General features: G+C 42.0%; 2 protein-coding genes and 1 pseudogene across 2 annotated transcripts; 1 reads left to right on the forward strand and 2 right to left on the reverse strand.

The window, feature by feature from the left end:
• Positions 1-10525: 10525 nt before the first annotated feature.
• On the reverse strand, positions 10526-35014 carry LOC147903083 (NADH:ubiquinone oxidoreductase, 17.2kDa subunit). The gene is made up of 5 exons (XM_087373453.1): positions 34598-35014; positions 33705-33731; positions 33462-33553; positions 33233-33342; positions 10526-11095 (listed from the first exon to the last, which is right to left on the reverse strand). Exons 1-5 carry the CDS (start codon positions 34684-34686, stop codon positions 10931-10933), a joined length of 483 nt encoding a protein of 160 aa, XP_087229579.1. The 5' UTR covers positions 34687-35014; the 3' UTR covers positions 10526-10930.
• Positions 11784-13866, forward strand: LOC147903084 (uncharacterized; annotated as a pseudogene).
• A 17912-nt stretch (positions 35015-52926) lies between the features above and the next one.
• On the reverse strand, positions 52927-54205 carry LOC147903085 (uncharacterized). Its single transcript, XM_087374031.1, has one exon. It carries the CDS (start codon positions 54133-54135, stop codon positions 53149-53151), a length of 987 nt encoding a protein of 328 aa, XP_087230157.1. The 5' UTR covers positions 54136-54205; the 3' UTR covers positions 52927-53148.
• Between the last annotated feature and the right edge of the window lie 17884 nt (positions 54206-72089).

The following is a 72089-nucleotide window of genomic DNA, read 5'->3' on the forward strand; positions in this document are numbered from 1 at the left end:
GTGACCAGTAGAGAGTAGTCCAAGTAGTTAAGCAACTGAAAGTGCACACAGGTAAGAAGAAGCATAAGGGAGGGTGTAGATAGGTGACAGATATAGGGAGCAAGCGTACGGTGTCACAAGAGCATAGATCAAGGGAGAGACCATGAGTGGCTAGTGTACCATGCATGCAGTTCATGTAGAAAGCATGTAAGTAGTCATAAGAGTTGAAAGGAGAGAGCATGAGAGGCCGATCAAACAAACCTGAGAGGAAGCCATGAGTGCTTGGGAAAGAGTAAGAAGGTAGGAGTGGCGATGAGGATTGAGTTGAAGAGTGGAGAGGACATTAACATCATGAAGGGGGAGGGAGCACTTTAGAACTAGGAAGCATCATCTGACTAATAAATGTCCACCATGTGCACTGCAAAGTAGGCCAAGGATGACAAACACTCTCATGTTTTGATCTAACCATAAAATTCTTAAGTAGGGCACAAATCTATTAGTTCTTAGATACCCATATGTTCATTCATAAGTCCATAGGGTGGCAAATATTATTGTAGAATGGTAACCGAGGGGGGAGGGAGTAGTGATAGGGAAAGAAAAGAAATCATATGCATTTTGACTCCCACTAATACAGACGTCAAAAGAAATTTTTGCTCATTAAATCCACTTAAGGAATGGATTAGGACTTAGTAAAAGATGTCATTAAAAAATTGGGCTGGCTAGTGTGTTGTAAACCTGTGTGTATGTGTGTGAGCAGGTATGAGTGCGATAAAAAGCATGAGTGTGTGTGTGTGTGTGTGTGTGTGTGTGTGTGTGTGTGTGTGTGTGACTGTAGTAGGGCTAAGGGAAGATTTACATGAGGTTTGGATTTTAACCCTTACTCACGACAAGATATTTGGTAGCATTATCTACTACTTAAATTTTCATGAGACGAGTACGGACTAGCTCATGTATGCAATTCCAAAAATAATTATTAGAAATGGACTATCAAAGTATATAAAGGTACATAATGAGTTTGCAAGGAGTCTCACCAATAAAAAAAGTTATGTGTGCACGTGCATATGCATGCGCGTGTGTATATGTGAGGGGGTACAAATAGGATACAAGTGTGCGTGTGTGTCTCTGTGTGTGTGTGTGTGTGTGTACCTTGTAATGTATCAATAGTGGTGATGAAAACGCCTACAAGGAGTGCCGTAGAATACACTTTTTTTGTGAGTGCCAAATGAAACTAAGCCACACCCAAACAATCATAATTATAAGGGATTAATCCATAAAAAAGCTAGTGGATAAATTTAGAAAACTAAGAGTAGAATTTCTCTAATGACATAAAGTAGAGACACATTAATTATATTAAACTAACAACCAAGAGTAAAGCTTAATAGATATTTTACATTTTATGAAGTAGTGCGAGTAATTATATTAAGAAGTTAAAAAAGTGCTTTAAAACTTTTTAATTTAAGATTTAATGTTAAAAAAGGAGTGAAGAAGAAATAAAGAGGGGATAGTTAAAGAAAATTATATATACCTTTATAAGACTAAATTAACATGAACAAATCCCTACAGTTGGAATAACAAGCATCAAGTTCAAGGACAAATGAAATTACTATTTAAATTGTAAATTAAGGGTGGTATAATAAATGTTAATTAATTATTAGTGAACAAAATAAGAAAGAATTAAAAAGAGGGAGCATTAAATCACTTATTAACATTCAATTAATGTGTTAATTGTGGAACTATTCACATAGCATAATATAGAGTGAGTTTACAAATATGTAGGAAAAAATAAATAAAATGTAGAAAATGTAGGCCTATGTGTGTGTTGTTGTTGTTAGGGGGGGTTATTTAAAATAGAGTTCTAAGAGGGGTGTGTGTGTGTGCGTGTGTGTGTGTGGGGGGGGGGGGGGGGGTAGACATTTACAACACCCCTTTCCATAGTGAAGAGTAGACAAATTTGGAGTAGGGAAGAGAAATGTTTAATAGATAAACTTTGCAATAAACATCACAAAAAAAGTAGTATCATAAAAGGATGAACAAGTTTTTCCAAAAGAGAAAATGTGAGCAGTAAAGCTTTGATAAGTCATTGGCAGCGTCACTTTTGTTGAAGAGGGGAGTCTGCCTACTTGCCACCATCCAACAAGAAAAATGTGGTGAGAACTAGTTAAAGCTTAGTTGGGAAGACTGCTGTCATAAACACCCCTCCCTTGTTATCGGAGCCACAATAAAAATAGACACTTAATGATAGACTTACAAAGCAAGTTGTAAAAGTTATGAGTGAAAAAGGTTTGTATGGAGTAGTGGTATGATAAGTGGGGCATTTCTGAAGGAGAAATTAAGTTTAATGAACAAAATTAAAGAAATGAGAGAAAATGGTAGGAGAGACCCTTTAGACGACAATTAGGGGAAAGGTAGTGAATTGAGGAGTTTGGTGAATGTGTGATAGGTGGGAAAGACCATAAATAAGAGAGGAAACTTTGAAAGGAGTAAAAGCGGAAAGGAAAGGGAAGAAGTTGGAAAGAGAAAGTTTTAAGGCATAAAGAAATAGTGTGGGGGGTTTTGGTTAAGGGATATAGAGAGATAAAGAGAATAAGAAAGCTAGTAAGGAACCTTGCTATATAGGAAAATTAGTAAGGAAAACTAGTAAGGAACCTTGCTAAATAGATTAGGTAGTATGGAGAGAAGGTTTTAATCTATGACAAATGTCTTAAGGAAACAAAATACTAAATAAAGGAGATAAAGGCAGTTAATTTGGTTAAGAGATAGCACAAGATGAGTAAGTTTAGAGGGGCGAAATAAAAGATGGGAGAGGGGGAAGAAATAATGTAGAGGAGGGGGAAATTGGAGGGGGGCATTATATACTTGAAGAGGGGAATTTTAGAGCGGAGAAGAAAAGAAGGGAGAGGGGAAGATATAGTGAAAAGGAGGGGGAGGATAAAATCTAATTGGAAAGGGACGGGAGGGATTGATGGAGAGGGAAAGGAAAAAGGGGGGACAATAGACAAGGGGGTTTAAATTAAAACGTGAAGTAGTTGAATAGAAAATAGAGAGGGGGGGGGGGGGGGAGGGGGGGTTTAATTTCATAAAAGACAAGAAAACAAAGTTTTAAAAATCCAATAAAGAGGGTTATGAATGTCAGAGAGTTCAGAGAATTAGAGGGACCTATGAAAGACATGCAGGCAACTGTTACGCCAGACTCCGGGACCATGGTCCGAGACTCCGAGTCACGAAGGAGGGAGATAAGTGATGAATGTCGAGGGAGTTGTCCCTTTGTGTGCCAATGGGAATTGAAGGCACCGGCGGCACTAGGACAGGGTCTTGAGAAGAGCAACCCTCGAGACATAGGACAAGGTAGGAGCTCTAAGAGGCCATACGCAAATAGAGCAAGCCCGACCAGTAGTGCAGCAGTCGAGGTTGCGAGCTTGGAGGCAGAGATCAAAGCCGGAGGGCAGCAACATGATGATTCATTTGAGTAGTAGGCTCCTAGGTCGACCACTGATGGGTAGCAGCAAAGAGCATGGAGGCGCTTTGTAGATCCAAAGTTCTGGAGTTAATAGATGGTTCGCAGCGACAGCTAGTACATGCAGACACTGCAAAGGGTGAGACTCCCGTGAGAGGCTGAGTAAGGGGCACGGCACGCAAGGTACGTATAATGTCACATAGAACGACGAGCAGGGGGAGCTTAGCAGAGCAGATGTGAGTAGCCAATAGAGCTAGGGAGTTGTGAGGGTAATTTATAGGCAAGGGAGAAATTAAGTCGAGGAAGGGAGAGGCCAGGCATATAGTGAGTCGGGAGAGATAAGGAAGAGAGATAGTCCGGGGGGGGGGGGGGTTGGGTTGGTTTAGGAGGAAAATGGAGAGGCTAGTGTAGTTGTGAGAAGTTTGGTTAGGGGGACCCTAAGTGTAGCTATGAGAGGTTGGGCTTGTTTTTTAAAAAGTAAGGAGGGGAGTTAGGGAGAGTTTGGTAGTTGGGGACTCTAGTAAGGGGAAAGGAGAGTACTTATAGTTTTAAGGGATTGTAGTTAGGGTAGTGGAGTGTGAAAGTAGAGAGCAATTTGATAAGATTAGATGGTTGGGAGATAGGGTAGAGAGAGATAAAGAGGGAGACAGTAGAAAGAGATAGAGAGCGGAATAGCGAGGGTAGAGAGAGAAAAAGAGAGAGAGGGGCAGGCATGAGAGGAAAAAGTAGAGACTAATAAAAAAGAGATAATCAAAAGTAACGAGAAATGAAGAAATATGAGGTTTGGGAGAGAAATGAAGAGACAACACACAGAGAGAGAGAGAGAGAGAGAGAGAGAGAGAGAGAGAGAGAGAGAGAGAGAATGAGGTTTGGGAGAGAAATGAAGAGATAATAGAGAGAGAGAGAGAGAGAGATGGTAGAGAGAGACAGGGAGAGGGTAGAGATAGATAGATGGAGAGAGAGAGAGAGAGAGAGAGAGAGAGAGATTAGGAAAAACAAGGGAGAATGAGAAAAAAATACTGAGAAATTACAGACAAATTAAGGGGAGAACATGGAGTTTGACGGAAAAGAAATTAAGGAAATTAAGGGGGGTTTTCGAGGGGAGATCTAATGAGAAAGTGGCCAAACCAATGGAGAAAGGGATAGTAAGAGAGAGACAGAGAGAGAGAGAGAGAGAGAGAGAGTGTGTGTGTGTGTGTGTGTGTGTGTTTTTGGGCAAAGTTTTTATATTAATCTTGAGGAAACTTTGTAAATCATCAGAGTTTATCCATGAAAGATCAGTTGGCCCTAGAGAAACCTAAAACCTTACAAAAAGCTAAGAGTAGTAGACAGACAAGATATATATATCAGCTTTAGTTCTTCCTATATAAAACAAGAGGGCACATGAAAGAAAAACTGGTAGCCTCTTCATTGAATCCTGCATTCTGAGTAGTAGTTGCAGCAACAGTAGGAGGGACACCCTGTACAGAATCAAGAGACATCTCCTCATAAGTATGAGACCAAGGTTGAGTTGGAGGGCCAGCAACTCCTTTGCTTTGGGGAGATGGGTGGGCCATCAAACTATAGTTCACTATTTAGCACATTTTAAAATCATGGCCTTGACCTCCACACTACCTCGAAACTAGTCTTTGGGATGTCAACATACTCAAAATCTTCCAATGACTTTCTACACCATAGTGGTCTCCTCTTCTCAGTTGCCAGAAGTTCACTCTTCTTGGGATCTGGGTGTGGATCTAGCTCAATGTCACCTGATCCTAGATTTGGTTCTAGTATGAGAACTGTACTTGGTTCTCCACTAGATTGGTATCTAGGGGATACCTCAATATACGAGGACCCAGTCTCTTGGAATATCACATCTTGGTTGATCACTTGTTTTCATGTCACCAAATTGTACAACTTGTATGCCTTACATTGTTCATTGTAGCCAATGAAGATGTACTTTAGGCTCCCTAACTCCAGCTTCGTCCTCGTGTCAATATGGACATGGATCCAAGCATCAGAAATGAATACCCAACAATGCTTGATGATGGGGTTCTTCCCCATGTATGCCTCCAGAGGTGTGTCCTCTTCAATTGTCTTCAGCTCAATCAATTTAGAACATGAATAGCTACACTAATTGCCTCAACAGTCAGCTAGTTCAGAGGTGTCTTTTCTTCGACTACCTTTGTCGTAGTGTGCTTCTGACAGCGCAAGTACAGAAATCTGAGTTGCATTTAATCTTTGTCATCCATGTTAACCAACATAACATATATCATGTGCAAGCCTTCCTACTCTAGCTCTATAGCAATCACCGCTCCTATGCCTTTGGATCGCATCATCACGTCATCTTCCTTCTTGCAAGCTATCTGATGGGTAGCGTTTTCTTGCATAGATCCGAGACAAAGTACCTCCCTAAAGACTTTCCCATCTCAAATGGTCATCTTGAATGGCATTGCTCTAATTTCCTTTATGAGTGATGGTATGGAACCACTTTTAGATCTTTTATATATGCTTTGACGCACCACTTTTTGCATACCAATTTTCACCACCCAAAGTTACCACAAGTGCAGAACATCTTTCCATCATCCAAGCAAGGAATAGGTCTTCTTTGTTGGCATTTTGGAATTGTGTTATGTCTTAGCTTTCACAAAATCTAGTTTGGCTTTTCTTTAGCGATTGGAACGTGAACCTACCTCCTTGGTTCAGTAGTCTCTGGCAAAATGTCCTAGTTTACCACAATTAAAACATGTTTTGTGCTTCCTATTAGATCTTGCCTTTGTAGACCTTGAACCTCATCTAGCTTTCTCTTGCAAGCCTCCCTTTGCGATTCCCTTTTGCCAGAAGGCCTTGTCCTTGGATACGCCAAACTTGTTCTCCCAAGCACTTCCTATAGGAGCAACAGAGCTAGTTCTTTGAACTGACCTCTACCCTATGATTACAGCCATCACGAACCTTTCTATCTCTAGGAAAGCTGCCCAACACCAATCTGGTCATCTTTGATGATTCCTTTTTCTAACTACCTATCACAAGTTGATCTCTGGCCACTTTCACCTTTGTGATGTAGTCCTTCACCGAATCTCCCCCCTCCCTATTCATGTTGTAAAGATCAATTTCAAGGTCAAGCAGTAGTGCTTTCATTGTTCACTTGGAACATCTCCTTGACATCTTTCATGCATCTATTGATGTTTTGACCATGTGCAAAGAGAGTTTCCACAGTAGTGTTGATGATTGCTAAGGTCTTTGCATCCCCCACTATCCAATCTTGGACCCCTTCTCGATGCCCTCTCCATTTTGATAGTGTTTTGCCGAATTCCTCTGATAACAAGGTGACTCCATACCTTCATCTTCCACAGTGAATAGTTCAACCTGCTGAAGCCTCCCTAAAGTTGGCAATCAACGTCTTGCCAACCATTTTGAGGTAAAATTTTTGTGATTCGACAAACTTGAAAACTTAATCGAACACTGCACTTCTATCAAATTAAGAGGAAATCCTTCATTTAGCATCGATGTAGACCATGAAAGCTTTAAAAAACTTGTCTCCAAGACAATGTTGCAACTACGCTCTTGATACCATGTCACACCTCTCTACTAGTTGCCCTCACACTCACATCACAAACTTGTATCACGGTCAACGGACAACTTTTAGGACTAAATTTTCTCAAATCACATTCATACTTTGATGGGCAGTTATCTTATACAACAAAATGGTGACACGATGCACCAGCATTCACAAGATGTAGATCACACACATAGGTATCAAGGAGCTTCAATCCTATTCGACCATTGTCAAACCGCTATAGCAACACTTCAATTGCAACAATAAAGAGATGGTGTGGATCTTGCATACCTCAAATGAGGGTATCAATGGGATTCTCATGCTTGCTTATCTTGTAGCCCACAACTGTTGCTCCAACTCGCCTTGAAAGGTGCAACTATTTCAAATCACTCTAGCTTGCGACTCCCTGAGTTGCTTTGCTTAACTAAGTTCCAAAACTTTGTTGTCCAACGGTGTTTCAACTTCCAAGAGTTCCGACGTGCAACTTGCGAGTTCTTTAGTTAGCTATGCAGCATATGATGTGACTTCCTGAGTTCACACCATGGTGGTTGTCCTAGACAAAATTCTTCAATGGAATGTTGACTCCTTGAGTGCGGCCAAATGCAAGTGTATGTGCAACTACAAATTGTCAAACCTCCACCTCTAGAGATACATAGAGCAAGCCCGCTTCCTTGCTGACCTTAAATTGCTCAATGATGGCGCTAGTCCATGACTATTACCGCAATGTCATGTCGTGACGCTCAACGAAACATAGTTAGCCTTCAATGGCATTGACTCTTGCCATGAATGCCTACAACTCAACTACCTTCCATAGCCATTTCGAAACTCTTTGCTTCCAAAAAGGATTTCAAGAATCCTTTTTTGAACTAACAAACAATTAAAGGGCATTAGAACTAAGAAATAACTAGCCAACACTGTTACATCAACGATTCAACAAATGAATAACTAGCAAGTTGGGAGCTGGAGTGCCTCTGTACCAAGACCAAGACACAGATTGGCCCCAAACCTTGGCGCCTCTTTTAGTATTCTTTAATTAAGTGAGAGGCCCAAAATTCCAAGCTACGTAAAGGATTCATTCTTTCTTACATTTAGGGCATTCCACATCACATTAGGCATCCACATACCCTATATAGACTTTACTATTCACTGCTCTCACCACTCCGGGTCTCCATCCCTTATCCAAGAAGCTTGCACACAGCCTGGAACTGTCACTAGTAACCACACTTGGCCACATAGTTCCCAATAGCTATCACTAGTGCCCAATTAGCCACTTATTTGCTCAAAGCAAAAACAGAAACCATACAAGAGCTTTCTTCACTTTTCACGACCACCTAGTCTCTCACCTTATGGGTAGCATACATTCCGATACATCAACCCGTTTCCCACAAGTGCGCTTGCATCACAACACAACAAGCACTATGGCAGACATTACTGTACCATCGCTCTCTAGGTTCTAACGCACAGATTCTCAACCCTTACGTATTCAACAGCAACGAGGCTAAACCAGACCTGTGCCATCTACCTAGCAACCACTGCCTTCATGTGACCTATCTCCTAGGGAAACCAAAAACATGTTCTCACACGAAACAAGATACATGCCAAAAGATTCGGAACCTCTTGTGAAGCTGCCTTCCATGTTCACCTGCCTCAAAGTTCCTTTCGGCCTTGGTTTAATATTTCACATGAGTGCTAACCAAGCCGTATCTAGAGTGCTTATCAAACCCTTATCCCTTGGTCTTAATTCACGGAAGTGCTTGTCAAAGCCTTGCCCCTACACAATCACTTCGCTTGGAGCCTTCTTACCCGAGGCATCAAGACCACCGAATGATGAGCCCACAAGGCCACCCTATGCTTCAACCAACTGCCTCTGCAGCCACCGCTTTATCCAACCGGCTCCTCACTATTGAAGTGCAACGAGACAAACCAGCCCTTTGACGACCAATGAGATGCTCCAAGTCCAGTACAAGACCTCAAGGCAGTCGGATCGTGACCAGCCAGGCCGTCTCTTGAAACAATTGCGACCCCAAGGCAATGAACTCGGACCTATGCGACCAGCCACGCTCCTACAAATGGAACGCGTCGTCAGGCCAACCAAGCACTTCCCACCCAATTGTGTCGTGCGGGCCCAAGATAATGACCAACCAACCTCCCGAAATAAGGTCGCCACAACCAACTCTCTACCACGCTAGCATGATGTGCCAAGAGGTGTCTATGTCTATCTGGCCAACAAGCTGCACGACTTCCCAGCAAAAGATTACATGAGCAGCTCGTGCACCAACATCTAGCCACCAAAATCTTTGAGCGGGATAACCCCCCAAGCCAGCCAGCCCCGTCGCCCCTTACGCGCGCACCATCTCGTTGCTATCCAGCTTTTGTACCCGCTCTCTCCAACAGCCCGACAACAAGCAAAGAAGCCCTTCGTGGGCAACCAAGCATTCACCACCTCCAGCTAAGGTCGTGTGAAGCCTTCAAACGTACATCCGCTTATAACCGCGCCCCAGCTCTTCTATGTCGCCCGTCGGCCAACACAGGTGGTTCCCGCCAAATTGGTTTTGAATGGACATGCCAAGTGGCAGCCCACATTTCCATTTCCCCCTTGGTCATTAGTTTGCCCCAAAACCTTCTATGTGGTCACTCCAATGAAAAAACTTGAAATTCATTTGCCCCTTGCCCCCTCTATATGGGGTCCATTCCAATGGCCCAACCTTGGATCCTTGGAGCTTTTCCCCCAACCACAATTTTTACCCCCAAGGCATTAATTGCTAGGAATTCTAGCACACCAAGCAAACCAAGACCTTGCTCCTTGCTTTCCTAGGGTCCTGACCCACATTCAAACCAACATGCACGCGCCAGAAATCATGCCCTCATGACATTTCATGTCCCATCATGTGCCCCATATCTGAGCTTTAGAAAAAATTGTATCAACATTTAAAAGTTTCTATCATTCCTTAAGAGGGTAAAAATTATCAGCTGGCTAGTTGCAAAAAACAGTTCATGCGTACAAATTTTCTTGTCCGTCCTGTGCTACATAATTCGGAGAGTGGCCAAAACTGTTGTGGCATTGAAAAGTCTCCCTCCCTCACGTTGTACATATGCATGAATTAGGGTGGTTAGGAGGCCACACCACTGCATACGCTAGCAATTTGTAAAGGACTCTTGATATCCGCTTTTCAAGATACAACAGCAGAGAAATGAGGATTGTTCACAGCACAACTGAGAGTAGTCAAGAAAAAGAACGTAAAGGAGTCCACACATCCCTCCTCTTTTCAAAAGCAGCAAGAGAACTATGCTAAGTTAGTCAAAGGAAGCACATTCAAGAGAACTACTGAGAATAAATAATGATCCATATATTCACTACTGAGAATAAATAATGATCCATATATTCAAAAACATGCCAATGAAAGTGAGAAAGGACGACAAATGACAGAAAATTAGACACCCCAATATGGAATATGAAAACACCAGTGGGCCAACGCTACGATAGACCAGATCTGCTATGATATACACACCACCCTCTCGGTTCAAAATAGGCAAAAAACCGAAGTGGATGATTACCCTCGAGTGCTCCCTTGTAGTCAACCTTTTAAATACGTCCAATTAGCTCATTAAAATAATCCCCAAAAAAAGAGCAATGAAATCTGCTTCGTGGACAACAGTGACATTTGGAAATTTTGAACAACTCACTAAACTCAGGGGGCGTCAATGCCATTCAAGACCAAATCTGATTATAGATATCATTCAACAACTGGAGTGACCCATTTGCAGCCCTACATGTCAAAACTGGTGCTACTGGAAAGAAATCTAGATTATGAACTGCTGCATACCAATGTGCAAGTATGTCATCATCTAGAAACCCCACAACCAATTTTTTAACAATTGAACAAGATTCATAATTCCATGCAGATTATTCCATGTTATCCTCTACTAGAATGTGCACGACCTGCGCAAGCAATGTACACAGTTTATGGTACATTATGCCGAGCAGAATACCAAGGCTCATATTTCGCCCAGTCCCTTTGGTGTGGGTGCAAAGCATGCCCTTTTGAATGGTAAGTAAACTCCTCCCCAAGTCCTGACAAATTGGGTTTGTGTTCGATCCCATACCTGATAGGTTTCAGCTCTTCAAGCTGTGCAAAAATCATCAAAAATTAACATTAACATTTGATGATGTATCCTTTGAAAAATATTGTTATGGCAATTGCTTGCTTGTGTGAAGTGGTTGACATGTTTACGCAGTTGAGTTATAACTTATTTTCGACTCTTGTAATCCTACAGAAATTTGAACATGCTCTGCAAAGACCTGCCGGTTGGAAACAGACAAACTTACAATAAAAACTCCAGTGGTTTTATACTGTCCTGGACATCATGCTTTGAAGATGGCATATATACATACATACTTCCTTTAAAATACATATATGTCAGATACATAGGCATGCACTGTGCACGCACATGGTGGATCATGTTGGCATCCATTGGAACCAAATCCGTTGGTGAAGTTTGAACCTGAAAAAACAATTTAGTATAAGCACAAAAGTGGTTGCGATAAGCAACCCTTGTGGGTACTGCTAGTGGCGTCTATGCTGCAGAAGTTGCTCCATGAGTATTCTATTTTTCATAACATGGTCAAGGTTACATGATACTGGCTCCATGACATGGGCAATGTATGTGCCCACCCTTGCTGTAAGGGGAAGTCCACAATTGGGAAGAGTACATAGAATATATCTTCCTGCTCGACACCAGCCCTCACCTCCACCTCCCCCTTGCACCCCCCTCCTCCCTCACCTGATCCCACAGCACTCCTCCCATCCCTCCTTCATGGCCTTCAACGAATCTGCTAGCAGCCTGTCTCAAGCCACCAAGCGCCCCATTCATGGGCTGTCTTCCCCTGCCTACTGTGTGCTGATTCTGCCAGAGTTTGCTGGCCCATCAGCTCTCCCCTGGGCTGTAGCAAGGCCTTACACAGGCCTTTCCTAGCCTCCTTCCCATCTAGGACCCAAATGGCCCCTCGCACTGTTCACGTGACTTGACGTCCTCTGATCCATCCAAGGTCATATTACATTCTAACTAGAATGTAACACTCCTTCCCTCTTCAAGCATCAGCCCTCGATGATAAGAATTGGGATTGCTCTCCGTGTTTGGTAAGCTTATTCCTAGGTAGCTTCTGATAAAGAAAATTCCATGCCATTGTAGATATCCTCCAATTTCGAACCTGCTTTCTCCCCAGTCTAGAATTCTTGCCGTTTGCGCTTAGGCTTCTCCCCTATCTCATGTAACATAACAATACCATCAATCAATGAATCAGTACGTTGTAAAAATCTTTCTGACGACGAAGAATGAAACATTTGACGTACCTTGCAACTCTGTGGTAGTTCCAATCTATAGGCCACTTTGCCTATCCTTTTTAAATTAATCATGGCCCACAATAACAGGGTGATAACTTTATGCATGCTCCTGCTAAGTTGCAGGAAACGTAAAAATCTGTGTCTCTTGTGTATGGTGTTTTGAGCAGGGGCATTCTAGCCTCCCTTCCAGTGTTTTAAAGTTTGTTTCTCAGTGGTTCTAACTAGAGGAAGTGGGAAAGTGATGCATTGTGGTTGTGATTAATGTGGATGTCAAGTTAGTTATCGATTACTGCCCTTTAGCTTGCTAGAGGCCGGTTTCGGTGGTTCCGTTCTCGGGACAACCACCATCTTCTCACAGAGGTGAACCCTAGTAGTGCTGGGAAAAGAAAGCCTTTGCTGCATTTTCAATACAGCCACAATGGTGAACTCACCCAATGATCGGGAGGAGGACATCCTTTTGAGTATAAGGCATGGTATGAAGAAGATGAGGAGCAAAATAATGAGGAACAGCATGTTCCCGTCTATATCTCTCTACAATTGTCCCCAAATCATCTGTCTGAGTCCTAGTCAATAACTGAGTTCTCAGTTTGGAAGGTGCTTGCACCTTGGTCTTGTATCTCCTATTTCAAGAAATAAAGTGAGCCTGCGTAAGGGGGGGGGGGGGGGGGGGGGGGGGGGGCCCTAAACCATATTGCAATCTCTTTTCTTGTTGTGAGCAATTGTTAAGCTGTGTAAATCTGAATTCAGCCTCCTCTGCCGTCTCTAAATTACAGCATTTATGTGTGTGGGCAATTTGAAACAGTTTCTATAAAATAAAGCTGTGAGACTCCATTGTCTAAAGTGATAAAAGCACAAAGTAGTTTACAGGCAAAGCAAAAGAAGGCAGCTGATCGTCACCGCAGTGCACTAGTACTTGCAGAGGATGATTAGGTTCTTTTGCATATTGAAAAGACAAGGCTGAAAAATAAGAGGGGCAAAGACCGGTTGTTCCACAAGCTCAGTATGAGATACTATGGGCCTTTTCAAATTTGAGAGAAGATCAATGATGTAGCTTGCAAGTTGAAGCTACCAAATCATTGGAGAATTCCAAATGCTTTCCAAGTAAGTCTTCTCAAGCCTTTCCGTGGGGATGTGCCAAAGGATATGTCTTTTGAGATGCAGCCAAAGGTTGAGGGGGTGGATGAGATCCTAGTTCCAAGGCAGATTTTGGCACATAAGGAAAGGAAAGTCAAAGGTAGGGTTTCCCATCGCTACTTGGTGAAATTTTATAATTATTTACCATTGCATGCAATGTGGCTAGAAGAGGGAGATCTAACAGATACACCTCAATTGTTGCAACTTTACCTGGAAGCATTTCAGCTTGAGAACTTTTGGTTGTGGCTCCTTCGGGCTCAACAAAGCGTAGGTCTGGGGCATTGCCTGATGCTCAAGAGAGGGTAGTACCTCCGTTGCTTTGGTATAGACAGACTCAGATATTTAGAGGTCGCTCAAGTGACATTGTATGTTCACTCGAGGTACTGCTTGCTGACAATATATCTGCCTTGGGACTTCTATGATCAGTGTACTAGTCACTATGATGCAGTTTTTTGCAGTGTATATGGTTTGCTATCCTAGGCTCTGAACAAACAAAAATACTATGCCAGTTTTGTAATACATGTTTTTATGATAATATATTCACATGTATTCAAGTTAATGGATGACCTTGTCACACTTAAATGCAATCGAGGTTGCTTGCTATTTTTCAAGAGAGGTATATGTCACGAGGGCGTGAGTTTTCGAGCTTGTGGGCAAGACCCTAGGAAAATAATGGGCAAGGCCATGGGTGGTTAGGTATGCCTTGGGGGTGAATTTGTTGATTGGTCCAAAGAGGGGGAAAAGGGCCCTAAAGATCTTAGGTTGGACCATTGGTTTGGTCCCAAAGTGCCCCACTAGAGGGGGCATGTGGGCAAATGAAACGTAGGTGCCACGTGGCACCTATTAAACCTCAAAGGCTACATGCATGGCTTACCCGCTATTGGAAGCAACTGGAGGAACATAGCGTGGGCCAGTCAACAAAAGATGAAACAAACTGGGTATTCCGTACGACAGACGATTGGGTCTCAAATTGCGTGCCATCCTCCTCCGTGGAGCTGCACGTTGATAGTACAGGTCTTCATAGGACTGTGTACGCAACTGTGTATGGGTCTTCAAAGGACTGTGTACGGACCTGCAATACGGGTCGTACGGGTTCCAAGCCTGTGTACGTCTTGTAGCAGTACGGACTGTACATGTTCCATGGCTATGTACGGACTGCTGCAGTAACAATTGTATACGGGTTCCCATGCTATTGTACGGGCAAGGTAGGTTGTTGTACCAACAAGATATGCTGCTGTACGGCCAGGATATGCTGTTGTACGGATAGGGTATGAGGATGTACGGGTAGGATAATGCACCATTGAGAATGGGTTGCACAAGCTCGTCTATGAGCTTAGTTGAATGCCCCCAGATAACCAGGACAAGCTGGTTGCTTCCGCTTGATCCTGCTCTTTTGTTGTGAGCTATCTTGGAGAGACTTTGCTTGCAGGGTTCTCCAATTAGTAAAGAAATACCGAGGGTCACCAAGGTTTGGGGCCAATCTATGTCTTTTCTTTTTGAGCAAGAGCATTCTAGCACCCCAATAAGTTAGTTCTTTATTTGCTGAGTGATATAAGTGAGTGTGTTGGCTGGTTAATTGTCTCTTGCAGCCCTCTTGTTGGCCTTGAGGCCAGTTTCAAGCAGTCAGCCTTAAAGCTCTAAAAGTGGCATAGTAATAGAGGCCTCCCCCTCCTCCTCCTAAGCCTCATCATCATGGTCCAGGACCTCATCATCATCCTTATGCTCATAAGCATCTTCTTCTGCATTGCTGTCATCATCCTCATCAAGTCAAAATCCAATATATGATTCGGAGTGCACTCTGGCCTAGGGCTTCAACTCCGCAAGGACGAGAGAAGTAGTGGACACCAATTCTCTTAGACCATGTGCCGAAGGTCTACATGAAAGAGATGCTAGAGCAGTGGTTGGGTCTGGAACAATGTTCCGCCTTCTCTTCGACCTCCCCTTCGCCTGCTCTGCTGCCACCCTCCGCCATCTCTTCCGCCCCCCCGCCATCTCTTCCGTCCCCCGCCATCTCTTCTGCCCCCCTTGCCTTCTCTTCGCCTCCCCCCCCCGCTCCTTCTATTTCCCCCTCGCCTCCTCTTCGCCTTCCCTACCTCCTCCTCCCCGCCTTCTCCACCTCCTTCCCCTCGCCTCTTCGCCCCCTCCACCTTGCCTTCCCCTGCCGCCCAACTACCCCTTTCCCGCTTCCTTCCCCAACTTCTCCCTCAGCCTGTCCTCTTCTCCGCCTCCTCCTCTGACATCTCTCTGCCTCCTCCTGTGACCGTCCTATTCGCTTCTCTATCCGGTTTTTATATTTTCTCTCCCTGTAGCGGGAGCTTTTGTGCTTGTTCCAAGAAAGAAAATCTTGGTGGTGACCCTTGGTCTGCCAGCACCCTCAAATCCCACATCCGTTAAGGTCCTTCTTCTCCAGCCGACAAGCAACAGGTACAGCAAGCAGTTCAGTCCCTCTAGGACAAGGCGATCGTAGGTAGAATTGTGGGCCTCACACCCACAAGGAGACAGGTGCAGAAACTACAAAGAGCCCTTGTTGGATGATCAGTGGACATTTGAGTATAGTACACCTTCTAGGAGAGCCGTTTTCTCTCTCGACTCTTGGATGAGCCCTTGTTGGATGACCACTGGACATTTGAGTATAATACACCTTCTAGGAGAGCCGTTTCCTCTCTAGACTCTTGGATGAGCCCTTTACGAACACGGCTGTATCATTTGCGAGCTCACAGTCCAGCAACTCCTTTTCTTGGATTAGAAAGCACATATATATCAAGCTAGCCACCTGTAAACGGAGGAAATACTTGGATGCCTCTGCCACAAAAAGGAAGAGGAAGGGGCTAGAGGTTACCCCTGTCACACTAAGTGTTAGAGTGAGAGCTTAGAAGTCCTCTCCTGTAAGCCCACCCAATGAGAGCTTGGCTAAAACAACTTGCATATATAGGGGGAGATCCCCTCGGCCATTGGTTCGAAAAGCCCAACCTCAACATGGTGCCCTCCAATAACGCCCAATCCACCTTATTGTAAGCCTTCTCGAAATCCAATGGGAGACTAGGAGAGCCTTGAGGGTTCTAAGAGCTCCTCATCCATGAAGGGGGCCTCTAATTGAGCCGTAATGTTTGGAGTGGGATGCCATCACCAGCGGGGTCTCCTATTTTGCTTGAAAGAGATGTCAGTAGAAGGAAGATTCTTGTGGATGTAACTGCATCTGGCCTACCTTGTCTCTCAATTGTTGAAGTTGCTTGATATAGCCTGCTAGTTCTCCCTGGATGGAATTTTCACCACCTTTTTGGAGAGCCCCTGCCATGGCTATTCTAGATGTACGGAGTGATCCAACATCATTCTACCGAGCAGAATGCTTACCGAAGCCCCTATACATGGCCCAGATGCATATGTAAAATATCTCCAATGTCTCTCGGAGCCTATCAAGTTGATGCTACTCAAAGGAGACACTGAGGCTTTGGGGCAATCCAGAAACCTTGAAGGATAGATCTAGACTTCGACGGCAAAGATAGTTGATCCTACGTGCCCACTCCGAGGAAGGCGTGGCAGCAAAGGACCTCCCAAAATGCAAGAATTTATGTCAAGAAGACAACTATGAACTGACACCAAAAGGGCACTCTTTGTTGGCAACGTGTGAGTGCGGGAACATTGAGGATCCCTACTTGGGTAACCCCAATCCTCAATCCCATCTACACGGCACAACCCACAATGAGCTCACCTTAATTAAACACCTCCAAGACCAAGGTTTGGCCCACCAAGAGGCAACCCTCTCCCCCCCCCCCCAACCCTAACTCTAACCCATTGCTGAGGACTAAATATTTGGGCCATTCATGGAACGAGTAGTCTTTGTCTGAGGATATTTGCAACTGAAAAAACATGTGCTCAAACTAGGTGCATGGGGCAGCTGACGCAATTGGTGCACAATATCCTATGGGCAAGCTTAGACGGCACACAGAATACCTGGGCCAGGGTCCTAGAAGACGCTAATTCTAGTAAAACCGAGTTGGAGAGGAATAAAACAACTATGGCTTCACGTCAACGACGGAATTCAAACTGTCCACAGCTCTCCCTTGTCCACAGCTCTCCCTCACTCTCTCTCTCTGATCATACATTAGGGCCCAGGACAAATTGTCGGGCTGGACCCCCCCGAAGGTCTTTATTACTTTCAGAAAAACTGTTACAAAAGTTCAGCAGGAAGCTGTCTCGTAAGTCTCTCTCCCTTCCATACGTGAAAAGAAAATCCTTCTTTACAAGGGCTTCAAACCCCATTCAAATTGGCAACATGCCACTTGTCTACAATCTAGACTAACTCTTATTACAAGCCACTTAGGGCCATTCTGGAGTCTTCAAAGCTCTCGGTCACACGAACCGCTTCCTAGGTGCTTGTCAGGCTCCCATTTCGCTTAGGAAAAAAAAATAATCCTTCCTAGTACCTGCAACAATTAATTAAAGCGCACCACCATGGTACCCATTAATTGTTAGCGCTTTGCATGCAAATAACACACTGTGGACTAATCCTAGTCACGGTGGGCGTCCCCACTGAACACATGTGCACATCTAAACAAATATATATATATATATATAAATATATATATATATATATATTCTCTGGTTGACCGGAGTCAACACTCTTGATTATAATTAAAGAGCTTCGACCCAAGGTCAAGGCGCCTTAATTATAGCCAAGTCTCTCCAACCGAGGTTGGCACATCTTGGTTAACCGGGGTTAACCCCTCTTGGCGTATGCCAAGTCTTGTTGACCGAAGTCAACACTCTCTGACCATAGTCAGGTTTACTTGACTAGAGTCAAGTATCTTTGACCGTAGTCAATCCTTTGACCATTAAAATAACTCTTTGACCGTAATTAACACATATAAAACTCTTTAATTATGATCAAATAAATGGTCAACTGTACTTTGACTTAGGATATTTACATTGGTGACATCCCCTCAGCTTCTATTCAGTTGACCTCAACTGAAAAGCTTCCTTGTAAACATCCAAAAGCTGTGGATGATCGGATAACATGTCTTCGTCCATCCACTTGGCATCTAATGCCGTATAATTCTTGAATTTTACAAGATACCTGTAAAATTCTTTACCCTGAGGGCCTTTACGTACAGTATGGTACACAATTTGCTCTGGCTGAAGGACTTCCTCCAGCTCATCCACTTCTGGTGGATCTTCTGATACTGGTTCTGTAGGCTCTGGTCCCTGAAATTTCTTTAGAAGACTCACATGGAATGCATTGTGAATCCTCCAATGCTCTGGCAATGCTAATCTGTATGCAACCTCATTTATTCTCTCTGTAACCCTGAAAGGGCCATAATATCTGGGAGATAACTTTGCATACACTTTCTGTTTGCCTTTAAACTTGCGGAGCCTAGCTTTTTCAAACCTTAAAAGTATCCAGTCCCCTTCCTTGAGATCTAGCTGTCTCCTATGTTTATCTGCAGCCCTTTTATGTTTCTCTTGAGACCTTTCAATTGCTGTCCGGACTTGGCTGTAAGCTGTCTGGAGGTCTCTTACAAACTGATCAGCTGCAAATATTTCATCTTTAGTCCTCAATATAGGTGGCAAAATCACCTTCCCATATATGACTTCAAAAGGGGCTTTCCCTGTAGAGCTATGTACTGTATTATTGTAAGCAAACTCTACTAAGGGTAGGTACTTTTCCCGGTCTGAACTCTGGTCACCCACGTAGCATTTCAGCATATCCAAAATGGTAGAATTTGCTACTTCACTTTGACCATCTGTCTGGGGATGGAAAGAAGAAGAAAAATTCAGATTCGTCCCCATGTTATCAAATAAAGCTCTCCAAAATAGACTGGTCATTCTGGGATCTCGATCACTAACAATGGACTTAGGCATACCATGATGTTTAAAGATCTGTGCCATGAACAGCTTAGCCATATGATCTGCCTTTATGGTTTTGCGAACCGGAATGAAATGAGCTTGCTTGCTGAATCTATCAATGATAGTCCAAAACCCATCATTCCCTGACTTTGATCTCGGCAAATCAAAAATAAAGTCCATTGTAATATTTTCCCATGGTGCCTGAGGCACGGGAAGAGGCATAAGTAGGCCAAGTGCCTTCTGTCTATCATACTTCATTTTCTGACACGTAAGGCATTCAGTAACAAACTGATGTATATCTTTCCGCATTCCTGGCCAAAAGAAATACCTCTCTAGTGCTAGAGTTGTTGCTGTAATTCCTCTGTGTCCAGCATAGGGAGGTGCATGGCATTCCCCCAAAATCTTTTTCCTCATCTCCTGGGTGATGCATAGGCAATCATCTTTCATTAAATACCCATCTTTCAGGGAATAGTGACTGGTAGATTGTCCTTCTTGCATCTGCTGTAAAATTTCACCAAAATCAGAATCATGAGCATATTGTTCCCTCATGCCTTCCAAGTCCTGATGATATGCAATAGTTACATTATTGACCTGGGGTCTTCGGGACAAGGCATCTGCCACTCTGTTCCGAATTCCTGGAGTATGGACAATCTGAAAATGATACATTGACAGCATGTTTGCCCATTTCATATGCTTCTCTGAAAGCTTGGTCTGAGTCAAAAAGTATTTCAGACTTTGGTGATCTGTTTTGACAGTAAAATCTGCACCCAAAAGATAATGTTTCCATGTATGGATGGCATGAATTACAGCCAATAACTCTTTCTCATAGATTCCTAAATATCTTTCCGCATCCCGAAGTCGTCTGCTTTCATAGGCTACTACATGACCATTCTGATGCAATGCAGCCCCAACACATTCTCCACAAGCATCGCAATCCACATCAAAAGACTGATACAGATCCGGAACTACCAGAATAGGCTCTGTAGTCAACTTTTCCTTGAGTGTATTGAATGCTTTCTTCTGTGATAATCCCCATGTGAAAGCTGCATTTTTCTTAGTGAGGTCATGTAATGGAGCTGCGATATCAGCAAAGTGTCTGATAAATCTTCTGTAGTAAGAACACAAGCCTAAAAAGCTTCGAACTTCATGCACAGTTTTCAGCTCTGGCCATTCCTGAATGGCACGGATCTTCGCTGGATCCATTTGTATTCCATTCTTGGATATTATATGCCCCAGATAGTGGATTTCTTCCAGGAAGAATTCACTTTTCTTGCTGTTAGCATAGAGCTGATGATTTCTCAGCTCTTGAAACACTATAGCAAGATGTTCTCTGTGGTCTTCCTCTGTCTTAGAAAAAACTAAGATATCATCAAAGAAAGTACCCGTAAAATGCCTGTACTTCCGGAAGATACGATCCATCATTCTATTGAATGTGGCTGGAGCATTTGTCAACCCAAAAGGCATCACTAAGTATTCATACAACCCGAATGTAGTGCGAAATGCTGTCTTGTGCACATCCTGAGGCTGTATCCTCACTTGGTGGTAGCCACTCTTCAAGTCTATCCTGCTGAAAACTGAAGCTCCATTTAGCTGATCCAAGACATCATCAATACGCGGAATAGGGAATCTATTCTTGATGGTCATTTTGTTCAGTGCGCGATAATCGACGCACATACGGAATGAACCATCTTTCTTCTGTACTAACGGTACAGGGGAACAAAAAGGAGACGAGCTGGGCTGAATCAACCCTTTGGACAACAAGTCCTGTACCTGAGCCATAATCTCCTCTCTCTGAGTCGCACTGACTCTATAAGGGGGTCTGTTTGGTGGCTCACTACCAGGCATTAATTCTATCTGATGATCTTCTGGTCTCTCTGGGGGTAACTCCCCTGGTAAAACATCAGAAAAGCAATCTTTAAAGTTTACCAAAAACTGAAACCTATCTTTGTCTGCATCATTCATTTCAGCATGCATATCATTCGCTTTTTCTTTTACGAAAACCATGTACGCAGAAATTGCAGACTTTATTGCTTTACCGCATGAAACATCAGATACAATGGGGATAGTGTCCCCTTTATTCCTGGCAATTACACGCTGATTTTTCCCCCTATGTACAAATTCCAGCACTCTTTCAGGAAGAGTCAACTTCACTGCCTTGCGGTGAAACCAAGGCATCCCGAAAACTACATCATAATGTTTCAGTGGAGAAATGAAGAAGTCTTCCTGATCCACATAACTCTGAATATGAAGACGGAGCTTCCCTATCAAGGGAGTAACTGGCACAGGATTCCCACAAAACATTTGATCGGCATCCAAAGCCCTGCCTAGCTCTTCCGTCTTTATTCCCAGCCTCAGGGCTAGATCCTCTGATATGAAATTATCAGTAGCCCCTGGATCAAATAAAATTAGCACTTGCTGGTCTCTAACTTTGCCCCATGATAGCAGCAATTCTCGTTCTTCTGGGTTCAAAGCATGACCGAGTATATCAGGAATACCCCCCGCCATTGGCTTTTGCGGTCCTCGTGGCTTCTCTGCCTCTTTTCCCTTCGATGATGAAGGCTTTTCTGGGCACTGGGCAGCCACATGCCCCTCTTTACCGCACCTGAAGCATTTCCCATCTCTACGGAATTCCGCTATCTGTTCAGGGGTAAATAGAGATTTGCCCTTATAGGTCTTCGAGAACTGAGTACCCCTCGGCTTCTGAGGCTGAAACCCTTTCTTTTCAGCCTTAGGGGACTCTTTCTTTTCTGATTTTTGAAAATCAGTTTTCTTTTTATCAGCACGTCCTGCATGCAAGGATGGCACTGTAGATGGATCTTGTAGCGGCACAAGACTCGCTACTGAGGCTGAATGCATAAGATCTTGAATATTCTTTGCCCCCAAAGCATTCACTACTGCCTGAATTCTTGGAGTGAGACCTGCTCTGTACTTCCTCATCTGGGTACCTTTGGAGATCTTTTTGAACGGTGCAACCTGCAAATAAGCATCCCAAAACTTTTGGTTGTACCCATCCACTGTATCTCCTGCATCCATGTGCAAGCTGTCCCAGTCTTGAAGAACATGGTCTCTAAACTGTTTAGGCATGAACTGCTGGTAGAAGGCTTTCTTGAAGCCCTTCCACTTTCTTGGGGCTGACCCATCTGTGGTCAGTGCACTCCACCATGCACTAGCCGTTGCTGTCAAGTGTAGGCTGACCATTCTTAACTTGGAGGATTCTGAAAATTTCTCAGTACCGAATGCAGCATCAAACTGTCTGATAAACTGCAATGCTTTGTCTGTATGACCATACTGTCCATTGTAGATCATAAACTTAACAAATTTTCCTCCCTCTTTAAATTCCCTGGTCGCTTTGGAAGATTTTCTCTTCCCAGACTTCTCGTGTTTCCTTCTTTTCCTGGATGGTTTATCTGATAAGGAAGAAGAAGACATAGAAGTCGAACTCGAGGTAGACGGTGATGGACTAGGAGATCGGTGATGACGCCTCGATCTCTTTTTACTATGGGACCGTCTCCTATGAGATCTATGAGATCTCTCTCTCTCAGACTGTACACGAGTGTGCCTCTGGCATTGGCACGTCATATACTGGATTAGGCATAGCCTCTGCTGGAAACAAATGCTGAGCCCTGGGATCCCTTTTAAGATTTTCCAGTTCTTGTATACGAGTGCGTACCATTTGTTCAAATTCTTGTTGAGATTGTGGCACATTCCTCTGTCTTGGATGCACATCCCTATCTTGAGAATCCCACTGGATAGGTGATTGATCCATATTCTGAGATCTGCAGATTTTTTTTTTTTCTCACACTGTGCAAGTAACTAATGCACACTACCTTTGCTTTTCCAACAGAAAAGGTACCTCAACAAGAGGTGTTTTGCATTCACAATCTATGCCAGTACGGGCTGTCAGTTCAAGGCATGTACCCACACAACTGCCAAAGCATCATCAACTATGTTGCCCTTTTCTGGCTGCTGCAGATGGCTTCAAAAGGCATCTGTTTTTCCCTCTTTTTACTGCTCAAAGGCATGCATACTCCTTTTTCTGCAAATCTCTGTTTTCTCTGCTTTTCTCTGGTTTTCTGCTACTTTTCTGACAGTAAAAGTCTGACAGGCAGGAGAAAATTGATAGCCAAAACTGTCTCTGCAACTGTCTTTTTTTTTTTTTTTTTTTTTTGAAAGAACAGTAACCAGATGGAGTAACTGCTAGTTAGTCTAACCAGACTAACTGGTTCTGGTTACACCAACCAAACTGATCTGGTTAGGCCAGATTAACTGGACCAAAGTTGAACTAGCTAGATACTGGTTCAGCTAACCAGAGTTAACTGACTGCGGTTAACTTAACCAGGATTTCACTAACCACGGGTCAACCAACCAGGGTTTAACTTTACCAGGATTAACTTAACCACTGGTCTGCCAGGCTGGCTGCCACGTGTCAGTGCCATGTCAGCATCTGAGCTGTCTGCCACCTGTACTGCGCCACGTCACGTGTCCTGTGCCACGTGTCACTGCCACGTCATCTGGTGCACTGTGTACCTGCTGGCTGCCACGTCAGCATCACGTCAGCGCCACGTGTCAGATCTGCCACGTCATCTTTCTGCAGCTTCAGGAAACGGGGTCTCCTTGACGGGCGATGGCGATGGTAGGCGTACAGCGTTGGCGACTCGCGTAATTATGGCTATGGCTCTGAACTTCGACGAGGGCTGCTCAACGGAACAGATTGCAAAACTGCAATTCAACACAGGCGTCTATAAAGCATAGCCTTGAGCATCGATTGACGATGCGAAACCTTCACGCGGTGACGCCCATCTGTCCGGCTGCTTTTTTTTTTCGTTAGTGCTTTGAATAAAAGCATTTCGTCGATCGTCCGCAGGCCTACCAGCTAGCTCCTCTTAAGCTCCTTTGCTAGAATCGTCACAGCCTTGAGAGGCTATGAGCCTACGCTCTGATACCAATAAAACCGAGTTGGAGAGGAATAAAACAACTATGGCTTCACGTCAACGACGGAATTCAAACTGTCCACAGCTCTCCCTTGTCCACAGCTCTCCCTCACTCTCTCTCTCTGATCATACATTAGGGCCCAGGACAAATTGTCGGGCTGGACCCCCCCGAAGGTCTTTATTACTTTCAGAAAAACTGTTACAAAAGTTCAGCAGGAAGCTGTCTCGTAAGTCTCTCTCCCTTCCATACGTGAAAAGAAAATCCTTCTTTACAAGGGCTTCAAACCCCATTCAAATTGGCAACATGCCACTTGTCTACAATCTAGACTAACTCTTATTACAAGCCACTTAGGGCCATTCTGGAGTCTTCAAAGCTCTCGGTCACACGAACCGCTTCCTAGGTGCTTGTCAGGCTCCCATTTCGCTTAGGAAAAAAAAATAATCCTTCCTAGTACCTGCAACAATTAATTAAAGCGCACCACCATGGTACCCATTAATTGTTAGCGCTTTGCATGCAAATAACACACTGTGGACTAATCCTAGTCACGGTGGGCGTCCCCACTGAACACATGTGCACATCTAAACAAATATATATATATATATATAAATATATATATATATATATATTTTCTCTGGTTGACCGGAGTCAACACTCTTGATTATAATTAAAGAGCTTCGACCCAAGGTCAAGGCGCCTTAATTATAGCCAAGTCTCTCCAACCGAGGTTGGCACATCTTGGTTAACCGGGGTTAACCCCTCTTGGCGTATGCCAAGTCTTGTTGACCGAAGTCAACACTCTTTGACCATAGTCAGGTTTACTTGACTAGAGTCAAGTATCTTTGACCGTAGTCAATCCTTTGACCATTAAAATAACTCTTTGACCGTAATTAACACATATAAAACTCTTTAATTATGAAATGGTCAACTGTACTTTGACTTAGGATATTTACATTGGTGACATCTAGCCCAAATAGGAAGAGGGCTTGGTTATCATCGATCCAAAGATGTAGAGCAGAGCCATCTTGGGGAAGCCCATTCGCACGGGTCTAGTTCCAAGCTCTAAGCTGAAACCGGCCTTCAGTTTCCTAAAGGGCAGTAGACCATAACTCGCATTGCATATTCATTATTCACAGCCACATTGTATCATTTCCAACCGCTTAACTTTAAACAATACCACTTAGAAACAACTCGAGAAATAACTGGATGGAGGCTAGCGTGCCCCTGCTCAATAAAACCAAGTACAAGACACCACACTGGCCCCAAACACTTGGCGCCCCTTCCGGTATTTATTTATTTCTTTAGGAATGAAATTGGTACATACAACAAGGGTTCAACCTTGCACTGTTCCTCTGCAAATCCTCTACTTGTCTTCAAGGCATCTAATCCCAATGCACCACTAGAATTCCCACTGGCAAGGCATATTCAGGCATTCACTTCTCATCTGACACAACTTAGAGGCATTCAAGCATCCAAACTGAGGTTAAGGCAGCCTCAAGGCTATCACATGCATCCACACTGTCCTTAGGCCTTCCACAGGATCACCCTTGCCTTTGAGTTCTCCTAAGAGAAGGTGCCAAAAGCAGCAGGGAAAGTTCCTCCTGCAGCCTGCACTAGTTCAAAACAGCTCTAGAACAGCTCCAGAAGCCACCACGCAGCCAAAAACATGTGCACAAAGGTCCAGCACAGCAAAAGACAACCCCAGGCACCTGCTGGAGGCACCTGAACACGCCTGTACGGATTCCGTACAGCCGTACGGACGTCCGTACAACTTAAAGGATTGCGGTCATGGTCGACGTTTGCGTTAGATGGATCACGAGATAAGCCTATCTCAAAGAAGTAGTCATCCATCCTCTAGTACACACTCTCGAGGCATGTTTCAGCCTGTAAAAGGCCCTGCGAGGTTAGCATGCCTTCTTTTCTTCTCCCAAATGCTAGAAGCCTTCTGGATGTTGAACATAAACTTTCTCTTGAAGCTCTCCATTCAAAAAAGTAGATTGGCCGCTAATGGTGGGAAGCCAATGCTATGGCCATGCATATGGTACTCATCCTGCTATAGGAGCAAATCTTTCCCATAATCAACTTCCTCGACCCGCACCTAGCCTTTAACAAGTCTTGCTTTGTACTTTTCCAAGGTCCCATCGGATTTGTACTTGGCACAATAAACCCACTTGGTTCCCATGATCTTCCTCTTTCGTGGCCTATTAGAAAGGTCGCATGCAAGGTTCTTCAAAATGAACTCCATTTCTACCTCCATGACAACCTCCAAATTTGCAAATTTCCTTTGCTTCCTCAAAGGTCCTTGGTTCCACAATCTTACCACAGAGGAGTTTTCCCCGAAATCGCCTTGGTCTCTATCATGTCCCAGGTGAACTACCACATGGACTATTCTACCCCCAAAAAATCTGGGAAGCTTCTTCCGTCTCAGCATACATAGCCCCATCCTTGTGATAACTCAATTCTTCCTCTCTGCCATTGTGTTTTGTTAGGGCATGTGTGCTCGATTCTTCCTCTCTGCCACCCTGTTTTGTTGAACATGTGTCGAGTGGTCAACTATCTCCTCTTGATTCCTTCTTTCTTGTAGTAGGCATTGAAAGCCTCTAAGGTGAACTCTCTCCCCTTGTCCATTCGGAATGTTTTTTCTTTCCCAACTCTTTCTCAAGTTTGGCCTTCCATTCCTTAAACTTATTAAATGCCTAAGTTTCCATTGCAATACAATAGACCCATGGCATTCTATTGAAATCATCAATAAAAGTAAGATAATACCCAGCTCCTAAGAATGATGTGGTAGACATCTTTCCACATATCTCAAAGTGAACCATAGCTCCAGCGAAACCTTGGCTCTTTGTGTAGCCTCCCAACGTTGCTTGCCCTCCCCGCAAGCCTAATAGACCTCTGCACTGTGTACAATGTGTTCCCACAAGCTAGATGTTGGGTTTGACCGCATCTGCAACGGTTCCAGTATCATGGAGAGTGCCTCTGAAACCAGCCTTTAGTTTCCTAAAGGGCAGTAGACCATAACTTGCATTGCATATTCATTATTCACAGCCACATTGTATCATTTCCAACCGCTTAACTTTAAACAATACCACTTAGAAACAACTTGAGAAATAACTGGATGGAGGCTAGAGTGCCCCTGCTCAATGGAACCAAGTACAAGACACCACACTGGCCCCAAACACTTGGCGCCCCTTCCGGTATTTATTTATTTCTTTAGGAATGAAATTGGTACATACAAAAAATGCAATGTTTGAAATGGTGTTTTTTGCACACGTTTTCAAACTTTTGCAAAAATCATGCAAGCACTATAGTTGCAACTATGTGGGCCACTTTTACCTCCAATTAGGAAGTTTTTCCCCTTAGCTTTCGGTCCTTATGCTTTCTTCTGCTCTCCACAATTATTTAATTCTACTCTGATCTCTATCTTCCTCTACCCCAAAACCTTTCATGTTGGTATCAGAGCCTTGCTCCTCTATGAGCTCAAGCTAGTCTTGTAGGTCTCTAGCAAAACGTCTGCGCTTGACAAGTGACGACGGGAGTCGACTTGATGGGATAAACGTGGAACTGGCTTCTGGTGGTTGATGCAACCATTTGTACGAGGCCCGGGCAATATACACAAACTAAAGCTGCCTGCTCACTTCGTCATCCTCATTCAAGACGCCATAGACCAGCTCCATCGCTTCAACCGCTTGCCTGCTATATGCCCAAGCTTCGCCATCGCTTTGGCATTGCAACTCACGCTCACCTGTTTGATCAGCCCATTCTTGAACTCATTGATCGTGTTTCTCAAACGACCATACTATTCAAGTGTCATCCATCCTCAGAAGATCGTACTACTCCAAGAACAACACTCTATTCATATATGTAAAGCACCAAACCGTACCTATTCAAATCAGTTCAAATCCCATACTGCAACTTCCCTTCAACAGCTGCTTCTAGCTACATACTACACATGCGCCACCGTACTGTTTTGGTTCGCACCCCATACAGAGTCATCCATACAGCGTAAAAAAGTACGTACATATCTGCAAATTCAGATCTACCGAACAGTAAATTCTGGCCGTACAATTCCATCAAGGCATCTGCAATGTGCATTGGCAAAAAATTTGGGGCTTTTGCAAAGTTGTGGCCCATGTGGAGATTTAGGTCATTTTGCAAAAATTTAGACTCAATTTTGAGTTAGCATTTTGGGGCTTGTGCAGCAAGTAAGTCTTGCTCCCAAATTTACATGTCGTATTGCAAAATTTGCAAAGAGATTCTAGTGCATTTGTAGGTTGTTTTTTTTACTTTTAGATTAAAATGGCACAGAATGCAAATGACCCAAGAGGATAGTACCAACTCGTCTGTGTGGACCTTTATGGTCCAAAAACCCAAAAGCCTGTGGAGTTATATCACTGGGGACAACGTTGCAGATCTTTTTACCAAGGTAATAGCTAAAGAAAAATTTGAAGCTTTCCCCAAGGATTCCTTGTGGTGATTGATCTACTTTCCTGTACATGTTCACATTGTCACTGCAAGGGGACTTGTTGGGTATTGAGTGGTTGGTGTGCACACCCTGTAACATGCAAAAGTTATCCAATCGTGTAATCATAGCAAGACCTTCAAACCTTTAGCAAGGAATTAGCGTTATGCACCATAGAGAGAGAAAGGACATGAGGGTAGAGAGAGAATGGAGTCAACAACTGATTGGGTCCTTGAATCCACTGAGGGCCCCCTCCCCCAATCAAGGGAGAATTTACTTTATACTTGGAGAACTGAAAGATACAAATAACACTCTTCGAGAAAGCACAAAAAACGCGCTTCTGAAGAGTACACTATGCACACATTGCAGACCCAAAGACCTAAGACACAACTCCAACCAATACCGAGATCTTGATACTGGTGGCGGGGCTAATAGATCCAATACATTGGCGACAAAAGAAGGGGGTGCTTTCGCAACCTTTTCGACAAGCCACTTAGGACAACCCTTCTTGCCGAGCCCGGCGATGTGGTAGCAATGAAAGCAACGATATTCTTAGTGGTAGCGCTTCTTTTTCGTCGGGCCGTAGATAGCCTCCCGTAATGTCTACTTTAGCCTTCTCATCTGGAGTCATCACAAGCTTGGACTCCTTTTTCCGATCAGAAGCCTAGCCATCTTATTTTTGGAACTGGTTGTCCTTCTTCTGATCCTTATCCGCTGTGTTGGTTGACTGTTGCGGGGATTTGGAATCGTTTTGGACCTGCTTGGCCTTTTCCCCGTTCAACATCATTTCTTGATTATGGGCGAGAGTCAACACCCGCTCATAATCGGGTGGGTCGAAGTTCTGGACAGAAAAACGGATGTTAGTATCCAATCTCCAAATGAATTGTTTAATCTTATCGCTTTCAGACACACCCAATCCCTGTGCCAATGTGATGACCTTGTTACTGTAAGACAACAAAGATAAACCATTTTGGGAGAGACGAGAGAACAAATCCTCCAAGTTAAGCAAATACTGCGGCGGTAGAAAACGGGCTTTGAGATCGGTAACAAACGTTGCTCAAACAAAATTGGTCTTAAAAGTTGTTGTGTCAGTATGCTTACTAGCCCAATGTTGCCACCAGGGGCTGCTAGGTGGACTTTGTCTTGTTCATCTTGAATTCGCGCTAACGGAAAATGAGCGACAAACTGATGAATAAACTGAAGGATAGCTGAGTGGCACACTTACCATCATACTAAACAAAATTTGGTGTGGATCGAGTGAGTGGTGTTACCTTTGTCGATGACGAGGCTATGGTGGTGACTAGTTTTTATTCCCTCTCTGCCTAGATGAGCTCTACGCGTCGCAGTGCCTCCTCATTTTTGTGTTCCTCATGCATCAACAAGAGCAGTTTTTCAAAATCTGTGGTTCCTCTTTCTTACAACGGCTTTCTTCCTCCTTTTTCTTCAAGACATTGTTTTGTCTGGTCCAGCTATCTTCTGCTTTCTTTCAACTGTGCTGCATGTTCTTCGAGTTGTTGTAGGAGGACCCAATTCTGCTCCAAAAGATTCTTCATCTTCTCTTGAGCACCAGGCAGAAGCGTATCTTTTAAGTTGTCTTTCTCCTCTTCGTAGTCTTCAAATCTGACATCTTTCCCCGAACCTTCCACGGCGCTTGGTTGTGTGTCCTTTCCGGATCTCAACACAACCATACACTTGCAGTAGTCAAGTTGGATACAGACCAAAGCTCTGATACCAATATAATAGACCAAAGCTCTAATACCAATATAACATGCAACAATTATCTGATCGTGTAATCACAGCAAGACCTTCTTTAAACCTTTAGCGAGGAATTAGCGTCATGCACCAAAGAGTGAGAAAGGAGATGAGGGTAGATAGAGAATAGAGTCGACAACTGATTGGGTCCCTGTACCCACTGAGAGCCCCCTCCCCCAATCAGGGGAGAATTTGTTTTATACTTGGACAATTGAAAGATACAAATAACACTCTTGGAGAGAGCACGGAAAACACGCTTCTGAAGAGTACACTATGCACACATATTGCAGACCCAAAGACTGAGAGGCAACTTCAACCAGTACCGAGATCTTGATGTTGTCCACACTGACGATGTAGGGCACTTCTGCAAGGGTGAGAGAGTGAAAGCTAGGAGTAATAGAATCAAGTGAGAGCTGAGATATGACTGCAATATAGAGCTAAGAAGTGAGCTGTGCAAAACTATAAAAGAGAACTGTAAAGAGCTGCTGAAACAGTAACCAAACCTTACTCCGTTTGCTGGTCCGAATCCTAAACTATGGTGCTGCGTATACACCTTCCAGACAGGCATAACTGAGGGCCAAAAGCTAAGGCTGATCAGGGGCTGGTTGGTTGGGCCCTTGGCCCCATAAAAGGGAGGGGTGCAGGGCAGCCTATAAAGGCAGCCCTTCCCCAGCCCATAAGGGCTCCTATCCTATGCTGAACGTAGACCTACCTAGAATCCTAAGATGGAAACACTACCCTACTGTCCTCCAGTGGGTACCCATGAACAAGGACTAACTATCTGACTTGACCTAAGGCTGAGAGACTGACCTACATAGCTTGTGCCTGACTCTCCCTGGACAAGGGCTCACAAAGAGGTCACAGCATACGACAAAATCTCCTATTAGGGAACTATAATGCACTTGTCAATGTAGCCAGTGTGTCACCCTGCACCCTAGTGCCCCTAGGGGTGCATGTGACACACCCCTTGGGACACTTTGTCCCTCCAATTAGCAGGGTTTTTAGATGTTTATGTTACACACTTGGAGTTGTACATCATAACCTTTTGACATATCGTAACAGCACTACAGCTTTCTTGTGCTCTCCTCTATCTTTCTCTACCTCAAAACCTTACAAGCAAAATGCAAGTCGTGAATCTTGCAAACAATCTGCTTGAACACGTACATAGGCTGTGTGGTAAACCACAATTTGCATACAAGAAAATTGCGATGCAGCGATTTGTTTGACCTGTAGGGAGTAAATAACACATGCCCCTTTTTTACCAATACAGGCAGCAAGTGGCCAATCAAGGGATAGAGCTCAGATAAGTACCTAGGTTCAAATTGTCAACGTTGAAGTTGTGATTCCTCCAAACTGTTAGCTTGTTGTCCAGTGTTGCAATTAAATTTTCACCTCTGGCCTGTGATGCAGCTGAACGTGTGATCTGCAGCCTCCAGCCCGCTTTAGGAGTTTATGCAGTGAAACTTGCTGCAAAGCATGTTATGTCTCACCAAATCATTGGATTTTGCTGTGGGCAGGATCCCAATTTGTTGGAAATCATTACCATCTTAAGTTGTGAGTTAAACACTATTCTTAAGTGTTCGTGATGCTCAGTAATACTTTTACTGAATACCAGAATATCGTCAATAAAGTATACTAAAAACCATAACTTCTGCACGCATGGTAAGGACTAGCAGGGAGGAGAGCAAAACCCTTCATATATTTGTCGTGTTCTCCGCCCAGGATCCCTGTCTGCACCAGCCTGTACTTCCATTAAGTAACACACTCAATCTCAATAGGAAGCAATCCCTACAAACGGCTTCTGCCTCGCTCCACGGCGCCTCTTGCATAGCAGCGCTTCTTCATGAGGAATTATCAATAACAAATAAGAAACACACCCTCCCTGCAATCACTTTCTACAACTCAAGGCTCATTGAATGCCACATTAGCAAAGCGCTCTACTGTCTCATGTAGTAGAAACCTTTCCTCCTTAGTGTTTCAAGGATTCCTTCTCACTTGCTGTTTTTACATTCATTTGCCAATCTTTTGCCCTTTTAATGTATCCGATTACAAGCCTTCCAAGAGGTCACCGCCAAACTCTCAAATTATTGCCAAATAATTTTGACTACGATAGTAAGAGCATCCTCTACTCTCTCTACAAGTTTTTGGACCTCAAATATTAATCATTTGAACATATTATCACCATATCTAGCTAATATCAAGACTCAGGGCAAAATTCAACCAACCTTTTGTCTCCTTCAATACAACACTTTGTTCTAAGAGACAAAGATGCATAAAACAAGTATGCACGTGGCTCTTACTCCAAAAAAGGTCTAGGATATACAGTAGAAAACACAAAAACTATTTACAATCGACAACAAAAGAGATGCAGCAATACATACAACTGCTGCCGCAGTGTTTTTGACAGTATCGTGATCTATAAACGCAATGTTTTCTAGCCGGATCTGCTCTATAACATTCTCACTCTCAATTTCATTGTTTGTAACATAGTTGAAAGACCAATCCCAAGCAATGAGACGTGACCCTTACGGCGACAATCTAGAGGGGGTGCATCCCATTAAGAGGGTGAAATTCCCAATCAGTCCCACCTTCTCATTTAATCTAAGTCCCTTTGAGTACTAGCAACTCAAAGAATAGATCCTTATTATTTGTACGTGTGTTTCTACATGGAAGGGGGCAGAGTCCACAATAGTTCGGTCACCAAAGAACTGAAAAGCTTAGAAAAAACAAGCAATTTGGCGCTTTGTTATGATAAAAAAGTATTTGATCCACTTAGTTACTAGTATTTAAATGACCATTACCTGCTCAGGTGTATGATCGGTCACATAATGTAGCCATCCATGCCACTCTGGTGGCACAGATGACGCATTATAGTTTTTTATGTCAGCATAATCAACCCACCTGTGTCGTCCTGTAAACCAACCAAAGCAAGTTACATAAAGTTTAGAAGAAGGACTTCTTTAACAACATCACAATCCTAATCTGAGTCTTTGAAATGCAAAAGCAATAATAAAAGACATTCCTGCCTACCAAACTGCGTGTTGATTACTTTCTCGTAATACTTGTTCCCAAACTTGTCAATTCCAACAAGCCGAGCTCCCTGACTGTGCAGCTTGGTCTCCCTTTCAAATAAAACCAACTTCAGCATATATGCTCCAAAATTACCACTTCTAAGCTCCAAGGCCCAGAACTTTCCCAACAATTCCCTCCCAGCTTGCCTACTTTGGAACAACTAAATATCTATTCATACAAAGCAAGTTTTGATTTACTCACATCAAGTTCCCATCTATAATGGCTGCCCTGCAAATGTCCAAAAGAAACATTAGCCCCTTCATCAATTTGACTGATCAATCTGACTAAAATTTAAAAAATCACAAATAAGAAAGGCTTTGGTTATTGCATAAGTTGACATAGTTTTTGTTTTCAAGTTACTGTACTCAGCCACGATGAGGCGCTGCAACAAACAATAGTGCAGGAAACTCACTTGGAGAGAGGTCGTGAAGAACCAAAGTAGCAGAGAGCCTATGATATAGAAGAATATCATAGACGATCAAGTCTATAAAATTTTGAAAGGCGGAGCAAAACCAGTAGGAAAAGGAATCTCAAAGTGAGAAACAGAATTTTCCTTTAACAATCCGCCTAGCGGAGAGATTGAGGTCTACATCAGGTCTGTGTCTCAAATGGACAACAAACTAAATACCGTCCTTGCTAAAGATCGTTAAAAGGTTGCAGCTGCGCTTGTAAATTTGCAGGTGATGGGTTTTAAATCTGAAAGATTAAAGGGTCCTCCTCCTCCAACTGTGAAGCCTCAACGGCGTTGGTGTCATGGTTGTGGCGTTCTACGTTAAAAAGTGTAAATACTGAAAGGTCATTAAGCCAAAATTGTCGCTGCTATAGTAGATCCCCTAGCCCATATCTCTCTTCACCTACCTCATAACCGAAGATCCTTCGAAAAAAGAAGCATGGCCTCAATTCCAAATATCAGAAAAGAGGCAAAATGGGCATGGCTCTTCGCTCGAATCGGGCATCTCTCGTAAAACTGGGGCACAAAATGATAGTTCGAGGGAGCAAGATAGACCCAAGGAAACCCCCCCTTGCAAATTTGATGTGCACAAAACGAGAACAGTCACAGATATAATGTGACGAGAGCGATGAGGGCAACTTACAGGGCCTCAGGTGCAGCATCGCGCACAGCCCGGATCAAGCCCTTCGCTTTCACTGCGTTGAAGGCAGAGCGCAACAACTCCAACGCCATAGAAGTGCAGGGCGGCAGCACTAACAATACATGAGATTCTTTTGTAGAATGTCAATCTTTTAGAGAAAATGTAAGTTATGTGGGCAAAATCTTTAACCTGTTAACCACGGACACACGAGCGAAAAAATTTGAGGACACTTGGCAGCTTGGAAGAGGAGCTTGCCACATGTCACAAAGAACTCAGAGCTCTTCAATGGAGTCTTGAGTCTTGAAGAGGGGAGGACGTGGAAAGACAAGAGGTAGGCTTTGAGTAGGGACGAGGTGGAAAAACAAGAGGCAACTTTGCGAGGAAGGAGAAGATAGAAGGTCAATGGAATGGAAGAGATGGAAGTTCACCTTTGGGAGTAAGGAGGAGATGGAAGGTCTCTGAGCCATGGGTCAAGACTTAGCCAAAATTTCAAAAGCCAATCCAAGTACTTAAGGAGGGGGAAAATTTTATTGTGAGCTTTTTAATGCGAGCTTTTTTGGAAATTTATCAAAGTTTGTGAGCTTTTTTAGAGTCCCATAAAAAAAGACCTACTAATCAAAAAATAACAAAGTAATTACTTATCCTGTATCTATGGATTTATCCTAGGAAATACCAAAGCAATTAGCAATTCTATGGACTAAAAAAGACAAAGCTATTAATCCAAGTAATTTATATTGCAAGTCAGTAATAAATGATATCATATATAAAAATGAGCCATCACAATACCAACAAATATGTATTATGCATTCAAGTCTATGGATTGTTGCTAAGGCAACAAAGGTTTAATGAAACTTCGAGTAAGCATATGCCAATTTTCATGTAGTTCTATTATTTGAAAAGGCCAAAGCAATTAGTAAAATGTTCCACATTAAGAACATTGTGTTGACTCAACACAACAAATTTTGAGCAAAAAAAAGTGTCACATCAAAAAGTGGGCTATCATAACACCAACCAAGTTTATATTTTGCATTCAGGTCTATGGATTGATCCTAGGTCGACTAAGCACTGATGAAACATCCATAGTGGAAAGGGTTGGTTGATGAATAAGCATGTGTTGATATGGATCCAATCCCAATACACGGATGAAGATGTAATAGATATGTTTGCATGCCAGGTAAGGTTTTTGACCCAACTCTCTTTTTTGAAAATCTGGACATGTACACATGGGTTCAGTCTTGATGTGCACATCGTAAGACATCCGAGCCTTGTCAGACCCTGTTGTTCTCAAATGGAAAATACTATGATGAAGAAGCTCCACTGTCATTTCTCCCATGACAACTGCGTGCATAGATTGAGCACTAGCTATTCTTTTTGCAGCCTCCTTAGATATGCCATGCCTCCATTTTGTGGTTCTTACCAATGTGTGTTGAGCTAAATTCCTTGGTATGGATGCCGACCCTCCATGTGCATCACAAAAATTAGTTGGCATCGGTGCTGATCCTTGAGGTACATTTGGTGTCCTCCAATTTACATGGGGTTGATCCACTATTTGCAGTCTAAAACCAGCCTTGATGAGATTGCCTATCTCCTCACTTGTGATGTTTGTTTCCACATCCACCTTCCACACAGATGGACGTTCAGGAACATGCATGATATTATGATCTAGGTGCCATGTATGAGTTATATCATCATTACAAAACCACATCCATTGTGCTTTTGGTCCTCCTACCCCTGGATGCCGCCGTTCAGAGTAGAAACAGGGTGCCACCACTCCTTGTGAACTGCTTTGTATATATCGATTACACTTAACCTTTCCATCTATGAATCCAAGACACTTCACTTTAGAGTTTTTGGAGGTCCTTCGAATTGCCCAAAAGGTACGGTGGATAGGCACCTCAACAATAGAGAGGCCACTAGGAAGGCCTCCTTGTCTCATAGGTGGAGCCGTTGGGGCTTGTTCTCTTGTGGGCATGGTCTCATTCTGAGCTCCTTCAGCTTCCCCTACATTGCCATGTTTTTCCCATGATGTTTTTGTAGACTCCCCTTGAACTCCACCTTGCTCCATTGTGGAAGCCTCAACATCCACTGGTTGGGTATTACCTTGCGGTTTTATTGAATGCCAATCTCCACCTTCTGTCTCGAACCTAATTTTTCTCGGCCGCCCTCTTTGCTTACGATCTCTGGTCTCCATCACATACCCTGGCTTGTGTGAGGTGTTTTCTAAATGTATACTTGATGACTTGCTTCTCTTTCTTTGGACTGTTACCTTATCCCCATGTAATGGTCTTGGTTCTTCATACATTGGTGTCCCTGCAACTGTTTCATGCACCATTTGTGCAACTTGTGCTAGTGAAGGTGTACTCCTTGAGGCCACTCTTTGCATCAAGGCTTCCAAGTTAGGACCATCCCCAACATGCCTTCCAATCATATATGCATATTGTTTGGCACTTTGTAATAGGGCATTTGCCATGTCCGAGACGCAACAATCATATAATTGTATCTTTGTCTTAAACCCTTCTCCTGCTAGCCAACTACCATGCATGCTTTCAGCTAGATTTGACCTTGGAGTGTGTGCCTCCTCCAAGGAACTCTTTGTTACCTGTGGTAAAAAGGGAGGTAATTAGATTGGCTTATTACGTTTATTTAGCTTACTACATTTATCTACAAAATACATACCGCGCTCATGAGATTCCCCCAATGGGCAATCCGCACATCCCACCAACTAAACCATATGTCCATTGAAGGAATGTCGGCCACACGGACGTGTCCTGCATGCCACCACTTCCAAATGAGCTTTGCTTGGTTGGTAGCTTCTTGCTTTGTCTTACATAATCTCCAATTCTCACACATGGTGATATGCTCGTTCCTCATATCCTCTTTGATGAATTTCCTTGTGTGCTTATGCAAGCTTTGTTCCCAATGGAAGAGACATGAGTGCTCTCTCCCAACAATTATGTTGTTTGGACCCCCATTGAAAATAGTTCTCATAGCTATCCAATTTGCTCCAGCTTTATCAGACATGAAACCATGAAAATCTGCAGGGGGATACCCACATTCTTTCATTGTGGAATTCAACATCTCCCAAAATAGGATTTGGCTTGCAGCATCTTCATCTTTCATCTCACATGTGGCGATGGTCATTAATTCCTGCACACTGGTAGACAAAGCCAACATTATTAAATATTATACCACAACTCTCTTGATGATAGCAACATGGATACATAAGGATGGAGGGAAGTTATACCTAGGATCATAAACATGACATGCCATTGTGCTCCACCCAATCACTCAATGGGTGTGATCAAATTGTACCCATGAATTCCTCAAATCACCATTTCCTCCTCTTCTCATGCGATTAACAAGATCCACACCAGATGCTGGACCATTGGTTGACATTTTAAAAACAAAACATTTTTCATCTGGCAAGCCTTGCCCTGGAAAACGACTTCCATGGAAGAATCAATACATAGACCTTTTCTTTAGTAAAAGAAGGCTGTCATAACCTTCCCCAACAGGTAACCTTGCCTTCTTCTCTTGTGCAACAATCCATTTGAACCTGTAACATCAGAAGTCAACTATTTAGAAGGTCTTTATACCATTCTAAAGTTAAGTAAATTAAAAATCACTTAGCTACAAACAAACATACCGTTGATTCTCAACTAGTGGTACCAATTGCTCAAGAAAGTTGGTCAACTCTAGATCTCCCACACTTGCCCCTTCATTATTGTCTCCTCTCATCAATGATGAATTCAAGAGCTCCTTGGCAACACTCATTTGAGCTTTGCGTGGTCCAGCATTTTTATCCACCTTCAAAACATCTGCAACAAGCTTCTTTGTTTTCTCTATCATTGCCTTAGATGTTCCTGGCTGTACGGGGTGCTGATGTTCACCAACATGGACCATCAATCTAGTCATTGTTTCATCAAATGGCATTACATAATATACTATGCAATTACAAGTATCAATGCAATAAGCAGGCTTACGACAATAGTGACAAACAATCTTGTTCCTCTCCTCTTCAGTCAAGAGTCCAAGAGCAATCTTCTTTTGTAGGTAGCTTCTAAAAAAGGATGTGTTAAACTTCTTATTGTTTGCAAAATAAGGGCAAGTAATTCTATGGCATTCTAATGAGCCAACACAGTAGCTAAGCCTTACTGTACATGAGATAGCCATGTTGGTGGTTGATGGTTTAGTCCATATGTGGCCATCAAATTTTTGCTCCATGCCATTCATGCCATTGATGTTTCCAAAAGTTGGAGGAAATTCCAATAGCATACTTCCATTATATACCCTTGGTAATTCAGTGACTTGCTTCCTTTGCTTTTATATTTGCAATCCGCATTTTGAGTATATTGGCTTTTATATTTGCAATCCGCATTTTGAGTATATTGGCTTGCTTGTTCTCCATGATCCAAGGTATGATGCTTTTGCTAATCTGACATTCATCTTTTGAATGGTCCTCATTTGAGCCTTCAAGGTCAATGTGTGAAGTCTGCATCATCTCAATGTCAACATCAGTCCTCGACTTATAAGAATTGTGGTACATACCAGGCTTCTCAATGGGATTTAACTCTTCAAGATCCACGTAAGGAGATGGTTGAGAGGTTTTCTTTCCTTCTTTGCCAAACTCTTCGGAGTAAACTCTACTAGCAACACAACGTGATGATGAACCAGGCTCTTCAAGATCACTAATAGTACTTGCTGCCATGATTGTATTGTGGATGAGAGCATACATTTTTGTCAAGGAGGCATCCAGTATGTAATGCTCTTGACCATCAATATCCCACTCAGATGAAAACTTTACCTTCATTGTTGCTTCACCTTCAATGACTGCCTTAAGGTAGATGAGCTTGTGCGTATGGGGAAGAAGGCTTTGAAGGAAATGTTTACTAACAATCCTTCTTCCATCCTTGAGCGGGATAGAGTGTGATAGATTCACTCCTTCAATAAGCCATTCAATAGAAGCCTCTTCTGTAGCCATTTTGGATGACACAACAAAAGGTACCAAAGACAGAGGGAGCTCAGAGAAAGTGGTTATTAGAGGAGGTCAGAGAATACAGACAATCTTGAGAGCAAAGGGATGGTAATCCAACATGGCATTGAGAGCAGAGGGATGATAACCCAACACGGATCATGAAAATAAGAAGGGATGAAAGAGAGAAATGCAGTGTGATGCAAAGCTAGAAGGCAACCAAAGAGACTTAGAAAGTAATGGTGGGAGAGAATGAAGAGGAGAAAATGACAAGAGAGTAGTATCAGGATGCGTGGTCACGAGAAAGCAGAGTGCAAATATTGAAAATGGATAGAGAATGGGTAGAGGATTGTGAAACAGGTGGTGTTTGAGCTAATTCCAATGTTGATGATGCCCTGACACCACAATGAGAAGTAGCCATGTGGCCGTCATTACAACCCATTGAGCTGGAATGATGGTGAGAAAGGTGGCGGCCGAGATTCTTTCACAAACTTGGATTATGCCAGGATGCCACAATCTTAAGCCTTAAAAGCTACATGCTATTATAGGGACGATTAATGATTGGAGAGAGATGAAGGAGAGACTCCTTCAAAACAACGTGGGCTATCTAGCATTCAAAACAACGTGGGCTATCTAGCAGGAAGACAGTGGGTACATCATCGATGCACGCTGGCCGATCGCACATGGCCGATCGCACACTGATGACGCTTTGGAGACATCCTTGCTTGCGATGGTATCGAGGGATGAGCCACCGTTTTGTTTCATCATTGATAGCTTCAAGCCACACAAACGTGGGCTATCTAGCATTCAAAACAACGTGGGCTATCTAGCAGGAAGACAGTGGGTACATCATCGATGCACGTTGGCCGATCGCACACTGATGACGCTTTGGAGACATCCTTGCTTGCGATGGTATCGAGGGATGAGCCACCGTTTTGTTTCATCATTGATAGCTTCAAGCCACACAGAGAACAAAGAAACTAATTGCATTGTCGAATGGGTCTCTCACCTAGGATGATAGTAATTTCGGTAGATCAACTCCGCCATTTGGTTCTTGCTTTGCACTGATCTTCCCCTCTAACTTAAATAAAATATCCTGTTGAATATGGCCCGATTAACCGAGTCTATGATGAGTAGAAAATGTAGGTGATTGCGAACCAAGGTACCCAAATCAATTTAACGATGAAGGGCAATTCAGTGATACGATGAGTATAATACGCAAGCACCACGGGATAAGGTCGACCTCTCTCCTCCCTCCTTCGTCCCCTCTCTCGGCTCTTTCCTCCCTCCTTCCACTCTCCTCCCTCCTTCCACTCTCGGCTCTCTCCTCCCTCCTTCCACTCTCGGCTCTCTCCTCCTTCCTTCCCATCCTATCGATATTAGCTCTCTCCTCCCTCTTTCCACTCTCCTCCTTCCTTCCCATCCTATCGATATTAGCTCTCCTCCCTCCTTCGTCCCCTATCTTGGCTCTCTCCTCCCTCCTTCCACCTTTCCACTCTCCTCCCTCCCTCTATCCTATCAATAAGGTCGACCTCTCTCCTCCCTCCTTCGTCCCCTATCTATGAAACCGAAAAAAAGGGGGGGGTTGCTGAGCCCCCCCCCTTTTTTCGGTTTCAGCAGCCCCAAACTCTATGAGACCGGAAAAAAGGGGGGGGCTGCTGAGCCCCCCCCTTTTTTCCGGTCAGCAGCCCCCCCCTTTTTTCCGGTTTCATAGATAGGGGACGAAGGAGGGAGGAGGTTTCATAGATAGAGTTTGGGGCTGCTGAAACCGAAAAAAAGGGGGGGGCTGCTGAGCCCCCCCCTTTTTTTCGGTTTCATAGATAGGGGACAAAGGAGGGAGGAGGTTTCATAGATAGAGTTTGGGGCTGCTATGAAACCGAAAAAAAGGGGGGGGGCTGCTGAGCTCCCCCCTTTTTTTCGGTTTCATAGATAGGGGACGAAGGAGGGAGGAGGTTTCATAGATAGAGTTTGGGGCTGCTGAGCGGCGGCTGCTGAAACCGAAAAAAAGGGGGGGGCTGCTGAGCCCCCCCTTTTTTCGGGTCTCATAGAGTTTGGGGCTGCTGAAACTTGCTTTGTTATCTAACGACTATTTTGCTTTGTTATTTTGCAGTTTTCATACTTACGACTATGCTAGACATTTTGTGAGTGCTTACACATGTATACTAGGCCTTGAGGGAACTCGCTCGGGAGTTGAGGATCATCCTCTAGGGAAGCTCACGCGAGTAGCAGCGGTACTGTACTTCTACATTTTAATGATGTTATTTACTCATATTCTTTGGATATTGCTTTCTTTAAACTTTTGGGGTTGCTTAACTTTAGAGTTTCTATCTACTTAGAATTCAATGGAAAATTGAAATATGAGGGGTATGAGGTCTGTTGCACTAGATGGGCCATACTTTCTGCAGCAGTGGTGACGATGCATGGAATCTAAGTCTCAGGATGAGCTCCCATTTGATAAACATGCCTGCTCAACAGCTGCAAAAAAGGGGATCTTTGGGAGGAGGTTTATGTGCAGAAGCCCCAAGATTTTGTTGTTTCTAGACAAGCACAAGGTTTCCAAGCTCTTTGTTGGCTGAAGCAAGCACCTTATGCAGGGTATTAGAAGATAAACCAGTTTTTCTTGTCCAAGGGCTTTGTGATAACTCCCATTGAGCCTAATTTGTATATTATGAAAAGGGGAAAGATTTGATTGTGCTATTTTATTATGCTGATGATATCATATGTACTAGGAGTAAGGAAAGATAATTTCGGATGAGAGATCATACTTGCGAGCGATAATGTGAATGATATCGTACTTACAAGCAAGAATATGAGGACTTAAGATGAACCTTCAAAAACACTGGACATGATTGTTTTGGCTTGTCAAACTCTCTCTTGGCATTGAATTTTGGCAAACATTGTTTTCTTTTATTCGTTTGCTGTCATTTGTGAAGCAATGAGGCAAGAGATGACTGCACACATTGTCAAGCTCAATTTGACAAAATGTATGCAAAGTCATACAACAATTTTGACATGCATAAAAAGAGTCCAAAATCTTCCAAATTGCATGAAAGCCCATTTCGCTCAAACTTTCAAATGTAAACAAAGGACACCAAAGGAGTCATTGGATTGTAAGATAAGAATCTTAAAAATAATTTGCAAGACCTTTTTTTAACACATGATTGTAAGAAAATCAACCAACGTGCAACAAAATTTTGCAAATTTGTAAGCCACTAGTAGTGCTATGCAAGCGAGGCTGTGATCGACCCCCAGCTTCCCTGGCAGCGCCTTCGCATCATAGGGCTGCAAGGGACAGCGTGGTATATGGACCCCCTGGTTGTGCAGGACCAGGACTGGAGACTTTGGATTTGGGAGGGCCGCTCCTTGACAGAGTTGGAGTGGGACCCAGGGGAGTGGCGCTGGCCACCACTGGAGACCTCAGAGAACCCTACCCCCTTCTTCTCATATAGCGCGCGCACCGGTAGGCGTGCTCTTGGGGCTCTCCAGCGCAGGCTACCTACCCAGGCACATAGCTGGTATGCCCAAGGGATATCTCTGGTCTTCCTTCGTACATTCTGGAAGACTCTTTGGGCAAGATGGCGGCCGAGGAAGATCTCTTACTTTCTTTGGATGGTGGTCCATAAGGGGCTACCAGTGGGGAGATGGCTGAGGCAGATGGGGCAGGAGGGGCACTGCCAGATGTGTTTTCAGGAGGAGGAATCCCTGAAGCACTGCCTTTGGAGTTGTTCGCATGCTCAGACAGTGTCGAAGGGAGTCATGGGGATCTTAGCGAGGGCTGCACCCGAGCTAGGATCGGTCACTTGGGGAGCCGTTTGCTGGTGCAGCACCGAGGTGGGACACCACTTGGCTTACGAGTTCTCTCAGCAGGATCCAGTTTTCTTCATCACGTAGGCCACCTGGGCATACATGGAAAGCTTCCCCTGGCATCTGACAGAGACAGATGCAGGACGGATGACTCGGCACCCAGTTTGGGAGATCATAGGGAGTATTGTAGGCTGGCATATCTGGACTTCCAGATGTGCGCAGACCCTAGGAGATCAGGCTTCTTTTGCTACCCAAACCCTAGCAGACATCTGGAGCACGATCATTCACATGCTCAAGGGTCAGTGGGATCAAATTCAGGGGGACTCCCGAGCAGGGAAGGAGAAGAGACGGCGCTTCCTTCACGACTGGGACCATTAAAAGCTTTTCTTCCAGCACTCTGCTCAGAGTCTTCAGTGGCATTACTCGCCCCCACCGTGGCTGTTTGTCCACACTCAGATGATTATGCCCTGAGAGGCTTGTAATTTTTTATATTTTGTTACCACGGGCTGTATCCGTTTTGTGATTACAGCCCGCTGGCCTTTAGGTCTTCTTGTACTCTCGTTTTCAAGCAATATAACTAGCACTACTTTTTGCGAATATATATATATATATATACTAAGATTTTCAGTTGATGTACTTTTGGCTACCTCATTTTGAGGTTGCTAGTAGCTACTCTTGTAATATAATCAACCAAAAGTTTTCACTTTTAAAAAAAAAAGAGTGTGTGTGTGTGGAGATAAAGATTACAGTAATTTTGGGCCTATAAAGTACCACTTCGGCAGCTGGTTTTCTTTGGCGGGATTTACTAAAGGTTATATTTTTGGGGGGTTGCAGTTAATCCTAAACCAAGGAAAATGCATTTCCTTTCCAGTGCCTACCTCCTCTAGCCTTAACTATCATACAACTAACCTGTCATATTCGTCAATGTATTGTGTGGGGTATCTATCAGTACATGGGTCTTCAAAGATGGCAAGGATATCATTGGATCACATCATTGAGCATGTCAAGAAGGCTTGATTTGACAGATTCTATAGAATATGTGAACAATTACAGCTTGGATAGAAAGAGAGCAAACTAAGTTTAAAAACCTGATAGGTCTCGAGTGAAAGATCGACAGGTCTCGAGTGAAAGACCAACAGGTCTCGAGTGAAAGAACAGCGAAGGAATAGATATTGAAAGCCACAATAGCAATGAAATTTTTTCTGGTGCTTGGGTCCTGAGCTTTGATGAAGCCATTTTGCAAGGCATCCCTTAGCAACCCAAGATTGTCGTAGATGAGATTGATCGCTTGGAGGAAGAACATAGAGTTCCCAAGAGTGTCATTCACAAGATGGTCATATTGCAAGAGGAAATGTGAGAAGGCCTTCAATATTAAAAGAACCCATAGTTTGCAAAGTATGTTGCTGAAGGCTCCCACTGTGCGAAGTGTCGAGCCCTTGTCCTGGAATCCTTGCGTAAATATAAAGTCCTTCAAATATCTTGGACTTGATCTCTTAAAATCTTGGATATATATTACCCGAGACTTTTTTAGGGGCTGACCACCCCTCTAATACAATCGGCTTTTCAATAGAACTTGAGTTAAGTAGTAAATTGTCTTCTTTGAAAAAAAAATTTAGTAAATTGTCTTTGTATTTATCCATCCTTAGATGCGATGGTGGTCTCTTTTTGAAATGTAGAACTTGGTTGTATACTACTCGGGTATATAACTTTAAGGGCTAACTATATATTTGGCTTTTCTATATAACTTCAATTTTAAAGTAACAATTTGCGATTTACCCATCCTTGGAAACCTCTTTTATGATGGCTTCACTTAGCTGGACTTTATAATTTGAAAATGTTGCATTTATTTAGATTTGAAGGTTCTATTTCTTATCACTGTTTCACTCAGTTGGACTTTATAATTTAAAAATGTTTCCTTGAGTTGGACTTTATAATTTGATGGACATTTTCCAATAATACAGTATGATTCTATAGCTTGCAATTCATTTAGGATTTGTGGTCACCAGCCCAGTGGCTGAAATCTCATAATAGATAAAGAGAACCTGCCTAAAGGGGACTATTTTAGTATAGCACTTTGCAACAATATGATTCATTTTAGGATAGCAAGACAGTAGTGTAGGAGAAGTGGTCATGATAAGTGGTTGCCAGCGCGGTGGTTGGTTGCACACTAGGATATTAATTACCATCAGCACAATGACTTGCTTCTATTATTACAAGATGAATTGGTTTGCTGCACAGTAGGATATTAACTGCCACCACTATGGTGGTTTTCTTCTATTATTACCAGATGAATTGGTTGGTTGCACTTTAACATATTAATTGCCACCAACACAGTGGTTTGCTTCTATTATTACAAGATGAATGGCATGCAATTAATTCATTTAGCATTTGTGGTCATAGTTGGTGGTTGAAATTTGACAATAGTTAAAGAGAACCAGCCTAAAGGGGACACCATAAACAAATGCATTTTCTAATATTTCACCAACCCGGTGGTTGAAATCTGACAATAGTAAAAGAGAACCAGTCTATTTGTGGGAGCTATTTTCCTTGTGTGCAACTAAGGAAAATGCAATTGGATCCTATGACGTGCGATTAGATGACTGAAAACAAGCACGGTGGTTGTTTGGGATATACTAAAATCAAGCGTGGGGTTAATCTATCATTTGGGATTTACAAAAACAAGAGCAGTGGTTGTTTGGGACACATGATGAGGATCCAGGTGGCCTTTCTTGCTCCTTTCTTGTGAGACACATGATGAGGATCCAGGTGGACTACAGACTGCACATTCATCAAGGAGACATGAGCATCGATCCCCATGGAGAAATGCTCCAATACAACTAGATCTTAAGTTTCACAGCTTGCCTACATAGGTTAAAGCCTATGTATGTCTGGCAAACTAGCAACAACAAACATTCTTGTCTTTGAGTTTCCTGATATACAAGGGCTTCCAATGCTCAAAGCTCCTATGCCCAACTGAAATGTCAGGATTCTGATCCATAAAATTGAGATACAGTCTGTCTGTTGAACCCAACATGCAGGCCCTCTTTTTGCACTACTATGAGGAAAACAAAACAAAATACAGTATGTGCAAAAACGTAGTCTAATTAAACCATTTAACCTACAGGAAACAAAACAATTTCAACCCCCAGGCTAGTTTAATACAGTCATATATAATAAGGTACTAGTAAAACAAAACAATTTCAACCACTGCATTGGTTTCGGACAGATAATTTCAACCACCTGGGTTGGTTTAGGACAGGTCACAATTTCAACCATCGAGCTAGTTTAGGACAGTTACTATTTTAACTATCGAGCTCGTTTAGCCTGACGGCCACAATTAGACAATAACAAGTATACTGCTTTTCATTTCTGAATTTCGCAATTAGAAAATAACAATATATTGCTTTTCATTTCTATACCAATATATTGCTTTTCTTTTCTTTATTTATGCTCAACCACAATTTCAATCAGATACTACTGTTTGACTTGAAATAGCACTGGGCTGGCTTAAGACAATCACATTAAGTCCAAGCCGTCTCAGCTTAGAAATTAAGTGGTATATGACCCAAATAGTAGAAAATTAAATTTAATTAATTTAAGGACTAAGAAACACAGTAATTTCAACCACCGAGCTAGTCGACAACTAATGTTTGTTCAACCACATTGGTGTTTGAGTTGAACCAGCCACGATTGCATGACGTTCCAACCACCGAGCTAGTTTAGTAAAATAACAATATAATGAAGCAAAATAATTTTCAACCATTGTGCTAGTTTAGGACAGTTGCAATTTCAACTACCGGGCTGGTTTAGTACACATTTAGGATAGTCACAATTTCAACTACCAGGTTGGTTTAGGACAGTCATAATTTCAACCACCGAGCTGGTTTATCCTGACGGTCTCAACTTCACATATAAGACAATAACAAGAATATTGCTTTTCATATTTTAATTTCACAATTAGAAAATAATATTTCACAATTAAAAAAAAACAATATATTGCATTTTATTTCTGAATATCACAATTTCAATCAGTAAACTGATGTTTGTCTTAAACCAGCACCAGACTGGTTTAGGACAATTAGATTAAGTCCAAGCCATCTTGGTCTAGAAATTAGGTGGTATATGACCCGAATAGTAGAAAATCAAATTTAACTAATTTAAGTACTAAGAAACACAGTAATTTCAACCACTGAGACCATCAACAACTAATGTCTGTTCAACCACGCTGGGTCAAAACAATCATGTAACTAGTGATTAAGCTGAAATAGCCATGGTTGCATGATGTTCCAACCACTAGGTTGGTTTAGTAAAATAATAATATATTGCCCTTTTGATGCAAAATATATTGATGTTAAGTTCTGCTCAACCATGCCACCGGGTTGGTCAACAACTAAGGTCTGTTTAACCATGCTGGTTTAGGATAATCACATAACTGGTGATTGAGCAGAACCAACCACAATTGCATGATGTTCCAACCATCGAGCTGGTTTAGTAAAATAATAATATATTACTTTTCTATGGCAAAATATATTGCTATTAATTTTTGCTCAACCACACCACCGGGCTGGTTAACAACTAATGGTTGTTCAACCACGTTGGTTCAGGACAATCACATAACTGGTGATTGAGATAAACCAGCCTATAGTCGCATGATGTTCCAACCATTGAGCTAGTTTAGGATAATCACATTTAGTCTAAGTCTGGTTTAAGAAATGAAATAAGTAAACGATCCCAAAGCTCAATCACAAACAACCACTAGGCTGGTTTAGGCACCACTGACCTGCGTTGTATCAAGCATGTGTATTCAATGTGCTCCTCAAATACCTTGCATCCCGTCCGCTTTTTATAGATATCCTTTCTATTTGGAGAAACTTCATGCCAAAATGTTGTCACTGTAGCAATGACTTTCGCACTTAGGCTATCTCTCCTTTTCTTGCGTTCTGTTGAAGCCCACAGACTTCTCGAATCGGAATGATCGTGCATTTCTTCTACTCTATGTTCAATCGTTAGAGCCACACTGGTCCTTCCGATTGACAACATCTTCGACATTTTGTGCCCAAGCCATTTCTCCTTTGTTTTAGGGGACACCAACATAGCTAATGTCACCCTCTTTGCAACTAGTTGATCTAAGCTGTGTACTCCTTTCACTTTCTGTAGTCCATTTCTCAAGTTAGAGAGCATCGCCTCTTGGGCGTGCATCTCTTGAGGTTTTGGTAGGGTTGCTACTCTATGAACTTTAGGGTGCAAGCTAAAGCTTGTGAAGACTCAAGACTAGTATCTGAATGGCCTTATGTTGCTACTTCAAATGCTCCCACCAATCGTGACACCATAGCTCATGATCTTTGCTCCGATGTTAATGATCGAATGCGTGTATCTGCAACCACTTCCTGCCTGCTACTCTGCAAGGAATCTTCTTTCTTCTTGTTGTTTCTCCCTTTGCAAATGTTACAAAAGTATTTTTTAGTTTTCCATTTCGATACCATGCCATTGCTTTCCTCAACCCGCAATCTGTTTCTTGTGCCTTGACTAGTCTTTTCATCTTTCTCACAGCCTCTATTTGCTTGCCATGGCGAGCAGCTGCATGTTGCCATTGATGCCATGGCCATGATCAGTCCAAAATAGACCCACATAAACTAGCTGGTGAGGCAAGTAAAGAATAGAAAACTTACCCGAAAGAAGACAATGCCAAACCAAAGTCTGCATGAGGTCACGTCAAGGTGCGTGCAGGTTGTAGGGCATTTGCAGGGTGGGAATAGGTTGCAGATACTTAATCTTCCAAGATTTGATGGGCGGGAGGTGTGAAATTTTAAAATTTGTGGGAGTAGCAAAATTTTCAACTGCCAACTTTCCCCTTTTGGTGATACATGTCAGTAGAATTGGATATCCCAAACAAGTGCAATGTGGCCTCAAATGCTTCAAAACAAAAATAGGCCAAAGGGCACACTATCGGGTTTGATGTTGTGTATTATGAAATGCAATAACCTTTGGCATGCTTATGAGCCATATAGCAAGCAAGTGTATGGAAAAAGAAACAATTCAAAATTGTAAATAGTATTAGAATTATTAAAAGATCTTTGCACATGCACAAATTGCAGATTTTCAACTTCTTCCATTTTAGGATGAATCTAGATACTAATACCAATAACTATCAATGTTTTAAGACCACCATGCAATAGTCCCACTAGTTTGGATTCCAAATTTTCAATCCATTTTATTTTTCAACAAATCAAAAAAAAGTTACGGAGTGTGCCCTCAAATGGGTGTGCATCACTTTAGCACAACATTGAAGGCCCATTAGTCCATGCCTAATGTTCTTATTTAGGACCTGGTGTTTCCTTGGGTTGAGGAGAGTGTAATTTTGAATGATTACTTGGTTTCATGTATGTACAAAATAAAATTTTGATGTTTTTGAATAAATTGCTAGATCCTATAGTCTTCAGGATGCATGCTTCACATGCAACATAGCACTTATAATGCTTTAATGGTCTCCTTCCAAATCCTTATTCCATAATTTTTTGCTCTCATATTCAAGTTGGAATGTGTACTATAACTTGAAGACAAAGTTTGCCGAATTCCGTTGAGCAATGCATAAGTTATGGGTCATGCAAGATATCTATATCTAGAAAATTCCCTGTACCTCACCAAAAATGGCTACACCCAAGCAAACAATGATCCGGATGAGTTGATAGTTGGTGATGGTGAAGATGTGGTTGAATCGATAATGGTAGCATTTCATAGTCAAATTCCTTCTTGTCAACAAATTACATAAGATGGATTATGATAGCTATTATGCTATTAGATTATTAAATTGTAACTTTTGGTGGTGCTGTAGCGAACATTCCAGAGCAATTGCCGCTCTGACTACGTAAAGATTATGGAAAGATTCAGTGTGGTTGGATTTTATCATTTTTTGTTGAGAATGCTGGGACAAAAAGAATAGCTAGCCCATTGCATTGAACATGTTAGATTTAACTATCTTGGCACCAACCATAATTACATCAATATCAACAAAATTATGTTGGGTGTTTCATAAACATATTTAACAGATTGGATATGGAAACTAGGTAATATTTAGTATTTAGATGATGCTTCACTTAATTTTTATACACAACATACTTTATCAATAGTTAACACACTCTTCGTTCTACTTATAGATAGGTGGCATCCTCATTGTGATGGGGATTAACTTGAGACTATATGAGCCTGTATGTTCTTTTTACAAGGAGGCTAAGATATCAAGAGAAAATATTGTAGCTTGTTGCTTGACATATGATAGACCATCTTAGAAAAGATTCCTAAAGTCAAAGGCCTCATCTCACAACTTTGGATAGTGCAAGCATAGAAATCATCCAGAAGAGCATATGGGTAAACAAAGTCTTAAATTTACTTCACCCATTCATAGAAATGCTTGTTCAATGATGTCACACCATTCCTGAAATCAGAATTGTTCAACTAGAAGATCGAAGTGAAATTTTTTATTAACATGCATGGGCTGATTGCAGGATTCATTCCTTTGAGGAATGACACTGCTTAAGCAGTTTCTTGGCGAGATGTCAATAGTACAGTGAGGCAATTGGTAGTCGTTCATCACTTTTCCCTTGGTTTTTTCAATGCATAGCACAAAGTCAGTATGCACATATAGTTTTCCATTGTATAGTGCAAGGTCATCAACGGTTCTGTTGCTCTAGTCTCCATTGTAAGCAAGGTCACCAACTTTGTTCCTTTGTAGCATCGTAGGAGCCTACTATTGTATAGTTCAAGTTTGATATTCACTGAGTGAAGGAGACATGTTGTCTAATGTCCCCTTTTGTAAATATCTTTTGCCTTTTTTTAAAAAAAAAAATCATACATAGAAAATGATTGCATATCTTATCTCTTTCTAAGTGATTACTCATTACACATGATGTGATTCATTTACCTATGAATTTGAGATTGGTATCCTTGTGACTCTTAAATATTTTCCATCATTAGACATTTTTAAGATGAGGTTACGAATTCATTACAACTAAATATACTTGACCACATTTTACTAAGGTTAGTTTTGTTTGTTATATGCATCGTAAGCCCATTAACCGTATTGGTTTATTAATTTTGTACTAAAAATTGGAACTAGTATGCATATTTGAAAGCGGCTTACAAAGGTTATCCCTTTTAAAAGTAATCACTCTAGTATGCATACTACAATTTGTTTACCTACAACGTCCAAATTTGTAGTGCAAAGTGTTATTGTAATTCTTAAATAGTAGCTATGTTTCAAAAAAATTCACATTCTCCATTTATTATATAGTACAAGATCTCCAATGCCTAGTATGTTCAACTCAAGCTACCAACATTGCAACTTCTTCATTCATTGGCATCCTTCAAGACAAAGACAATGTACGCTAATAAAAAGGTTTTCATAACAATCTTCCATCTTTCCATGGTGAAATTCAAGTACCTCTGTTTATAAGAAGAACCACTTCGACTTTGAACAACCACTTGGGAACCTCTAAACACCAAACCAACATAAATAAAATCTCCCCCATATCGAAAAGAATTAAAACTTCCCTTCAAGACGTCGGTTATAACATGACTATAAGTACGTACAGTAATTTCAAAATGAACTCCCTCAAAAACATACAATCTTTTCCCAAAAAAAATAACAACAATTAAAAAAGGCAACATTACATGCATGACAATGTAAGATTTAATAGGGACAGCTGAAGTTTGAATTCATTATTACTACAAAGCAATTTTAGTATCACTGAAGTAGTTCTCGCTTTATTTCTATCGCACACTAGCACACAATGCTGAATTTGTAACACGCAATGAGTAAAACATATACTACATTGCATGCAAACAACTTCACAGCATCTTTGACCAGAAGTTCTAAAATGAACTTGTACTTGGAAATTGATACTACTTCTACTCACTCGTACATTCTCTTCATTATAAGCACAGGAAACTCAGTTCATGTACGGAAAGTGTAATGAGAAGGTCCAACTCCCACTTGCCATTGAAGAATGCAACTTGCTGCAACATATTCAGCCAACTTGTTCAAGACCATGCACACTTACATATTACCACCTCTTCATTATGGTAACATTTCCTCATACAATGTCGATTACAAACTCTTTTTGTGAATATATTCTATTGTACAGATCGACATTGGAAGTTTGACTTTACGTTTTGCATTCGAAAAACCAACTACAACCCCGCAAAAACAAAAGAAGACCTCAGCACTATATTGACTTCACTACAATTGTTCACATTTCCCATACAATATAAAGATGAGGGAGTCTAGCAACCAAAACAACGACCGCCATAAAGGGATCAAACAGCATGACAACATTACAATAGCAACCGTACCAAAAGAAAACTCGATTTCACAAACAACAGCAAAAAAACAAAAAGCAACAAAACAAAAAACAAAAAAACGAATGCACGTAATAAATGATTGTATAACATTACAAAAGTATTCAGAAGCGTTTTGAACTCCCTCAAAATTCACTGAGTGTACAAAAACTTACTGAAAATATACCTCTCAATTGGTGTTCGAAAAAACTGAGTTCCTTAAACAAATACGTTCAAGTTTTCAACTTGCTCGAAACAATGCGCACGTGTTTTAAACATCACTTCCGCTTCATTATGGTAACATTTCCTAAGCACAATCACTAGTAACTACAAAGTTGCAAACAGAAAACTATACAGTTTGCCATCATATGATTCATATCCCTTGTTTCCTTGAAGCATGCCCCCACGGCAGCGTGGTCTCGTCACCTTGTTAGTGACAAGCGTGCTACCCGGTCGTCGTCTTCATGGGGAACCCCAACAAGTAGCGGCACATCTTCAGGAGGCGCAACTTCCGAGAAGAAGCGGCCGCCGGCCTGGCGCCGGATGGTAAGGGGCGTCGCCGCTGCTCTTCGCCACCGTCGTTGGCTCCAACGCCCTTGCAACGCCTCCGCATACTCATCTTCCCCCACCACCATCTACCACCACGCCTGCTGTGTGCCGCCGCCTCCTCCTCCTGCCGTCGTTGTTGCTGCTCTTGCACGGAAGCCGTGCAATAGCCTAAGGGCCCCGAGAACGTCTCCAGCTCCAGCATTCTGGCAATATTGCCCCGGTTAGATTCCATGCCGCATGCCGAACAATCGCAGCATCTCCTCCCCGCCCATCTTGCCGAATTGGAGCCCATCGTAATGTTGCTGCTGCGAGTCAAAGCACCCTGCGACACAAACGCATGCTCTCGCCACGATAGACTTCTCCCCTCAGATACCAACGATTCTCTCAAATCTTTCTTTTGCACCAGCTGATCGTGCAGCTCCCGCTGCCAACTATAGTCTCGCACTCTCCTGAACGACTGCGCGCGAGCCTTCACGCAGCTAGAGACCGGTGCAGTCGAGTAGCTCCCACAATGTAAACACTGCGTGATTTGCTGCATTTGATTGATATTTGGCTGCAACTGCATCGGCACGAAGTAGTAGCTTTCTCCCGTCTTGCTCCCCCAACGCCCTCGCTCGCTCATAGACATCGTTCTTGCTTCTGAGCTCGTTATGGACCTGTCTCCACTCGAGGCTGCTTGAACGATGTTGTATCTTCTCTTCACGGCTTCGGGCTCTCCCGATACTTTCCTCATTGAACCAAGTGCTCGTTGCAGCGCTGCGCTAGCCTCATTGAACGAATTTGACGACGGCCCTTTCCAGGATTCAGACTTCCCCACCAGCGCTGCATGAGCTCCAGCCCAGTCAGCCGGAGTCAACTCTGGTCGAAATTCCTTCTGTGGCATGCTTAATTTGGCAATTGGCCCTTCCAACACAAACGCCGAACTTTGCGGAGTCCCAATTCTATTTTTGAAACTTATACGAATGCGCTAAGGGCAGCGTCCTTGCGTCATGGCCACCCCTCCTCTCAAGTGATGGTGCTACGGGTGCCACTCCGAGCCTTCGCAGGGCAAGACAAGATAGCGGTCGGAATCCTCAGAGGGGCACACGACGAGCGACTGCCATTCCTATTAGCTTTTGGATTACGAAGCGCAGTTAACTATACGCAGTTCATCATGCTAGAGGCATCGGTTCCGAACTTCAGCTAGAATACAATTTCAGCTACATCTTGCAAGCAAGACAAGGTCGCGTGAAGCTGTCCCGCGCCTTCTGAAATTTGAAAAGGAATTTAGTCCTAGGACATCAGGATTCAGAACGATGTCGTGCCCTCGAAAGCCTGCGCTTCAGTCCGAAGCCGAAGTCACACGGCAAGAAATTGATACAGTGCGCTACGAATCAGCCCACGGTATCAGCGATTCTGTATATAGCTGTAATATGTATGCTGTTCACTGTACATGTAGTTGACATTGATAGTACAGAAAATTTAAAACTTTTAGTCACTGGACAGCCATGGCGGATCCAACAGCGATATCAAAAGCCTGCCGCTTTGATCAGTGTCCGGCGTCCGCTGCCAGCATTCAAACGTTACGTGGAGGGCGGGCACCTCATGCCGGAATTGCTGTGCCTGTACTCTGTAGACCCTACACGATTCGAGACCTCGGTTTTCGAGCCTCTAAAGTCTCAAGAGTCACAAGCTCTCTGGTCACTGGTGCGTTAACGACCTTCCCACTAGCTGAGAAGTCAGCATTATTATTGGCACCGAATGATTCCAAGTGGGCATTATTGGCACCGAATGCCAGGAAATGCCCAGGCCCCAGAGCGCTTGCCGTTCCCCGTCTACCCCGTGATTGTAAGTGCCAAATCTTGGCAAATTTCTGCTAAATTCGGAAAAAAAAACTTGAAATTTTGGGAGGGAAGGTTTTGAGGCCATTTTGGTTATATTTTCGTGAAAAAATCTTGTAAATTTTGAAGTCGAAGGTTTTTGTATTCAAAAATGTTTTGAGTGAACACTGCATGATCGACGACTTTCTTCAACACAGTGAGGCACGAAAAGACGCACCATCGGGGAACGAAACCTGAAAGAAGTTTAATGCACATTGCTGCCGTGCATATTTTGTAGCCCGTCCCTAGAGCGTAATCACAGGCCACGCCGCCACGGCATTGACGAGATGTAATCCGGGACACGAAGTCACACGATTAGGAGGACTCGTGACAGTGAAACAGGTCTTGTTGACACTCAATTCCAGATGGCAATGGTAAATAGGCTGGAGTCTGGACACATATTATTACAACCATTTGAAATCTCACGGTGAATCAATCAGATGAGACGCCGTAGGCTGTAGCCATACCGGAAACATTGCCATCACACGGCGCCGTGCTACTGCTGCGTGGGCCCTGGCGTGTCGGCCCGAGTCGTCGTCGCCTTGGAAACGAAACCTACAGTCAAACTCTTTTGATTTTCAAAAGCGGAGCGTGAATCTGCGTGATCGTGCTCACGGCTTTCCAGCACACCGACTTCGGAGACTTTTAAGAAATCGTGATTTGGGATCGGTACGGGGCAATGGGCATGTAGCCTTATTTCAACTTTCTTCTCCGCATTCCAGAAATCTCGAGTTTGGAGCTGTGCTCAATTTTCATCACGTACAGCGCGGGAAGATGTCGGTGCAAGACTCCGGGAGCGCAGGGCCCAGGCCGGTGTTCACGAAAAATGTTTTTCACAAACAATACAAAAAACCTTTCAAAGTTATTCATGAACTCCAACATTCAAAAAAATTTCCCACACAATTTGAACTTCAAAAACCTAGAATGGCAAACGAAGCCATTCAAAAACCTTGCAACATCCCAATTAAAGCCTTTAAAAGAATAGATATGCTTGTAGTTTTTCAGCCAATTATGTTTAATTGTTTACTTATCACACCATATTAAGAGCTCTTGAAATTCACATAAGCTCAAAGGTCACATAAGGTATACATATACCATTGTGAGACAACAACATATCCAATCATAGAAATTCAGATTTATAAAACTAAAGCTATAGTAGAACTTCATTACAAAACACCCAAGAATAGTCTCAATGACAAGTGACTTCACTACAAAACTCTTAAGGATAAGTCTCCATGCCAAGTACTTCATTACAAAATTCCCAAGGATATGTCTCAATGCTAACTACCAAGTCTTAATGCTAGCTACTAACAAATCTTCATTACAAAACTTCCAAATATTATGTCAATGGAAATTGCCAAGTATAGTTTGTACCTCCATCCATACTTCATGCCTAAAAAACAAACACAATACCAAAATGATCAAATTTAAGCAAAATGTACTATATTTAATAAATGAGCTATCAAATAATGACATGCACCTTGCAAAGAACTCAAAGATTTAATTACTATAGTATACAAGCATATGGGAGAATATTTTATTAAAATATAGATAAGCCAAATAATTACGTGATAGAAAAATAAATTAAAATAAAAGTTCATTTATATCAAGGCCAACTTCATACCTGCTAGCCAAAGATGATATCTCAAACACACAATGAAAAATGTCCGATGTATGCAACATGTAGTATGTTTACTACATTATAAAAGTTATGTTATACATGTAGTAAAAATGAAATATTTAAACCTAAAGATCAAAGTACTTACAAATGATACTTCAATTCTACAAGGTGCCAATAATATGTCTAGAACTCTTAGAGCCATTTTTCCATGCCTCAATTGCATTTGAGAAGACGTACTCTTGCACACAAGGGCCCTCAATGGAAAGATGCATCAAAGCTTCCAAGCTCCCTGTTTCAAGCTTGTTTCTATGCCAAGTTTTAGTTAAGTTTTGCAAAGAAAATCCTCTTTTACATACTGCTGTACCACAGCATTGCAACATTGCAATCTGACTCATTTGTAAAAGCATAGGATACTTTCCAAATAGCACATCACTACAACTAATGTTTGTCCATGTTTCTCTTTGTAATAAGTTTTTCCAATCAAGAGATGCTTCTACTTTAAAATTTTGAAATTCTCTTTTGAGGGACCTCTCATCAATCAAAGCTTCACAAATCTCACCATTGCATGTCTTTGCAAGTCTATAAAACTTAACCAAAGCTTCTACATCTTCACTCCCATAATAATTCAATTGTTGACCAAATGGAAATGAGGAAGGGCATAATATTTTCATGCTACTTAGCCGATTCAAATGTCACACCCCAAGCATCAAGCCAGTTCCATCTTGCCTTCTTTCCCCTGGATACTTCTACCTCGCCCACCTCTTCAACAATAACTACATATGACATGTCTCCATCATCTAATGACAACGCATCACATTTTTTCTTCTTTATCTTTTCACTTGACTTGCTAGATGATTTAGAAAAGCCAAGAATGGATAGCAAAGTTTGTTGTTTAGCAGCCATGGATGTCCTTAGCTACCACACAAAAGTCAAAATGCAACTACAATTGATATCGAAAAATTTACAAAATACATTTTGGTAATAAAGCTAAAACTTTCAAAAGCACAAATTATTCAAAGATTAGTTACACATTAAAGCACCATGAGAAATGCTTAAAAATAAATGCAAATTTACCATTAATAAAATCAAAAGTTATGTGCCAGATCCATGAGGAGGTGCGGATCTGCAGGGGGTGAAGCTTTAAAATCTAAAACCACTGAGGAAACTTGTGGTTCAGACTTTCATGGATGCTGCTGATGAAGACATGGAGACTGGCAACGATTGCTCGAAGGTGGAGATGAATATGACACTCTCCGTGAGTGCAAGGGTCAACATTTTGAGGCCCACTTGTATCGTAGGTGTCGAAAGGGGGTTCGTCACCTCACAAATTCACTCACCTGAAGAATCAATGAAGTCGCTTATCTAGGGGTATGAGAAAAAAAACACGTGCCATAGTTTAGTAAAACGGCCTGAGGAAAGCACAAACAACAAGACAGTGTAAGCCCGAGCAACATTAGAACCAATTAGAAAAGGAGGCATAGAAACTACAAAGGACAGTGGGAATCGGGATACAAAGAGATAATCAGGGTTCTCAAACACAAGTAGCTTTACGTCTCCTATGAAAGGGTCTCATGTACTCCTCTAATTATGCACAGCAAGTTCACGGCATTGAGCATGGTGACGCTCTCCATGGGTTGAGGAAAAATGATGATGCAAGTCATAGGAGTTGCAGAAGTCGTAAGTATAACCATGAGTATGGCTTTGTAGTGGTGAAGCTACCTTGAGCATAACAGCCAATGGCAATGAAAGACTGACGGAACATGAGGAACTTCAAGCAAATAGTGGAGATTGGAAGGAGTCAGGACACAGCTGAGGGGCATGAAGGGTGGCCTCATAGAGAATGCCCCATCGAAGCAAGAGTCAGGGAAAGGCATGCATGTGCAATAAATCTCCACATACAACTTCACACAGGTGAGCTTGAGAAGAAGAAATATTTCTCAGCATGACGATGGACACTGATATAAGTCGGGCTTTCAAAGAATCAAAGAAGGTGATCAGAGAAGCAAAGGAGCATTCTTATTAAAAATCCTATTAACCCATGAAATTAATAAGATGCTGTAAAGATCAACTTGACTTTTGAAAGGAGAAATCTTTCCATCACTGATGTAGTCGATTGGAGGTCAACAAAAGGAAATATCTTCATGATCGCGATTGTTAATGAAGCCCATAAATCCATCGACGTATAATATTCAAGCCATGGAGACGGGTATGTTTTTTCCAAGGCCAAATGAAGCATCGTGCTCGCATACGTAGACCTTTAGCAAAAACACAAACAAACCACATAACACTAATTCCAACAACTGCCTATAGAGCTCGCTTGTCTAGCCTTACAACATGTCCCCTTGCACCACACAGCGTTGGAAGAAAATGGAAGAAAATGGCATGCAAGCATTGGAAGAAATCGTAAGAACTCAGGAGATGAAGGCAAGTAGTGCACCCAAATGGCTTTGCAAGAGACAACAGTGAGCGTTCTATGCATACATAGATGTGTCTTGTCGATGAGACGTTCTTCATTTCCATCAAACTTTAGATCGTATATAACTAGTGATTTGATGGAACTTAAGTTGTATGGTCATATTGCACATCATTTTAGATGCAATGATATGTTATCCCTATGTTAAACTCTACAAGTAAGTTGGGGTAACTTCTTCTGCCAACTTACTAAGTCTTCCACATATCAAGAGCCAACTATGTAGAGTTTTTTTCAACAAGCAACTCTCTCTCTCTCTCTCTCTCTCTCTCTCTCTCTCTCTCTCTCTCATATCAGGGATTCAAATGTCCTCTCTATCTTTCTTTTTCTCTCTCCTAAACTAGTTTCTCACTCGCTCTTGCATTTATTGGCATGTTGAGCCCTATTTCCTGAACCTTCAAAGGAATCAAAGATGCATTCCTTCCTACACTTATTCTTCCACTTGCATTTCTCTTGTTTAAATAATTTTTTCCTTTGATATTTTAGATGTTCTATCTCTTAATTGGATTGTCTTTCTAAAATATTCAACTAATTGGATTATCTTTGATAGGCTAAGGAGGAGTTCGTGGTGGTGGAGGTGGTGATGACTACCAAAATTGCAAGAAACACTATAGAACTCCAAGTGTTTCTTAACAATACATTGGCCCTCTTGTCATTAGAGAAGATGCATTTTCCTCTAGGCCATAAGGCCCTAAAATAGATAGATGATCAAAATGTTACAAGCTAGAGTATAACTTGTGCTCATTATGTTGTCCAGTTCTTTGAGTTTTCAAGTGTTTGAGGGTGACAATTAGATTATCTTCTTTAAGTTTCAATGGCAAGGAGAAATCATCACCACGCTTGTGTCTTTAAGCCTTGTATCAATCAAAGCATCGAGGATAAAGATATAGATGTGAGTCTTGTACCTCATTGACCCGTGTCTTCTATATTCTCTTTGGAAATTATCAGAGCAAGCTCATTGTTGAAGGTCATTGGCAAACATTCATTGTATTAAAAGAAGCTGGGTGCTAATGTAGCATAATAAAAATAAGAAGAGATGATCAAGAAATAAATTTCTTACATCTTGGAAGGCTAGAATAATAGATTTTAGAATAAAGGAAGGACAAAAATTGTAAAACGAAATATTGATTCACCATGTATGCATGCATAAAGAGCAAGTCTTGCTCTCATCTTGTAGGATCATCCAGACCACCTTCCACAACATAGACCAAAATGGAAGTGCTTCTTTGAGTCTTTCTATTATGTAATTAGAGTTATTTTGCTCTTTTTATCAATCCACTTTGTTTATTTTTTTGCTTTAGATATATAGCCTTCATCCTATGAGCAGTGGTGGCAACCCACACAATGTATTTTAGGATTCATGGATGTGTTACACGGATGGATAAGAGAATCGAAATATCAATTTAGGTCCGCAATGCAATTAGATCAATCAAGTATCTTATCTTATAATAATTTTTACCAACTAATGGGCAAGGGCAACACAAATGGTGTGTTGAAAAAACTAGACCTCCCTACATGGACCACTATTGATTGATCAATTCCTCACAGTAGTGTGATAGAGACGCATATAGCCAAGTTGTTTATAGAAGTACAATGCTCTTTAAGGCCAACGATTCCTACAAGAATTTGCAAAATAAATATTTGCATGCCAATCACAATTTTTGTTGAGTTGCTCAATCATCTTGCAATCAGAGTTTGAAAAAGAATGCTAAGGTAATAAAGCCCATGGCACAGGGGTTAATCTAGACTTCTTAGATGGTGGTTGGGATAAGATAACATCCAATTCAGTATATTGTGAGGTTGTGTATAGCTCAATTCAACTTAAATACATGATTGGGACTTAGAATTTTATATTTTGCTTTTACTACAAATGTTGTAGATTGATTAGCCAACTTATTCCACTAGATCAAGATTTGAACTCGTTTGATCCTAAGATAAATAAATTGATATAACAATCAATGAGAATGGAAACTTGGTGACTATTATATCACTCAAACAATGACCCAATTTTGCCACGACATTTATATGGAGATGGAGGGTAGTCATTCAGAAGGATTTGCATTTGTTCTCAACAATAAGGTAAACTTGCAATTTTTATTTACTTTAATGTTTATGCTTAATTAATTAACACTATTGATTTGTTAACTTTACATGTCACTATATAGGTACTGCAAAGGAGAGAAAGTACAATTTGATGCAAAGACATCCCCAATGGGATTATTGAGATAAATAAAAATTCATAATTAGAGGTAAAGAAGACCATGAGTTTTTTAAATGTGAAGGACAGCAATCTATCTCGTCTACTATTAAACTAAAAAAGGATGCTTATTCTCTAACGTTCTCTACCCATGCTCTACAAGCTTCTCTTGATGAAAGATTATTCTCTAACATAGTCTGCCCATATTCTACAAGCAACAGCTGATAATTTGGGGGAGGCTTTGATGGGAGCTCATTACATAGGATGATTCTTCAAGGTGGATTTACAATGCTCTACAAGCTTCTCTTGATGAAAGATTATTCTCTAACATAGTCTGCCCATATTCTACAAGCAACAGCTGATAATTTGGGGGAGGCTTTGATGGGAGCTCATTACATAGGATGATTCTTCAAGGTGGATTTACAATGCTCTACAAGCTTCTCTTGATGAAAGATTATTCTCTAACATTGTCTGCCCATATTCTACAAGCAACAGCTCTGATAATCTGGGGGAGGCTTTGATGGGAGCTCATTACATAGGATTCTTCAAGGTGGATTTCCAATTTGGGGGCAGAGACTATCACTCCTTGGATGCATTCAGACAGCCAAAAACAATGGACTACTCTCGGACTACTCAGCCTTTGTAACAAAGATTCAATGACTTTTTGTCTCCAAGTGAGATCTATACAATGTCAATGTTAATATATTGCACTCTTTGGTTATAATCTTTGAATTGGACATGCTTTCATAATATCTATCTCCATATTTGCTTTTAAACTATTTTTTCATATTCATGAGTCAACTCTCTCTCTCTCTCTCTCTCTCTCTCTCTCTCTCTCTCTCTCTCTCTCTCTCTCTCTCTCTCTCTCTCTCTCTCTCAGCATTGCTATGGAGATAGAGAGTAGTACCATTTCCAAAGATGATACATACATGACTAACAATAGAATCTAGCATCTATTATAATCCAAAATCATCACAGTGAACAATGTTTTTACATGTGAAGTATCTCAATAACATAGATATGAGGAAGGTATAGTATGTCTAGTCTAATGGTCAAGTCATAGAGGAGGCTCGCCCTTAGCCATAGGCTGCTCCCGAGATGGGTTCTAATGTAGAGGCTGGCTCTCAGCCATAGGGTGCTCTTGAGAAGAGTCTTGAGGTAGACATTGGCTCTCAGCCATAGGCTGCTCTTGAGAAGGGTCATGTGGAGCCACATTGCTAGTCCTATGGAGCCTTTGCTAATCTCAATAACACAAATATGAGGAAGGTATAGCATGTCTAGTCTAATGGTCAAGTCATAGAGGAGGCTGGCCCTTAGCCATAGGCTGGATGGGTTCTAAGGTAGAGGCTGGCTCTCAGCCATAGGGTGCTCTTGAGAAGGGTCTTGAGGTAGACATTGGCTCTCAACCATAGGCTGCTCTTGAGAAGGGTCATGTGGAGCCACAATGCTAGTCCTATGGAGCCTTTGCTGATCTAGAGGCAATTGCTAGGCCTGTGGAGCATCTTGAAAATCTTGTAGAGGATCCTAAGAGGAAATTGCTGATCCTATGGAGCATCCTAAGTTGGAGGATCCTGATGTAGAGGGTCCTATGGAGGATTGCGCAACTGTACATTTGGGTCCACAACATCCACATCATCTTCCTTTTTCTTTAAGCTATAAGCATCCATAGTCTTCTTTTGGGTTTAGAAGACTCATATTGGAGAAACTGCATAATTACCCTATCTCTAAAGTTATACGCATAATCTACATCATAACTATACTCTTTTATCTATACAAACAATAATGTTAACTCAACTTCTTATGGTTATCTCTATCAGTTTTCAATACATGAATCATAAGAAATACAAAGCTAAGGGTACTCACAGGGTCTGGTGGATCTTTCTTGAAAAAATTATCTAGAATGTACTTTGCATTGATTAAAACCCTCCACCTACAAGAATGTGAATGTTGTTGCTGTGGTGTCTGTACACCAGGTAACAAATCTTTAGCTTAAAACTCTTGGGGTAAAGCTCAAAAACATTTTTCATAGGAGAGAGAAATTCAAGTCTTACCTCCAAGTGGTAGGGTTCAACTGCATCTAACAAATTGACAGTGGGGGGGCAATGATACAATGCATGAAATGATCTTTTTAGAACACTACAATTGAGATAAATCTTAGTAGTGGATAGGGGGTAAATCCTCTACTGATTTTAAGAATCAAGTTACTTCTTGTAGGCAGTAGAGATCACATACAGGTTAATCTCTCTAGGAGTCCCTTCTAGGGAGTTGAAAGAAAAGCATTCTTTTTGTGTTAGATCAAGTGCTACCAAACTCCAATCTTGACAGCAATAGAAGATACATACATAGATTAGACTTCATAGCTTAAATCAAACCTTGAACATTCTGTGTAGCATAAATGACTAATCACTTACTTTGAGTCAACTATAAATTACAAAATGCAAACCATTTTGTGTAGCATAAATGACTAATCACTTACTTTGAGTCAACTATAAATTACAAAATGCAAACCATTTTGCAATCTACTCAAATGATTCTCTTAGATTCTTAATTTGAAGGATTGCGAGGTCCACAATAATGCAATTTGCAAGCTTGGGATATGCCCAACCTCACCAAATTGCATTCTTTTACACGTTTTTGTAAATTTGTAGACACATGTGCGCCTGGATCCCATGGTATTGATCGATGGAGGTCTAGATGATAGAGGTGGTATAGGTGTACTGCAATAGGTGGTCCACATAAGATGGTGGAGGTTTCTACAAGTTAGGTAGTGCAAGAGTTAGTGGAGGCAAAGGTAGAGGTATCTGAAGCAGTAGAGAGTGGAGGTGGTGGTAGAAATGGAGGTTCCCTATTTTTAAGGTGCGGAGATGGAGGTGGAGGTATCTGAAGTAGTAGAGAGTGGATGTGGAGGTTCCCTACTTAGTATCACATCATTGGACCACATGGGACATTTAAGGTGGCACATGGCATTTAATGCCATCATTGGGGCAAGTGTGTGCATAAAGCTAACCATTGACATATGTGTGGCATTTAATGCATGTCTCTCGTATTCCTACGATTTCAACTGGCCAATGCACTCCTTTTCCAAACCCATTCCCAATAGCCCTCCTCCCACAATCTTCCTTGAACTTACTACCCCCCTCTCACTACCCCTTGCCCCTTCCCCTCTGCCCCCCTACTTGTTTCCAATCTCAAACCGCAAGTGGAAGTAATCTTTAGAGAAGATAATGGACAGATCTAAAAAGGGTCCTCTCTCTCTCTCTCTCTCTCTCTCTCTCTCTCTCTCTCTGTTTGTATCTAACATCCACAAGACTTGCATAAATTCAAATGTGAATAATAATGCGATTGGCAAGGTTGGGCATCTCCCAACCTTGTAAATTGCATGCCTTTGCACATGGCCATGTGTGCAAGTTTTGGGCCATGTCTCTATGCTTCTTATTAGAACTCCTAAAAATTGTTGTTTGCATGAAAACTAAGGGAAGCACTTGTGCCAAAATTTACGTGTATCCAAAATTGATTGTACCGTGTACGTGTGGCATTTAATGTATGTCCCTTGAATTTCTACTGATGGACTACTTTCCTACACCCATTCCTAGTAATCACTGCCCCCATCCATAGTCCCTTCTCCTTGTTGCATCCCTCCCACAATCTTCCTAGAATTTACCTGCTCCTCTTTGCCTCCCTCTTAACAATGGTAACACCTCTCTCTCTCTCTCTCTCTCTCTCTCTCTCTCTCTCTCTCTCTCTCTTCTCTCTCTCTCTCTCTCTCTCTCTCTCTCTCTCTCTTTGTGCTCGCCTCTGCTTGTCCATCATCACTCAGCCGTCCATAGTCTTTGCTCGTCCATTGTAAGCCTCTCGTATGATTGTCCATCGTCACTCAACCTGCCCCCATCCATCATCCCTCAATCCGTCCATCACCGCTCAACCCTCACCCGCCTAGTCGTCTAGCCTCTCTGATCTACTCATCCGCTCAACCCTCGCCCACACTGCTCAACCTTCACCCACTCCACTTAGCTCCTCACCTGCTCCACTCATCCCCCACCTAGCCATCTACCCTCTCAAACTACCTACATTTTAACTCTTCTCTAACCTCTCCACATGCTTACCTTTCAGTTAGCAGGTAACTAGGTTGATGGCCTAGTTAAGGGGCTGGTTAGTTGGGGGTCCTACAGATATGGCCAGCATGGAGTGGCCTAGCCTCTCCTTGAATTCCAAATCCCCTCCCCCTCTCCACACCAACGACTCTCACTAATCGAGTACAGTACTCCACAGTTGCAGTCAAGACACCTTCTCCATATGCACATCACATACTATAAAGGAGGTTTAAATTGGCCTATCATTGGTTACCATGAGTTGATCTTTTACTTATAGCAAGAGGTTCGTGACTTTAAGATGCAATTGGAAGCTGTGATAGCTAAACTTCAATTTTTTTTAAGGCCCTGGCAAGCAAGCAATCATAGGCAAAGTTATGAAGGCATGTAAGGCTTCCCTACCCATCCCTCAACTAGTCTCCACAGTTAAAAGACCTCATTCACTCTAAAGTACAAACAGTTAAGAAGAAGGTAAGTGTGGAACTCAAGAGAAAGGCAAGTAAAACTGGCATTCAATAAGAGATTAAGAAGCATGAAGCCAGATGTGAAAACTCATTGAATATTTGGATAGAAGGACTTCAAGAAAATTGGTATAAGGATGAGGACTCTTTTAGTGAAACTTTAGCACAGGTCAAAGCATCCATGCCCAACATTGAATGGAAGGATGATGATGAAGATGATGATGACGAGGTAGCAACTAATATCAAACACTCCAAAGGACATGCTATCATCACTTTCAATTTACGTAAACTATGAACCAAGATTCTTTGCCAATCACATAAGCTGAAAGGGATGAAGGTATGGATAGCTAAGGAGCTCACACCACATCAACTGAAGAACAAAGCTGAATTTTAGAGCTACAAGGAAGGATGGAAAATGGGTAGTATACCATGAAGGCATGGCAATTATCAAAGAATTCAAAGAATTCAAATCCAAACCAAAGGACTCTCAACCTTAAACTGATGTATGGCCGAATATATACCTTTTATGATTTATTAGATGTAGCTATTCTGAATAAATAGAGATGCTTTTGCACTCTATGGGAGCTAACATGTGCCCTCCCTAATAGTTGGTTTTGTGCTATCCCATAGACCTTTTGGTCTTCCGTGGGCATTAATAGACTTTCTTTCTTTCTTTCTTTCTTTCTCACCATCTTCCTTGAACCTGTTTCTAGTCTTAAAGAGCAAGTCTTGAGCAAGGGGTGTAAGCTATTGGTGAAGGAGATAATGGATAGTTTTGAAAAAGGTAATCTCTCTCTCTCTCTCTCTCTCTCTCTCTCTCTCTCTCTCTCTCTCTCTCTCTCTCTTTGTGTGTGTGTGTGCTCGGTGCTCGATGCTCATTTTGCAGCCACCAAAGACCAAAGGCCATCATTTTGTTGTTTTGCTACCACCAAAGGCCATAGTCATCACTGCTTCTACTCTTCTTGCTACCACAAAGTACCTCAGAGATAGCAGATCTCGAGTTAAGCTTTAGTTCATTTTGAGTTAAGCTTCAGCTCAGTTCAGCTAACTTCAACTCAGTTCAGTCTGGTCTGGTCAATTTAGTTAGTAGTTCAGTTCAGTTGAGCACTCCAATACATTGACTCCAGGTTGGGCTAAACCCTAGCCCAACCTTGGGGATTAGCTTGAGTAGGGGGTACTCACACAAGTGTAGGTCACCATGGAATTCCCCAAGGTCAAGATTTTTGCAACCCTAGCCCCCTCTTTCAAGCCTTTGTATTCAACCATTGCGAAGACACCTTTCCCCTATGCGAAAACACATCAAAGATGGATGGTTAATATTGACCCATAGGAGCAAATCTATTGCCTATAGCAAGAGATTAGAGAGCTCAAGCTTTAGCTTGCAACCCTTGGGAGAAAAGTACAGGTTATGGAGAGTAGTGGAAAGGAGGAAATTATTGCAGAGGTAGTACATAAATGTATTGCATCTCCATTGGCATCGATACTTGTCTCCATGGTTCAAGACATGATCACCGCTCATGTGAGCTTAATCAAGCAAGAAATAGCTGTGCTAATGCCAATAGTAACAAATGTCAATAGAGCACACAATAAGATGATGTTACGCATTGGGGGACTGAAAGAAGGTTGCCTTCATGATGATGAGGAGAAAATCATTGAGGACATAATCATATGGCTTAAGAAGGAAGTACCGCAAATCGAATGAGATGAAAATAATATCTGCAATGTTTGTCAAATTGGCACACATGCACAGATCTACTGCAGAGGGAAGGTAGCAAGGATCAAAGTCCTCAAACAAACACATAAGTTGAAGGGTATAAAGATTTGTATATCTACGGAGCTCACTACAATTCATCTCAAACAAAGAAACAGTGAATTCACCAAGGTAAAGGAAGCATGCAAGGTAGGCAAATGGGCAGTTTATCGAGATGGGAAAGCATTTATTAGGGACTTCAAATCCAAACCCAAAGACTCTCAATCTTAAATTGATGTTATAAAGGTGACTTCATGATAGTGTTAGAATGTAGCTATGCCCTATAATAACTCAAACAGAGTTGGTCTTGTGCACTCCCTTGATTCTCTGGCTATCCAAAGGTAATAAGTCACTTTTTGGTGTTGGTACTTTGTCTCATAGGCCCGTGAGGTCTTCTGTAGATGTTAATAGATCTTTCTTTCTCTATAACATCCAAAAACTTGCATCAATTACAATGTGCAAAAGAATGTGATTTGCAAGGTTGGACAAATCCCAACTTTGCAAATCGTATTCTTTTTGCACATGTTAATTTTTGCAAGTTTTTGGCGCCCATGTTTCTATGCTTCTTGTCAGCACTTTACTTCTGGCCAAGTAGATATGTGGAAAAAACTCTTGCAAATTAATGTTTGCATGCAAATTGTGGGAAGTTCCAGTGCCAAATATTTGCATAGAGAAAAATATGCAAAAGAATGTGATGTGCGAGGCTGGGATCTACCCAACCTCGCAAATCGCATTCTTTTGCATATTCTGCTAAAATATGAAAAAGTTTTAATGTTAGGGAAGGGAAAGGGGCAACACCTATTTCATTAATTTTGGACTAGTGCACTGTCCAAATTCATTTTGTGAGATAATTTTGGATAAAGCATTTTAAAAAAATAGGCTCTTATAAAACAAAACTTTGAGTCAAAAAGTAAGATTTTTAAAAATCAAATTAGAAAAAATGACATGACATGTTATTAAAACTAGAGTACATTAAAAAAATAGGACTTCATGTTGTTAAAAGAGATAAAAAGTAAGATTTTAAAAAATCAAATTAGAAAAAAAACTAGAGTACATTTAAAAAAAAGCATGACACATTTGTACAAGAAGTAGATCATATAACTCAAAGCCATATAGTGTTAAAAAACACCTTCCATTAGCTCAGCCTAGAAGATGTCATCTTTGTCTCTCTTTTCTATTACAACTTTACATTAGAGAACTAAAAAGTCTTTGTGGAACTATAGTTTCATTTCTTGTCTATTACAGTTACTTTAGAAAACACATAAGTCTATGGAATTAAATTTCACAGTTACTTTAAATTTCTATGGAATTAAATTTCCATCACTTGACTATTAAGTCATTAGAGAGCGCATATGTCCTCGAAAGTGCCTACTATGGCATTGGCTTCATGAAAACAAGCAGACTTTAAACTTGCAGGCCATGCGTAACCAAGGCTGGCATCGCAAATCTCCTCACAGACTCTCCTCACAACTTGTTTCGAATCTTCCGCCAACTTGTAAGCATTCAACAACTCTTCTTTTCTATCTTGGCTTTCCTCATCTTCACCATTTTTTTCAATACAGCTTCTAGCCAGCACCATATCCTGTATGAAAATTTAACTCATTCGCATAAGAAGTACGTGATTAAAAGAAGCAAAAAAGAAAGCTAAGGATATTCACCTCTTCTGCTGAGTTCAAATCAAGCAGCCATGTGCGTAACATATCCTCCTCGAATGATTTTCCCTTCATTGGTCCATACAAAAGAGATCTAAGACAGAATTTGAGTTCAGTAAATGAAGTCGGGTAGAAACTAGTCATTGTCTTAGAGGGAAAGTGGGAGAAGGAGAGTGAGGGAGTGATAGCGAGGGACACACAGTGAGCTACCCCTCCTTCAAGAGTGATAGAAAGTGAGGGAAGATGTAAAGTGAAAGACGAATACAAGTTAATCAGAAGGACTAGGATGTAAGAAATAAGAGAGTGTTTGTGGAAGGACTACGATGGAAGAATACAAGTGCACTAAGGCACAAGCACTTATGGGACGGGCGTGCCACTTTGCATGTAAGTCAATTCCACTTAGTTGAAGGTGTGTGCAAAGTATTGTGCCCATCGGATATGCTTTGCATTATCGATCAAGCATAAAACATTGTTTTTGCCTTAGTGTCATGCACAACCATGAAAAAACACGGTCCTAGGTGTGTTAATCAAACAAGTACTTATCAGATGGGGGCTCCACTTTGCACGCAAGTCCGTTTCAACTATGTTGAGGTGCATGCAAAGTATTGTCACCATCGGATATGCTTTGCATGGTCGATCACGCATTATACACCATTTTTTCCCTAGTGATATGCACATCTGCAAAAAAACATGCCCTTAGGTGTGTTATCTGACCAAGTACTTATTGGATGGGTGTGCCTCTTTGAGAACATTTCAATACCACCTAGGTTGAGTCATAGGAAAAGTGTTGTGCCCATCGGATATCCTTTGCATGGTCGATCGAGCATTAAATACTATTTTTGCTCTAGTGTCATGCACATCCGTAAAAAAACATGCTGCTAGGTATGTTATCCGATCAAGCACTTATGGGATGGGAGTGCCACTTTGCATGTAAGTCAATTCCATCTAGTTGAAGGTGTGTGCAAAGTATTGTGCCCATCGGATATGCTTTGCATTGTCGATCAAGCATAAAACACTATTTTTGCCTTAGTGTCATGCACAACCATGAAAAAACATGGTCCTATGTATGTTAACGAAACAAGTACTTATCGGATGGGGGCTCCACTTGGCACACAATCCGTTTCAACTACATTGAGGTGCGTGCAAAGTATTGTCACCATCAGATATGCTTTGCATGGTCGATCACGCATTATATACCGTTTTTTCCCTAGTGATATGCACATCGGATGGGGGCTCCACTTTGCACGCAAGTCTATTTCAACTACGTTGAGGTGCGTGCAAAGTATTATCACCATCGGATATGCTTTGCATGGTCGATCATGCATTATACACCGTTTTTTTCCTAGTGATTCTCTTCTCTCTCTCCCTCTCTCAGCTCTCTCTTTCTTTCCCTCCCTACTCTTCTCTCTCATTTAAGGAGCCCCTCTTCTCTCTCTTAATCTCTTGTCTCTCTCCCTCTCTCTCTTTCTCTCCCTCCCTACCCTTCTCTCTCATTTCTCATTCTCTCTCTCCCTTTGGCAGCCACGGCCGCGAAGAGCCCCTCTTCTCTCTCTTAATCTCTCTTTCCCTCTCTCCTCTTGCCACGTTTCATTCTCTTAAACTTCTCTCTCTCTCCCTCTCTCTCCCTCTCTCTCTTTCTCTCTCTCTCCCTCTCTCTCCCTCTCTCTCTTTCTCTCTCTTTCCCTCTCTCTCCCTACTCTCTCCCTCCCTCTAGCAGCCACGGTTGCCAAAAGACTCTCTTCTCTCTCGTAATCTCTCTCCCTCTCTCTCCTCTCTCTCTTTCTTTCCCTCCCTACTCTTCTCTCTCATTTAAGGAGCCCCTCTTCTCTCTCTAAATCTCTCTCTCTCTCTCTCTCTGCCTCTCTCCTCTCTCTCTTTCTCTCCCTCCCTACTCCTCTCTCATTTCTCATTCTCTCTCTCATTTCTATTCTCTCTCTCCCTTTGGCACCCACGGCCGCCAGAGCCCCTCTTCTCTCTCTTACTTTCTCTCTTTCCCTCTCTCCTCTCTCTTTCTCTCCCTCCCTATTCTCTCTCATTTCTCAAATTTACAAACTCAAATATAAATAAGAAACTAATTAAAATAGAACTCAAAAACTCAAATAAGAAACTTAATTTAAAAAGAATTGTAATGCCTTCTAAAAAACCCCTCTCCTCTAGCTACCACGGCCGCCAAGAGTTTTCTCTCTCTCCCTCCGCCCCTCTTCTCTCTCTTAATGTCTCTCTCTCTCTCTTTCTCTCTTTCTCTCTCTCTCTCTCTCTCTCTCTCTCTCTCCCCTACTTTCTCTCCCTCCTTTCTTTTCTCTCTTAATCTAGTGCTATCTCTCATACTCTCTCTCTCTCTCTCTCCTCTCTCTCTCTAGCTCTCTCTTTCTCTCTATCTCTCTTTTCAAATTTAGAACACAAATTTCAATAAGAAATTAATTCAAATAGAACTCAAAAACTTTAACAAGAAACTAATTGAAAAAGAATTGTAAGTAAAGAAAAAGAATTACAAGATGAATTTTAAGAAATAGAACTCAAAAACTTTAACAAGAAATTAATTGAAAAAGAATTGTAAGTAAAGAAAAAGAATTACAAGACGAATGAAAAAGAATGCAAGTACCTGGAAAAAGTGAAAAAAGTAAGGCTCCGCTTATCCTTTCTCTTCCGCTCTTGGTTGCTTTAATGAAATGAGGAGAGAATGAGAATGAATGAATGGAAAGAAGAGTATATATAAGAAAAACTAGCCCACTCCTCCCA

Source organism: Dipteris shenzhenensis, chromosome 4, assembly GCF_047967505.1.
Source record: "Dipteris shenzhenensis isolate YYH24624 ecotype China chromosome 4, Dip_SZ_1.0, whole genome shotgun sequence".
NCBI lineage: Eukaryota > Viridiplantae > Streptophyta > Polypodiopsida > Gleicheniales > Dipteridaceae > Dipteris > Dipteris shenzhenensis.

Excerpts from the sequence above, each read along its gene's own strand:
- LOC147903083 (XM_087373453.1), bottom strand. The coding sequence starts at position 34,686 with ATGGCGTTGGAGTTGTTGCGCTCTGCCTTCAACGCAGTGAAAGCGAAG. Across the intron at positions 33,343-33,461 it reads AGTAATCAACACGCAGTTTG|GACGACACAGGTGGGTTGAT; the intron begins GTAGGCAGGAAT and ends GTTGGTTTACAG. Across the intron at positions 11,096-33,232 it reads CCGATCATACACCTGAGCAG|CTTGAAGAGCTGAAACCTAT; the intron begins GTAATGGTCATT and ends ATTTTTGCACAG.
- LOC147903085 (XM_087374031.1), bottom strand. The coding sequence starts at position 54,135 with ATGCCACAGAAGGAATTTCGACCAGAGTTGACTCCGGCTGACTGGGCT.